The sequence below is a fragment of the Ursus arctos genome, unplaced genomic scaffold (assembly GCF_023065955.2).
Source record: "Ursus arctos isolate Adak ecotype North America unplaced genomic scaffold, UrsArc2.0 scaffold_17, whole genome shotgun sequence".
Classification (NCBI taxonomy): Eukaryota; Metazoa; Chordata; class Mammalia; order Carnivora; family Ursidae; genus Ursus; species Ursus arctos.
In genome coordinates, this window is record NW_026622841.1 from 39,513,511 (window position 1) to 39,585,599 (window position 72,089).

The window sequence follows — 72,089 nt, forward strand, 5'->3', positions numbered from 1 at the left end:
CCCAGGATCACTCCCTGAGCTGAAGGCAGACGCCTAACGACTGAGCCACCCAGGCGCCCCTGCAAGCCTCATTTTAGAGTAGAGGGTTTTGTGTGATAGATTTTCCTTGGAGCAAACTGAAAAATGGCACCTTAGTACAATTACTATGTAATTACTAAATCAACAATTTACATACGAGAACAAATTCTTTCTAAGAAGCTTCATATAAGGTCACAAAATTGGCAGTAAAGAAAGCTCTGAATGTAATCACTCATATTTGAGGTACTTAAATTGGCCAGATATCAGCATTTCTTCTACTTGGTTTTAACTTCTGGTTATTTATGGCACTTGGGATAATTCTCCCTCCGTCCGTTATCTTACCAGATTAGTCAGATTTGGAAAGAATATATAAATGTATTAACCAAGAGACACCGCCCAGCATTCGATCAGGAGCTGAAGGGAGGCTCCGCTGATCCACTCACAAAGGTGTTCCTGGCACCCCGGAGCGCCCGTGTTGAGACAGGGTTCCCTGCAGGCGGACTTGGGTCCTGCAGCGGGAATGCGCACGCAGCGCGGGTAAGGGGTACGCCCCGGGACAATCTGGGAGGCCCGGGCCGGCGGACCGAGGGCGGGGCGGGAGCGCCGCGGGGCAGACGAGGGGCGTGGGAAAGCCGGCAGAGGGTGGGGCTGGGACCGCTTTCGCGAGAGCCAGCGCTCGGCGCGGCCCCGGGGGAGCGGAGAGGCAGGCTAGGGCAGCTCCTCGGCTCCCCGCGTGATAAAACTTGAGAAATAACCAGGAGGGGCGGCTCGGCGTCTCCTGGGTCCAATCCCGTCTCAGGAGCAAACGCGCTCCCGGGCAGGCGAGCCCGACCGAGGCCAAGGAGACTTAAAGAGGAGTGGCAGCGAGGCACGCCCGCACCGCGCGCTCCGCTGCACCTCCGTGGGCTCTCGCCTCCGGCCTCCCGCCCGGCGCGCGCGTCCCCCCGCCCGCCCTGCGCCCCGATGGCCACCGCCGAGCTTCGGGTGCCCCTGCGCGGAGCCCTCTGCAGGCTGCTGCTGACCGTCGCGGTGAGTGGAAGCCCGGGCGGGAGCCGGGATGGGGAAGAGCTGGACCCGCCCTGGTCCCGCGGGGAAATCGGGGCGAAGCGGACAGAGAGCTGACGGCCCCGCTCAGTCCTCCCGGGCAGGACAAGTCAAATTTGGGCCCGGACGGGTGAGAGCAGAAAGCACACCTTGGAGGGAAGACTCGGGACTGACTTTTGTTTGGGACATCGCGTCCGACTGTTTGAATTACGAGTGGCGCGCGTGGCTGCGCGGTCCCGGGCCTTCGCGGGCGCCTGGGGCTGGCCGTCTTCCCCTGGCTCCCGGGGCTAGCGGTGATGATTGGGGCACGTCTGGGTGGAAAGGGACGAACCGTACTTGGTCAGGTATTTCAGGATCCCTGAGTGAGTAAAGCAGACGTGAGAGGAGGTTCGAGAGGCTGCCCCACCCCACGGTCGCCTGTAATGAGGACGTTAATGAGTGGAGGGGCTTGGAGTGGTACCCCAGGGTCTCCGCGTGGAATTAACTCTGAATACCGGCTTCCCGAGTTTGCTTCTGTTAAAGGTCATTCGGAGCTCACCCAGGAGTCCCTCGGCCCCGGGGCGAAGTGTGCCTGAGGCGCAAGCGCATGGGAAGGCTGGATCCCGACTGGAGTTGGGGTCGGTGGTGTGAAGCGGGAGAGGGGGGCTGTTGGGGTGGAGCAGAGAGGATAAAGTCCGGGTGGGTGGAGGGGTGGGATAGGCGTGGATTTGGGTGGTACTTTGTCCCGCTCCGGGAAGGACGGCGCAAGCCCGGAGCCCAGCTTCGGGTCTTCTGTGCCCTGGAAGCCCGCCACTCAGGATGAGATTCTCCTGGAGAGGAAATTAGGGACAATTCTCCGAGAATTTGGGAGACACACAAAGAAAAATCTGGAACTCTGACGGCGCGATTACGCTTGGAGCTTCAGTCTAGACCCGGGCTGCGCTCGGGAAGTGCTGTGGAGAGGAGCCGCAGACCCGCATCCCGGCATCAAAGGATGGGCTTGGGGGTCCGGTGCGGGAAGGACCTGCCTAACTCGGCATAGGTCGGCTCTGGCTACACGTATTTCTCTGCCTCCAAGCAAGGCTAGTGGATGGATCAAAGCTTTGTCTTCTCTTTGAATCAGCGAGTTATAAATATTGGGTTGGTATGTATGATCTAAGATATGTTTATGGACAATGAATTGTACAAATGAGGGCGTTGATCTGTTAGGCAGCTGTTCCAACAAAATGAGCTGATGAAGTGACTCTTTACAAATGGGAACTGGCCTCCCAAGTGTGCTCTTTTGTGATAAATTTGGAAGAGTTTCCAGTTTTTATGTTTAAAAGCATGGATTTAAGTGTTCTGAGTTTTCTCTGCGAAAGGGATTGGAGAATGGGGAGAAGAAACTGCCGAGGTGCCTTGCTCCCAAGATCTCCCGTGTATTCGCTGGAGGGAAGGGTGTGGAATTCAAGCAATTGTCACGGTGACAGGAATGGTGCTGCAGGTGTTGGGGTGTGGCAACGCAAGAAAGTGCGTGTTAGTCCAAATGGAGATCGTGTCAGCTCTAGTATTTGACGTACTTGTTTAGGATTATTTCAAAAAAGAATTTTCTAAAGTTTAGACTGGGTTATCTGGAGACTTGAGTACTGGAGAGTGTACATAGAATAATTTCTTTCATCCAGAATCCCCAGTGCACACATCCCTTCAGTTTCTGCCCTGATGGGTAAATGAAGATCTCTATTGACCATCTACTGTTTGTATTTCCCTTTGACTCATAGGACTCTCAGCTTTCTCAGTATAGTATTAATGGCATAACGCTTTAGAGACACAGTTTTCATTTTATAGATACTTTAATGGATCTCTCAAGAACAATTCCTTGTTTGAAGTGAGAGCTCTTCAAAGCCAGTCTTTAACACAAAACTGAGACTTTTAACAGGTTAGCCTTCCCACTCAGCTGTCCCATAAGCTGAGGCACCTTCCCATTTGCACCCTTCTCCTGCATCTGCTTCCCATTCAGAGCTCTCTGTCCCATAAGCTGAGGCACCTTCCCATTTGCACCGTTCTCCTGCATCTGCATCCCATTCAGAGCTCTCTGTCCTCCTCTAAACTACTGCCACAAAATAAATTCCTAATGATCCCCCCAACACACAAAGAAAAGAGAAGAAAAAGAAAAAAAGAAAAGAGCAGAGGGGTGGGGTGGGGACTAGAAAGTAAACATATCAGACTATCCCCTGCTGTTGAAAGTGCTGAATGTCTCTTAAAATGTTTTTTCTCTCAGTGTAACAAAAATTGAAAACAAATTTGCATTAGCTCAGTTGCTCAGCTGTCCTGCCACATTACAAATAACAGCGCCTTTCCACTATGTGTTTACTATTGTTCACCATACCAAAACCACTTTGGGAGTTGTTATCTATTATATATTTTAAATAGTATGTTCTTGGGCACAGTGAATCTTTCATTTTGCTAAAAGAACTCTAAAGAAGGAATTACAATACTGTTTTCCTTTCTAGCATAACATACTGCTTGCCCTTGGAGGATGTGAATCCTGCCTGCCCCCATGCTGACAAATGGGCATTCTATCTTTTTAGATTTTATAGCATTAATTAACAAGAATAATGTGATTCCTTTAGCAGACTTTTTGTTGTTGTTACCTTTGACATATTCGTCTTTTCAAAATAAGAGTACAATAATTTCTATTAATTTTTGCATTAGTGACAAAAAGGCTAAGGCAAACAAATGAGAACTGGTTCATTTTATAACCAGGATCCTAAGAAAGTCAGAGTTTTGGTGTACATTTGATGGGTGCATTATCAGCTAGCCTTTTAAAAGGAGATTGCTGATGTTTGTATTGAGGTTCAGCCAGATCCTGAAACACCTTCTGAAGCACTAAATATATGTAAACCTATGCACATTTTTTGGTCCTGCTGTAATCCCCTTAGCAGTTAGCATTCCATATATGGAATCCGTGGCCTTCTGCGGTTAATCATGCTTTCCATTTAACTAGGATTCCTGTCTTACAAAGAGTTTGGCTAGAAAGAAACTAATTAGCACGATTTAAGTACTGAGAGTACAGAGAGGTACGTCTTTTTATTTACCTTTGAGCTGGTAAGAGTTTGAAAGGTAATATTTCCATTTTGCAGAAGGCAAGTGTCTGTAGGAGAAATGTCAGATTTAAAATTTCATAACTGTTGTGCTCAGGTAAGAAGAACCTATTTATTTTTCAAACTTTCCATAAATTTCCATTGTTTAGCTTTTTTCCCCTCTGTTGAAAAAGGATGTCATTTTAGAAAGCCTATGTGTGTATTCACAGTAAAACTGTACACAAGAGAAAAGTAAAACAATTTCAGATAACCCCTCTCATTTTCACTCTCCTTTAGGCATTAGATTTTCTTAACAGAATTTAATTATTTGTAATAAGCTTTCTATCACACAATTAATAAAATTTGAATAATACTGTAAAACGAAATAAAGTAATTAGTTTTTCCCAGACCACATGGACAGTACTTTATGTTATTTTCTAAAACTCAATTTGCTACATTTTAATTTAAAGTTCTACAGGTCTAGGCTTTATAAATCAGATATTTAAAGTTGACCTGGAGGATTTTCCATTCAAAGAGAGTCTTTTATAACTAAAATAGTCAATCCATAATTCATTAACCTTAATATTATTTTTGGATTTTTTTTTATTGGGCATTCTTCTATACATAAATTATTTTTAAAATAACCTTTAAAGGTCATTAATTCACCATTGTTAATCTAATGGTGCCTTTACATTTTTATTTTATTTTCAATAATATAGCCAGTCTCTACGAATAGAATAATAAATTACAGTTTCAAGAAGCATGACATAACTGAAATCTATATATGAATATGTTCAAAAATTATATTAATGAATTAATTGTGCATTATTTCTAATGTACTATATAACAATGAAAATGAACTACTGCTGTATGCTCAGCATGGATAAATTTCACAAACATAATTTGAGCAAAGACTGCGTATATGTAAAAGCCAAAAATTGGCAAAATAAACCTGTATCTTTAAGGACACGTATACATGAGGTAAAATTAAGCAGAGGCAGGGAAGTAAATGATTAGCACAAAAATTATCCATTAGTTTTAGGGGTTGTGGGAAGGAAGAAAATGCACCTGAGGAGAGGTATATAGAAACTTTGAAAATAGCAGTAATATTTTATTTCTTAACTTTGAAGGTGAGCACCCTAGTGTTCATTTTATTATTTTTTAAAATACACGTATATATGCTATATGTATATATAGAGCCTTTTGTATTTATATCTTGCAAAGGACATTAAAAGAAACGAGCAATGCAGAGGATCAACAAAACTAAAAGCAATTCTTTGAAAGTGTACATAAACCCTGCTATGGTTGAGCAAGTAAGAAATAAAGAAGGCACAGATAAAGCAATATTAGAAATAAAAAGAGGCATATTCATAGAGAGAACAGATGTTTTAGATAAACAGATAATAATATTAATGTATTACTTTAGTTAATTTGAAAACAGACAGAATGAGCAGTTCCCTACAAAATACAAATTATCAACTGGCTCAAGGAGGTATACAAAACCTAAATAGACTTAAAACCATTAAAGATACTGAATTAAAAGTCAAAATGTCTTGACACAAAGACACCTTCATATCCATCAAGCCCAGGACTGTGGTAGGTAAATTCTTGCATAGTTATATGGAATAGATAATTTCTCTCCTATATAAATTGTCTCAAAGAACAGAAAAAAGTGGAATTGTTTTTAACTCATTTTATAAGGATTGTATGATACTGAAGAGTAGAGGACAGATCTCACTTACAGGCATATATTTGAAACACTAAAATAAAGGGACAGAGAGAGAGGGACAGAGAATCTTAAGCAAGCTTCACGCCCAGCACGGAGCCCAATGCATAACATACTGAAGCCTACCTAACAAAAATAAATGAATGAAAAAAGACAGAAAGAAAGAATGGAAAAGAGAAGAAAGGGAAGGAAGAGAAGGAAGGGAGGAAGGAAGGAAGGAAGGGAGGAGGAAGGAAGGAAGGAAGGAAGGAAGGAAGGAAGGAAGGAAAGGAAGGAAGGAAGGAAGAAACTAACCCTTAATGAATGATGAAATGTAAAAGCATTATCTTTAAAGTTAGAAACAAATCCACAGTGGTCACTATAGCTGTTCCAATGCAGCATTCTACTGGACGTCTTAACAAGCACATGCCTCAGATAAAATATGTAATAGCAATAATGAAAGAGATTAAGGATTTAAAGAAAGAAATCTGATTGCCATTTGCCAGCTAGAGAATTAGCTACCAGGGAGATCCTACACTATCTTCACAAACTACTAGAACTATTAAAAGTAAGCAAGTTTCCTGGATAAAAAACATAGAAAGATTTTTCATGGAATTGGTCAGCTGACCATAAGAATTTTCTGAAAGAGTAGGAGACGAACAAAGCAAACACTATTTATTTATTTATTTATTTATTTATTTATTTATTTATAAAGATTTTATTTATTTATTTAACAGAGACAGCAAGAGAGGGAACCCAAGCAAGGGGACTGGGAGAGGGAGAAGCAGACATTCCACTGATCTGGGAGCCCAAGGGGGGCTTGATCCCAGGACGCTGGGATCATGACCTGAGCCGAAGGCACACACTTAACTGAGTGAACCACCCAGGCACCCAAGCAAACATAATTTAAAGGAAGATGATAGGGATTGGGGCCACCATAACAAGTACTACAATTTATAATAAAGCTATATTAATTAAAACTATATAGTGTTGGTGTAGAAATAAACACATATACTGATGAAATAATGCAGAGGGCTCAGAAATAGATTCTGTATTTGGGGTCCATGCATATGATGTATGCAGCATTATCACTGTGAGTTAAGAAGGGAAGAGTAGCTCAGTGATGGTTCTATATGGTTGTCTATCCATATGGCAAAGGATAAGATTAGATATCTACAGTGAATCACACACAAAATACATTCCATATGAGTAAAAGATTAAAACATTGGAAGTAACTTTGAAAGTTTTATAAGAAAATACCAGATAATATGTTTATGACAGGGTAGAGGGGGAGATATTAATACACGAAGTATAAGCTAGAAGAAATGTTTAATGAAATTGACTACTTAAAAAAATTAAAGGAGGGGCCCCTGGGTGGCTCAGTCGGTTGAACGTCCTATTCTCGGTTTCAGCTCAGATCGTGATCTCATCGATTGTGAGATCAAGCCCCCAGTTGGGCTCCACACTCAGTGGGGCGGGAGGGGGGTGTCCGTTTGAAGATTCTCTCCTTTTACCCCTCTCATGAGCTCCCTCTCAAATAAACAAAATCTTTTAAAAAGAAAACTAAAGGAAATGCTTAATAAATTTGACTACTTTAAAACTGAAGCACCGTTTATCAGAAAGATACCACTAAAAGAGTACAAAAGCAACCTACATAAGCCTACAAGTAAAATATAATTTAAAAAAAGATAATACATGAAATGATTACATGAGAGGAATGGATACTTTACAGAAGGTAAATGGCAAATTAACACAAGAAACGATACTTAATCTCACTAGAAATTAAGGAAATGCACATTAAAGTGACAGTTATAGAATTGGCAAAAATTGGAAAAGCCAATTAATTGTAGTAGAGGATACGAGAAACAGAGGGATCTAATATTCTGGCAACATTAATATAAATTGATGTTAGTATTTTGGACAGCAACTTGGCAATAGTTAATCAAATTGGAGTAATGTATTTCTGTCCTAATATTCTGCACCTGCAAAGCTGTTTATTACAGTGTCATTTGTAATAGAGAAAATGGAAAACAAGAATACAGTCTAAATGACTATTATAGGGGAATGAGCAAAAATAAACTGGTGTAGTTATAGAAAAATCTTAAATATATTTTAAGTGAAAAGTGCAAGTTGCAAAAGGATGCATAAAGACACAATGTCCGTTTATATTTTATAGGCACATACATACATAATAAAAGTACAAAAACCTGCAGAGGAAGTTTAAATGCCAACTTAGAAAAAACCCTTCCTTGAAGAAGAGAAATGGAAATGGAGTAGAGCAAAGCCAATATGTGTAAATTTTAATTTAAAAAAATAAAGCAATGGGGAACCTGGCTGGCTCTGTTGGAAGAGCATGAAACTCTTGATCTCGGAGTCATGAGTTCAAGCCCCCTGTTGGATGTAGAGGTTACTAAAAAAAATAAACTTCAAAAAAAAAAAGAAGCAAAAATTAAAAAATTAATTTAAAAATCTGGATAGGTACATACACATTTATTATAGTATGTTCTGTTTGATTTAAATACTTCATATTTAACTTCAAATATTTTTTAAAGAGTTGTGATTAAAATATATTGAACATGGCTTTCTTTTGATGGTCAGAAATACCAACTATAGAGTTCAAACATAGTTGGACCAATAGGTGCATTATTAAATAAAACCATTTTTCACCCATGGTGACAACTGTATTCTTAGGGACAATATTCACTTGAGCATACATAATATGGTTGAATTATTTTTAAGAGTAAACAACTTATTGCTTTATTGTCACAGCAATCTGATTATGACTGTGACAATGACTTTTTTTGCTTATTATATTTAAATTAAACAACACTATTAGATATTGACCCTATTTTTGAGTTGTTTTACTGAACTAATTCAAGCAACGGTAAGATCTTACATTGCAGTTATACTGCAGTAACATATTGATGTAAATTGTGCATATTGTACGTGCATATATATTTATAGTTTGAAAAGTTACCACCATGACTTAAAGTCTTTTAATTTTGTGAAGGAATTTGTTTTACATTTGATTATATCAGAACTGAAATGCTTCTTTGTTGTTATCCAATTTTGTCTTGCTGAAATTACTTATGTGAATTTGTAAATTGGGAAGAGCTTCTCACCGCCAGTGTGTGGAGGTTGATGGCCAATTTCCACTCTTTCGTTATTGAAAGTAATGCTGCTGTGAATATTCATGTACAAATTTTTGTGTGGATGTAGATTTTCACTTCTTAGGGGTAGGAGTGAAATTGCTAGATTATATGTTAAGCATATGATTAACTTTTTAAGAAACTGCCAAACTATGTTCCAAATTTGCTGCGCCATTTTATGTTTCCACCAGCAATGCATGAGGGTTCCAGTTTTTCTACGTCTTTGGCAACTCTTGTTATTTTTCTTTCTTGTTTCTTTCAGCCATCCTAGTGGGTATCTGACTGTGGTTTAAGTTTGCATGACTGTAGTGCCCAGTGATGTTGGGCATCTTTTCATCCACTAATTGACTGCTTGTATATCTTCTCTGGATAACAGTTACTCAAATCCTTTGCCCATTTTTTTGTGGTGTTTGTCTTTTTATTGAGTTGTAAAAGTTTTTAATATTTTTTGATATGTCCTTCATTGCTATCTGATTAGAAAACATTTTCTCCCATTCTGTAGGTTGTAATTTCGCTTTCTGTGGCATCTTTTAAACAGCAAAAGTTTTAAATTTGATGAAGTCCTATTAATTTTTCTTTTATCATTTGTGCTTCTGGTGTTATAAGACATCATTGCCTAATCCAAGATCATAAAGATTTATTTTCGGTTTTCCTCTAAATGTAGTTCTTTAGGTCTGTGATCCACTTTGAGGTAGTATGAGGTAAGGGTACAAATTCATTTTTTAATGGGATATTTAATTGTCTCAGCACCCTTTGGTGAAAAGACTATTTCTTTCCCTTGAACTTTCTGAAACCTTTGCCCAAAATTGGCTAACCACAAATGTAAAGGCTAATTTATAGGATTTCAGTTCTATTCCATTTGTCTATATGTTTATCCTTATGCCAGCACCACTCTGTGGATTATTGTATCTCTGTAGTAAATTTTGAAATTGGGAAATGTAAGTCCTACAACTTTGGTGTTTTTCAAGTTTATTTGAGTCTTTGGGTCCCTTGCATTTCTACAAAGATTAATTTTTAAGTTCTGAAAAAAAAGCTTTTTGGGATTTCAATAGAGATTGCATTGACTCTGGTGAACTTTGGAAATTGATCTTCTGATCCATGAAGATTGAACATCTATTGTGAATGGAAGTAGTTGCTTGCTTTTATTTTCAGATTCTTTATTGCTAGTAGATAGGAATACAGTCGGCTTTTGTATGTTGATCTTGTATCTTGCAACCTTGCTGAACTCACTTATTATTTTTATTCCTTTGGATTTTCTATGTACAAGATCACATCATCTGCAAATAGAGACTTTTTACTCCTTCCTTTTCAATCTAGAGGCCTTTAATTTGTGTGTGTGTGTGTGTGTGTGTGTGTGTGTGTGTGCATGTGCAATTGCCCTGTCTGGAAGGTCCTGTATAACTGTTGAATAGAAGTGGAGAGAGAGGGCATCATTGTCTTGTTGCTGATGTCAAAGGAAAGCATTCAGTCTTTCTTCATTAAGTATGATGGGGGTTTTAAGTTTTCCAGAGACGTCCTTTATCATGTTGAGCAAGTTCCTTTCTATTCCTAGTTTGTTGACGGCTTTTAATTGTAAATAGAGGTTGGATTTTGTCAATTACTTGCACCTATTGAGATAATCATGTAGTTTTGCTTTTTATTCTTTTTTTTTAAACCACTTTATTTAAGTAAGATTGACATACAAGAAGCTGTACATATTTAACATATATGACTTGATGAGTTTGGAGATAAATATACATCTGTGAAATCACCACCACAATCTATGACATAAATATATCCATTATCTCTAAAAATTTCCTCTCACCCTCTTTATTTAATTTGTATTTTTTTCTTATGATAAGAGCACTGAACATAAGATCTATGTATGCTTTTAACAAAAAATTTAAGTATATAATATGGTATTGTTTCCTATAGGCATTATGCTATACAGTAGATTAAAGGACTTATTTTTGTTGTTTATCTGAAACTTTGTTCTTTATTCTGTACTGTATTAATGTAACCCTTCTTTTTCTTTTTTTTTTTTAATTCTAGGTCTTCAGTTTTGCTTGTGAAGCTTGCGAAAAGGTGACATTTAATATACCTTCCAAACTAGAGGCAGACAAAATAGTTGGCAGAGGTGAGAAATTTCAAAACAAGTGTTTTTAAAACAGCAATTTAGTTTACTTATGCTGAAAAGAGCATATTATTCCATCTTTGCCTTTTGGAATTAGCCTTAATCTATTTATACTTAGATACAATTCAAGATAGTTTTAAATATAGATTGTTCTTTGTAACTTCGTTGAATTCTGTGGTTGATGTTTTAACAGTTTAAAGATTACATAAAGAATTATGTGTAGGGGGCACAGTTGGTTAAGAGTTATGTGTAGGGGCTCAGTTGGTTAAGCATCTAACTCTTGATTTCAGCTCAGGTCATAATCTCAGGGTCCTGAGATCCAGCCCCACATGGGTCTCTGCATTGGGAGTGGAGCCTGCTTGAGATTCCCTCTTTCCCTCTCTCTCTCTGTCCCTCCCTCCACTCACAGGTTCGCGCTTTCTCTCTCTCTCTCTCTCTCTCTCTCTAAATAAATAAATAAATAAATAAATACAATCTTAAAAAAAAATTTACATGTAGAATGTAACCCTTTTATTACCCTAGTATTCTAAGCATTAGAGAAGTATAGATAAGTGGCTGAGAAAATCAGAGCAGTTTTTTAAATCAGTGCTAGAGCTGCACTGAGGAACAGCACAAGATGAGCCATTCCATCCAAACTGGACTTAATCAGCCATTTTCACATGGAGAAATTGGGGAACTTTATAAACTTCCCTAGGAGCTGGGAAGCTCTGGCCAGATGGACTTTTCATGTGATCTAGGGAATATAAGACGAATGAATCATGTTTTGTTTTGTTTAAAGAGATATAGCTTGTCCCAGACATACCAAATTTACTTTTTCGGCAAAGTGTCCCATTTCTGGTTAAGCACCTCATTTAATTTTTATTAAACAAATGCCACTTTAATTCCGTCGGGAAGGAAGAAAAAAGAGGATGTAAAAGAGAGGGGTGTTCCTTTGGGGGATAGACGAGAAGTTATCATTATGCTAAAAATGTCAAGATGAGAGAAATATGTCCTCGTTCCTAAAGATGTTCACTTCTTTTTAATTCAGCGTTTCCATCTGTGACAGATTTGGATTAAAGTGACGAGATTTTACACGGGTAACAGTAATCCTCTGAGAGGATTACTTAAGTGTGCATTAATATATTGCTTAAGTGCACATTCCTATACCTGTTTGGTTGTTGTTAAAACAGATAGTTGAAGAATGAGATGAATTCGATACTTTTGATGTAAGTTTCAAACCACTTCTGTTGATATGTATAGTTCATTACTTTTTACTCCCAGGAGGAAAACTCCCAGGGAGAGAAGAGCCACATGCAGAGTTTCAGTGAGGAGCCTTGGAAAGCTGGGACTAGGAACACAGAACTGTGGGCATGAGGGGAGCTGGTGGGACGCGGGTAACAGGAGTGCCAGTGGGAAGATTTCAAAGATAGACTTTTCTTAGTTGACTATTTGCCAAATTCGTACCTTCTGTTGCTGTTTGGGCTCATGTGTATAACTTCTGGCTGAATCTTAAAAGACTCAGACCGAAGTGCTAAGGAAAACTTTTCTGTTTGTTTATTCAGCTGTGTGTGGGGGCGTGTAGCTCAGCTTCCTCATGATTGCAGCACACACTCCTCTTTGATAGGAAGATCATTTCCAGAAGCCTCTGGAAGCATATGAAAGTTTAAAAACACCTTACTTAACACATGTATACAATCAACAATTATTTTTTAACTGAAAAACAGTTATTTTTTTAGAAAGAAACTAAAGATATTTGGTACATGCAAAGTGATTGGTTTATTTCATTTCATGATTTTGAAGAAGATGTATACATTGTTTCAACATTTGTTTTTTTCTTTTTGCATGTGTTTCTACTTTGCAACTTGGAAACTTTTGCTTGTAGTTAATTTGAAAGACTGCCTCAGCTCTGCAGACCTCATCCAGTCCGGTGACCCTGATTTCAGAGTTCTAGATGACGGCTCAGTCTACACAGCCAGCACTGTGGTGTTGTCCGAGGAGAAAAGATCATTCACCATATGGCTTTCTGACACCAAGACACAGACACAGAAAGAGATTAAGGTGCTCCTGGAACATCAGAAGAAGGTATTCAAAATACATTGATATTGTCAGGCATGCTTTTCTTTTCATTTAAATACTTTCATTAAAAATTGCAAAGTGGGGGTGCCTGGGTGGCTCAGTCGGTTAAGCGTCTGCCTTTGGCTCAGGTCATGATTACAGGACCCTGGGATCAAGCCCCATGTATGGCTCTCTGCTCAGCGGGGAGCCTCTTCTCCCTCTTCCACTCCCCCTGCTTGTGTTCTCTATCAAATAAACAAATAAAATCTTTTAAAAACTTTTTAAAAATTTAAAAAATTGCAAAGAGGACAAAAGGATAAATCGGTTTTTGTGTTTTTTTTTTTTTTTAAAGATTTTATTTATTTATTCGACAGAGATAGAGACAGCCAGCGAGAGAGGGAACATAAGCAGGGGGAGTGGGAGAGGAAGAAGCAGGCTCATAGTGGAAGAGCCTGATGTGGGGCTCGATCCCATAACGCCGGGATCACGCCCTGAGCCGAAGGCAGACGCTTAACTGCTGTGCCACCCAGGCGCCCCGATAAATCGGTTTTTATCCTCTTCTTTACTTCCTCCTTCAGTTTGCTTTCCCTCCCTTTCTCTCTTCCCCTTCTCCCCCACCGACACTGGCTAAACATTGGCTTTGGGTTTTTCTTTGTTAAATCTAAATGGCACCTCTTCTGGGAAGCCTTCCTCTACCTCTAAATTCCAACTAATTGCTTTTGTGTGTCTATGTGAGTTTGTTACCCCTCTTTTATGAGCATTTGGAATTTTTTTTTTATTTGTGCAAACAATTTATCTGTAATTGCTTGAGGGTGCAAATTGATTCCTTTTGTGCTTATAACCTCAGTAATCCCTATCTTGTAGTCAGTAGGTGTATGTTAAATTAATGTTAAGAACAGTGGTTTCCAGTGAATAAGAGGTTGATTTCAAGTGTCACAGTGACTCTGATGTTAAAATAGGATGGGACCCTGAATTGTGTGCAGGAATGGATAAAAGGATACATAACATGGTATTGGCTATCATTCGCTGCACTTCTGGTTCCACATCATGAGGAATGCCAGTTGTGAAGGTCGTCACAAAAATGATCAAAGGTTTAGACTGGGTTACAATGAATTAATGTTAAGTGAATTAATGATAAAATTAATTTAAAAAACTATTTTTCACGTTAATACATGTTCAATAAAATTATTAATTAATTGTCCGGAAATAAAATAGCTTCCCTGCAACACCATGAAATGGGATGGAAACCACTCAAAAGCCCAGTGGAACTTTTTGTGATGATGGAAATGTTCAATCATCCGCACTGCCTCATATGGTAGCCGAATATTAATGGTTAATGAGCACTTGGCTCATGGCTAGTGCAACCAAAGGATGGCACTTTATATTTTATTTAATTACAATCAATTTAAATTTAAATAGTCACATATAGTTGGAGCTGCCATATTGGAGAGGGCAGGTGAGAGTGTTAAGGCAATGAAGAAAGAGCCTTTTCTTGCTCCGGTTCTCCTGAGAGTGTGAGGTTTTAGCAGAAAGAACAGGGTGTCTTTAGAGTTGTTATAAAGAGGACATGTTGGCTATCTCTATGTGGGAGAGAAGAAGAAGAACTAAGAGTGCACTGATGATTTTCCTAACTGAAAGTATGGTCAGCGATAGAAAGGTATACAAAATGAAATTTTTCCATTTATGAAACCTTAAACTCTGGATGCATTCTTTCTTCCCCATCTAACGCAAAAAGATCTTGTCATCTGGCCTTTCGCTCATGAGGTTGATGGACTGTGCACTCCTTTGCAACAAAGTTGGCTGCGATACTTTTATTTATTTAATTTTCTTTCTGTAAATTCAGGTACTGAGGAAAAGAGGTACTAAAGAACCCGTCCTCAGGCGTTCTAAGAGGAGATGGGCCCCTATTCCCTGCTCAATGCAAGAGAATTCACTGGGCCCGTTCCCTTTGTTTCTTCAACAGGTAAGTTTTACATTCTTTCCGATTGGGAGTGTTTTAATTCTCAGTCTCTGTTTCGTTCAGGTTTCATAACTCTTTAGACATTTAAAAAGAAGCAGAGTTGATTAAAGATAGTCATGAAGTATAAGCAAAATGAGTAAAATGAGAAAATCACTAACAAACTAATAATAAGGGGCGCCTGGGTGGCACAGCGGTTAAGCGTCTGCCTTCGGCTCAGGGCGTGATCCCGGCGTTATGGGATCGAGCCCCACATCAGGCTCCTCTGCTATGAGCCTGCTTCTTCCTCTCCCACTCCCCCTGCTTGTGTTCCCTCTCTCGCTGGCTGTCTCTATCCTGTCGAATAAATAAATAAAATCTTAAAAAAAAAAACTAATAATAATATGAAAAAGACTACAGCCATTAAATGATCTTTATGAGCTTACTCGTTCATTTAGCAGCTGGCTATTGAGCACCTACTATGTCCCACGGAAGGTGCTGCTCTAAGTACGACCCTAGAAATAAATTTAGCCAAACCTTGGCTCTCATGTAGATTCTGAGCCTAGGAACGAAGACGGAGGTAGACACAGTCTAGGGCTCATGTTACTTTTGCTCATCTCCCATTGTCCCGATCTTTTCATGTGGCCATACCTAATTGTAAGGGAGCCTGAGAAATGTGTTTCTCTTGGGCAATCTTGCACTCAGCTATAAATTCCAACACAAAGGAACATGGGCAGAATAGATAGTAGGGATATTAGCACTCTCTGACAATAGTGTCCTCTTCACACCACACATCCAGCCGATCAGCAAATCCCGTTGGCCATACCTGCAAATTATATCCAGAATGTAAGCATTTCTCACCACCCATACTGCCATCATGAGTTCTTGCAGTAACTAAATGGTCTCCCTGCTTCTTTGCTTACCTACCCACCCACGTTTAGTCTTCACAAAACACCAAGTATTATCTTTTTAAAATATAAATTATATATATTACTCTTGTCTAAATTGTCTAATAGGTTCCCACCTGACTACAAGGAAAAGTCAACACCCTTGGAATCACTTTCGTGATGTGGCCTCATCTCCTACTTCTTACCTGCTAGCTTTCTCTGTTCCAACCACAGTGGCCTCTTTACTGCTCCTTGAACACTCCGGGCACAACCCTAACCCCGGTCCCTTTGTACTTTGTGTTTCCTCTGCCAGGAAAAGTCTTCCCTGTTTATTCTCATATGTCACTCCTCTAATTTTTGCTGGTTCCCCTCCCTGAGAAATACATTAGCGTTCCCTTCACCAGTGTGTGAGAGTCCCTGATGGCCTGGCTCCTGCTAACAGTGGGTACTGTTGTTCTTTTCTATCCTTGCCAAATCTCTAGATGGAAAATTATGGTTTATTGTTTTTACATTTTTTTGGTTACTCTTTATGTTGAACATTATTTTCATTAAATCTGAGAAGTTTGAAAAAATCTTTTGCCAGATGCTCCTTATTGTTTTGTGTGCCAATGAAGTGATAAATGTGATTATTATTTTATTAAAGTCACTTTAATATTAAAAAATAGAAATGCATAAGGTACATTTTAAAAAAGAGCATTTTAACCGATTTTAATTTAAAATTTTTACAAATATGGTTTTTCCCTCTTAGGTTCAGTCCGATGCAGCCCAGAACTATACCATCTTCTACTCAATAAGTGGGCGTGGAGTTGACCAAGAACCTTTAAATTTGTTTTTCATAGAAAAAGACACTGGAAATCTGTATTGTACCCGGGCTGTGGATCGTGAAGAATATGATATTTTTGATGTAGGAGTTTTATTGATATACATGATTTTAAATGATTAAACTGTTTCTTCTGATACTCCATGTACTCTTTCCTGTCTTCTTGCATTCTATCTCAGAGTTAAAGGAAATAGGTAGTGCGATATTTTGGAATATTTGATCTGCTCTTTATCTTAACTTCTGTTAGGTAAGCCTAAAATGAAGCAAAGAGTTTTAGTTGTATTAGGATGTAAATTCCAGTACATTTCCAGGGGTTGGTTTTGTTTATGAGATACTTTCTCTCTCTGGTCCTGCTATATTTTCCTCTCTCCAGGACGTGGCCACCATTGATTGGAAGGGTCTTTTCCCCTCTTCTGCTCTGTGTTGTTTATTTATTAAAAACAATTTTTTTTTGCTCTTCCTTCCACTTATGTGATTCTCTGACCATGTCTGAGAATTAGGTAAGGAAGCAAAAGTGGGAGACCAAACCCAAACAAAGTCAATAAGTCAGTCTTCTGATACGAATGAGCTTATAGTCAATGAAGAATAACTCAGACAATTTTCAGTGTAATATGGTAAATTCTGAGGGGTCATGTGGTCATTCCTGTGGTGCAGCCGGGGGAGGGGGGGTTATTTCTCCATAAGAAAGAGGGATTCTCTTCCTAAAAGAAGGAAGAGATGCTGGTAAGCAAACGTTAACTGATGTTCACCACATGACATTTCTTTGCTTTTGGTTAGAAAATTTTCAACTTGGTGTTGTAATCACATGCTGAATAGAAATACTATACATTGGCTGATTTAATTTAAATATAAAAAAGGAAATACATTCTATTTGACATTACATTGCCCTTTGATTAATTGGCAACGCAGAAACTAGTAAATGTGTTTTGTTAGAAAATCTCTTACGCATATGTGATCTATGAGGTAAAACAATAAAAAGCTTGTTAGTTGCAAGATTGAGAATCATGGCTTTCTTTAGATGATGCACTAGGGATCTTTCCCATTGCAGTGAGTTTAATTGTTCTCCCCAATATAACTCTCTGATTACGGAGAGAGTAAGGACTATAATCTGAGTCTAATCAACAGAGTTGTCTCTGACTTGACCGTACTACTCTGGAGTTTTATTTGAAGTGCAGCCATTTCTCCGAAACACTGGATCCCTCTTAAGCTGCACTGAAAGTGTTTTTCCATTTGATGCTTTGATGATTAAAAAAAAGAATTGAAGAGAATTTTTTAAGTGTTTAATTACCAAAAAGATTTACAAAGAAGGTAGCAGGTAAATCATAGTGTTCTCTCTTGCTGGAACCTTCTATTAATAGACTATCGGTCCTGCTTTTTCTTGTTTTCCAGTTGATCGCCTATGCCTCGACTGCGGACGGGTATTCAGCAGACTTACCTCTTCCACTGCCCATCAGAGTGGAGGATGAAAATGACAACCACCCCATTTTCACAGAAGCTGTTTATAATTTTGAAGTTCCAGAAAGTAGCCGAGTTGGTAAGATAATTTTTTTTTAATTGAACTGTTTTGTATGTGGTTTCTCTTGCCATTTGTATTTTTTCTTCTAGGAGATGTATGTTCATTGCCTTTGCTCTTACTTTCCTTGGTGTTATCTTGCTTTTGACTGTTTTTTAAATCTAGCTAAAAATGCTTTTTACATGTTAAGGATATTAACCTATTGTGACATTGCAAATATTCTCCCAGTTGCTTTTTAGTTTTATCAAAGCTACTTTTTTGAGGTAAAGAAGTTCAGGGCTTCCATTTAGTTAAATCTATCCTTATTAGACTCACAAAAGCCCTTTCCTTCCATATTTTATGGTAAGGGAACTTTTATTTATTTATTTATTTATTTATTTATTTATTTATTTTAAATTCAGTTAATTAACATGTAATATATTACTAGTTTTGGAGGTGGGGGTCAGTGATTCATCAATCTTATATAATACCCAGTGCTCATTATATCACGTATCCTCTTTAATGTGCATCACTCAGTTCCCGCATTCCCTCACTCCCCTCTCCTCCAGCAACCCTCAGTTTGTTTCCTATGATTAAGAGTCTCTTATGGTTTGTCTCCCTCTCTGATTTCATCTTGTTTTCTTTTTTCTGTTCTTTCCCTATGATCTTCTGTTTTGTTCCTTAAATTCCACATATGAGTGAGATCATATGATAATTGTCTTTCTCGAACTGACTTATTTTGCTTAGCATAATACCCTTTAGTTCCATTCACGTCATTACAAATGGCAAGATTTCATTTTTTCTCATGGCTGAGTAATATTCCATTATATACATATACCACATCTTCTTTATCCATTTGTCTGTTGGTGGACATCCGGGTTCTTTCCATAGTTTGGCTATTGTGGACACTGCTGCTATAAACATTGGGGTGCAGGTACCCCTTCAGATCACTACATTAATGTCTTTGGGGTAAATAACTAGTAGTTCAGTTGCTGGGTCATAGGGTAGCTCTATTTTCAAGTTTTTGAGGAACTTACATACTGTTTTCCTGAGTGACTGCACCAGCTTGCATTCCCACCAATAGTGTAGGAGGGCTCCCCTTTCTCCACATCCTCGTCAACGTCTGTCATTTCCTGACTTGTTAATGTTAGGATTGTTAATGTCTGTCATTTCCTGACTTGCTAATGCCGACTGGTGTGTGAGGCTACGTATCTCCTTGAGGTTTTGATTTGTATTTCCCTGATGCTGGGTGCTATTGAGCACTTTTTCATGTGTCTGTGTTGGCCATTTGTATGTCTTCTTTGGAGAAATGTCTGATCGTGTCTTCTGCCCATTTCTTGATTGGATTATTTGTTTTTTGGGTGTTGAGTTTGATAACTTCTTTATACATCTTGGATACTAGCCCTTTATCTGATAAGTTATTTGCAAATGTCATCTCCCATTCTGTCGGTTGTCTTTCGGTTTTGTTGACTGTTTCCTTTGCTGTGCAAAAACTTATCTTGATGAAGTCCCAATAGTTCAGTTTTGCCTTTTTTCTCTTGTGTAACTTTTAAAAGTAAAATGTATTATGTTATATATGTTTGTCTACATTTTTTGAGACATTGGGTTTTTTATACCCAAGACCAGATTATTCTGGGAAGATATTGAACCAGTATCTATTTACCAGAGTACATTTAATCCTATCACATCCAAACAGAGCGTAACCTACAGGATATTACAGGAGTCTGGTGTTGTCAACACAATACCAATTAATTATAAAAGCAAATAATCATTATTCAGGCTTTGAATCATATTTAGTTTATATACTTTATTTCAGTTTACCATTTTGTGGGTTTATCATTATTCTCACCTCCAAGAGAGGACATACAGAATAGAATTACAATAAAATTAAAACTAATACTTACATTTTTATTAGGTTTTATTTAGGGAGGTGTTAAATGACATCTACTGAAAACACAATTTTTTTAAAGCTCTTCTTTATATTATCTCCTTTCTTAAAACTACTACTTTACTACTTCTAATTTAAAATGAATACAGGGATAACTTTAGAGACACATCACATATGCTAAACACTCATTCAGATCATGGAAAACCAAAGTGTTCAGGTTAGTTGGCCCTTCAAATGTGGCATTATGATGTCTTCTGAAACTTACAATATGGAAAATAACCATTCACAATAAAGTTGAAAGAATGTGGACTCATTCATAAAGGATGACTTTGCTAACTTGCCCATTAAAGTTTCAAGTACTTACTTAGATCTTCACTGGATTTTTATATTTGTTATTCCCCTTTATGTTTTACTTTGATAATTTGATGTCATAGATGTTAACCTCTTTATTACTCATATGGTACAATTAAAAAAATAAAAATTGTTGGAGTTTAAGGAACCTAGCTTTTGATTTGGGGTCTGCTATTAATTCACTCTGGGAAATGGTAGAAGTCCCTTTGAGTTCCCTGACCTGTAAAAGGAGTTAATTGCATTAGATGACCTATAATATTTCTAGCTTCACAGTGACTATGACTCTGGTACAATTTTCTTTTTCTCAAAGAGAGATCGTTGGTTTCAAAGTCTTTCTTGAGGATTCTGTTCTCTATGATAATGACAGACAAGAATCAAGGGCAAATATTTTGATGCCCAAATTAACCTAAGGCACTTGAAACATCTCACACAAGAAGGTTCGGACCAGTTTGGGCTGTGATACTCTGAACTTTTAGGCGTTCCTTGAGTTTGCCTTAACTCACGCACAGGTTTGGATGAAGGGTGCTCAACTAATATTTAAGTATAGTGCTCATGAAAAGGACTTTTGAAGTCAATATTTTAGGAAGAATTTTTGTGATAAGTAAAGTAGTTCTTATCCAGAGAATTAAAATAGTGTTTGTGTCCTGTCAGTAAAATTGCAGGAAGAAAATATTCTGCCTTACAAAGATTAGAAACTCTTTTTCTGTGCAAACACAGATGAATAGCATTTGTTTTCTTATCATAAGATGATTACTTCATGTCTTCATATGGATCCACTGCAAAAACCTTGTTATTACTTATAAATAAGTAATTGGACATTCTCTACAACTTTATATATATGTGTATATATGTATTTATTTATTTACACACGTATATACAAATTTTAAAGACATAGTGAAAAAATATTTAAAACTAACATTTTCTTGAATTAATTTGTTTTTATTTCCTTCAAATATAGTATTTTGACAAATCTGTATGTGTGTGTGAGTATGTATATATGTGTGACTGTATATGTCCACGTGTTGTTCCTCAGATCAGCCTTTTATACAGGCCTTAGGCAAAGTAGGTGTATGCATTATGTTTTCATGGGCACTGGAATGCTGTCCTTAACATTATACAATACCACCTATTTGTACGCTTTGAGAGCTGTAATCCTTTACCAGAGCAATATTCTTACATTCCATACAGATGACAAGGATTAATAGCTCCAGCTGTAGAAACAGTTGACTTAAATTCCTCCTGAAGGGTGAATAGTATGAAATCCCTTCCTGAGGATTAGGTGGGGCTGAGGATAGTGGGGCGTTGATGCTAAGTGAGTAAAAGAGAATGAGACACGTCAGAGACTAGTAAAAAACATCAGAGAATGGAGATTAGACCATGAAAGGTCAGCCTGACCATTTATACAGTTATACCCCAAGTCAGTCCTGATATATCCACTAATCAGAAATTAAATTAAAAACTTTGATTTAATTAGGAAACATGATTTCTCTCTCCAGCTAGGTTTGTTATTGAAGTGTGTGGAAATACATGTTGAAATTATTCTTTTTTTAAAAAAAATTTTATTTACTTATTTGAGGGAGAGAGGGCACAAGTGGGGAGGGGGAGCAGGGGCAGGGGGCAGAGGGAGAGGGAGAAGCAGGCTCCCCACTGAGCAGGGAGCCCACGTGGGGCTCAATCTCAGGACCCTGAGGTCATGACCTGAGCCCAAGGCAGACACTTAACCGACTGAGCCACCCAGGCGCCCCGTGTTGAAAATGTTCTTGATTGCCATTTAAATAAGTTTTTAGTAACTTACTATCAAACATTTTCACGGTGGACAAAGTAAAAGCGTACCTTGATTCCCAGCACCATAGTGTTTTACGTTATAAATTTGAAGTCATCTTCATTGGTGCTACCTAAAGATAGAATAGCTCTGATAAGAAACACACCTAAAATTAGATTGCCACTGTCATTGTTAAAATTTGACAAGTGTAAATACTCCGAAACATATTTTGCTGTTCTGGAAATTAAAGACTTTTTTTTTTTCCAACATGTAGGTACCACAGTGGGAGTGGTTTGTGCCACAGACAGAGATGAACCGGACACGATGCATACACGCCTGAAGTATAGCATTTTGGAGCAGAGCCCAAGGTCCCCGGGGATCTTCGCTGTGCATCCCAGCACGGGTGTCATCACCGTGGCTGCTCATTATTTGGACAGAGAGGTAGCTTTCTGCTCTGAGGAGCCTCATGTTACTGGGGGCTGAGATCCCTACCCCACTTACTGCAGTTTGCTCTCCCGTCATCTTAGGTCTTTCTATTTTAGTTTATTTAAGTGTGAGACAATAAGAATTTCTGGTCTTGCTACCTGTTTTATGTTTTTTAATATTACTTGTATTTCCTTGGGTAAGAGAAGCCATAGGATTAATGCAGATCCGTTGGTGCTTAGAAGGAGTTAGGAACACAATAGATTTCTAATGAAAGTTGCTATTGTTAACTATTATTCTAGTCTTGTGTGTGGCTAGTAAAGGTTCCAGCTCAGTAAAGGCTTCAGTTCTCATGTAGGACAATTAATTTTGCTTGTTTCCTGAGTTTAGATCACAGACTGATCCCTATCCAGTTATCGTTGATAACGTGCTTTTTAGGAGGAACAGATTAGTTGATATAAGGTTGATGGATTATTATGAAACTTGTCACACTGTTTGGATAAGAGAGCTAGCATATTGTCGGGTGTGTAGCACTTTATGTTCAAATTCTTGATACATAATTATATTTGGTCCTTAGAATTTCCTTGTTTGACTAGATAAGTGTTCTGTCCAATCTATGGAGGACCAACGTGACAAAAGAGTGATTCACCTGAATCAAATTACTGCACTGAATCTTCTGATTTTTGTTATTGTTGCTCTGTCTATTTTGTCAGCCAGTGTTTAACTGAGAGCCCTGAATTATTGACTGAGGCAGATTAATCGATGTCATGTGCACTAAAGAGCTCGAGTACAACACTTCAGTGGTTTCCATTTGATTAACACAAATAGAGGGATCAGTATGACGTGGAGAGATAATGTACAGAAGAAATCAGTGGAATTTGATGCCAAAGAGAAAGGGAAGGGATGGTGAGAACCCATGAAAAGGAATAAAAAATAGTATAAAGGTTCTATTTGTCATTATTTTTATTTTTTTGGGTGGTCAGGACATACTATGTGAGAAGGCACAGAACGGTAGTAACAAACGGGTAGGTTCGAAGGGGCAGTATGAATGTGTTTTTGTATAGGTAGGATAGGTAAAATCTATGTAGTAATCAAGCAAAAATGAGCATTTTCCCTCGTTTTTTACACATAGAGAAATGAGGCTTCAGAAAAATTCAGTAATTCGGGGGTACACAGCTTGTTAAGGTACTGATTTGTGGTCAAAACCCAGATCTGTTTTCCTGATCAAAGAAAGTCAACAGGATTTTTTGGGGAACAACCACAAAGTGTGTTATGGGAACAACACAGAAAACAAAGAAATGAATGAGGGAGATAAAAACAAACAAATAAAAAAATCCAGTGCATTTAGAGGAAGGAAAAGCAGGGTATCAGACAATGGGGCCTAAAGGAGGAACATTTCAGGGTGGGAATGTTGGTTTCCAATGCGGAAGGGGGATAAGAAAATGGAGGAAGAGATAGCAGGAAATTGAAAATGGGGAAAAGTAGAAAAGTGAAAAGAAAACAAAACAGAAAGAGTACTAATGGGTAGTAAGAGAGAAGAGAAAGGCAGAAGAGGTAATTGTGTCATAAAGAAATGAGTTCATTTCATCACCACCACACCATTTGCAAGAACTCTCTTCACTGAAGTCAGTGGTGACCTCCTAATGGCCACATCCACTTGTTGCCCGAAGCCCCTGTCTATTGTTGGCACTTAATAAAACTCTTGTCTTTCCTGGTTCTTTTTCTGTTTCTCTGAGGTTTCCTTTTTAGTGTGCATAGCTTAAGTCTTCTAACTTCCCTCATGCTTGAAATGCTGCTGCTGTTCCTTATATCCTCAGCTCTTCTCACCCTTTAACCTCTCCTAGATAATCTGTTTCCTGCTATAATTTCAACCACCGTCTACATATTATGACCCCCAGATTGGTATTACTGGCTGTGAACTCTCCCGTAAGTATGGGGCCACGCATGCAAGTGCCTTCCGAACCTTTCTCCTTAGATTTCCCATAGACGCATAAAATCCAGTATACGCCAACCACGGCTCCTTCCTTTTCGCCCTCCTTGCTAACCTTGCTGGTGTTCACTTCTGCGGAGAACAGGCCCTCCTTGCTAACCTTGCTGGTGTTCACTTCTGCGGAGAACAGGCTCTCTTGCATTTGCTACAACGGTTGATGATACACTGAGTAGGACGGCTGGGCATCTTTCTCAACTCTCTCTTTCCTCTTAATTTTTGTATAGAATCTACCATCACATCCTACTAAATGCTAACTCCCAAGGAACTTGCCTGTCACCCTTTCTCTCTGTCCTCATGGCGACTGCCTCAGGTTTGGATCACCTGTCTTAGACAATATCTTTGACGTTCAGCTCAATTTACTGCAGATGATGCTAAATCTTTAAGAAACCTCTTTCTAAAACTCAGATGTTCTTATTTTGTGCTCCCCCTATGACTCCCATAAAACTTTTCCCAATCAACCTGCTTATTACTTATACCTACCTATAAGTCTAAATTTTTAGTATAGCTTTTTGTAATTTAACCTCTGTTAAAGCTTCTGGTACACAGCTTCTCCCTGTGTACCAGATTCTTAAAGTGTATACAAATATGGAATCCAATAAAAGCATGGATATGCACAAGTAGAAGAGTGTACAGTTGAGGTTTCATTTGTAAGTCAAAGCGTATGTTTTCAAAACTAATCAAATGTTTGCTTCATTTTCAGACTGTAGATAAGTACTCACTGATAATGAAAGTACAAGACATGGATGGTCAGTTTTTTGGATTGATGAGTACATCAACTTGTATGATAACAGTAAAAGATTCGAATGACAACGCACCTACTTTCAAACAAAATAAGGTAAGTGTAGAGTTTTGAATCTATCTCTAATTGTCAACTGTTATTTGTTATTTATGAATTAACAAAATACCTGTCATACTTTGATGTATGTTTATTTTTTATGAAAAAAATTAAAATTTAAACAGCTGACCTATAAATCTCTTTTATTTATTCATAGTACTATTTATTTTATCTCCTCCTAACAAAAGCAAGTAAAATTCATCTTCATTTGTAGTGCAGTTCTTTCATTTCAAAGATAATCCTTGATGAAACAACAGTCCTTGTAATTCGTGGCTTTAAAATAAACCAGATAAAAACTATAAGAACCAGTATTCTTGGAGTGGAAGAAATATTTTACTTTCTTTGTAGAAGTTCTCTTTATAAAGGAAGTTTTTAATGAGTTTTTTCTGTTTCAGTATGAAGCATCAGTAGAGGAAAATGCATACAATGTGGAGATCTTACGAATACCAATAGAAGATAAGGATTTAATTAACACTGCCAATTGGAGAGCCAATTTTACCATTTTGAAGGGCAATGAAAACGGACATTTCAAAATCAGCACAGACAAAGAAACTAATGAAGGTGTTTTGTGTGTTGTAAAGGTACAGTAATAATGAATACTTGATAACTTGGGGAGCTAACAAGTTCTATTCAACTAATGGTTTAATCAGCTAAATAGCTTCAGATCAAAGACTCCACAAGTTGGAATAGAGCTTAGTCTGTGTAGTCCAGTTGTTTCCATCTAATGCTGTCTTCTATAATTTTGCTGCCATCATTATTACCTAGCTTATGCTTGAACATTTTCAGTTCAAAGGATAGTCATATCTCCATTGACATCTGATTCCATATCTGGAGAGCTCTGACTCTCGGAAGTCCTTACTTCTCCTGTGTCCAAATTATTCTCCTTATATCCCATGTCTGGGTTCTGTCTCTAATGGTCTGGGTTCCATCTCTAATGGAAGAAATAGAATTCTTTTGAAAAGATTGCTATGTTCATTTGAAACTTACCTTCTCTATGGTTAATGTTCCTGATTCCTTTATTCCTTGCATGATAGAATTTAGAAGCCCGTAGTCTTCTCATTCTCTCTTTCTCTGGAATATGCCTAGTTGTATCTGATCCTTTATAGGTGGTGTTGAGGGTGAAATAGAGCGTTGTATCAGACAGCACTGAAGGAACTTACTCTTTATCCTATATATTGTATTTTTGGTTGCATTGTTTTATTCTAAGGTCCAGGTTATGAGGGCAGAAAAGGCCCTATTTGGGAAGGACCTTTGGTTTTATATTTATAACCCAGAACAGGAAAAAAAATTATCCTATGGGCAGGTAAAGGAGTCATCCGTTGATTAAAGGAAGCTTTCCTGCCAGCAACAAAATGGTGGAGACTTTAATACATAAATAGCTATTTATAATTATTTCCTCTAAAAATTTCCAGAGATTATGTAATAAGCCTCAGCAAATTCTACCCAGATGTGAATAGTCAAATATATTTGTTCCAGATTACTCTCAACATCAAACCTCTATTTCAGTTTTCTCTAATATGATCTGCTCAAGTTAAATACTGAAACCAACTGAAGAAAAATGAAACTTTGTAACTGATAGTAGGAAAGAAAATAAGCAGATGGTACTGATTGTTTTCCTCTTTATTGGCCCACCTCAATCCAGTCTTCACTCGGACTCTCCAGAAAGCAGAACCCAATATAAGGAACTCAATGAAGGGAAATATATAGAAAGTGGATCCCAAGAAGCCAGAGTAAAAATGGGAAAGTAAAACAGGCAAGAATGAAAAGCCAACCGAGTCGGCATTTCTGACCTAGTCACCTCTGGTGTTCAGTCCTGGAGTGAACCATGTAGAGTGTACTTTAGAATTATCTCCTCTAAAAATGCTACCTGGGGCATTTATCCATCAACGCTCATGGTTGATATCCATGCCTCATCGGTCGAAGGTTCCCTCCAGGGTACCTCAGCTCTCCTGCACTTCTGGGCATGGCTGTGCCTCGTAGAGAGAGAACACTCCAGCTTTGGAGCAAACTTTGAATGTCAAGAGCTGAATCTTTCTGTGCCTGAGATGTGAATCTGTCAGCATAAATGGGGGAGTGTCCACCACAGCTGCAGCTGAAGTGGGGTACGCTGAGGGTCTGTGGTGTATAATTCTTGTGAAAAGCACTGTTGTGCGTCAGTTTCCAAAGCTAGACACATCTATGCAGTGCAGGCATTTGCCTCAAAATTGATGTGATTGGTAACAGATGTTCTGTAAAAGATTTCTCCCGGACACCTCTTCTGCTCACCCCTCACCCTCACCTTGACTTCTTTCTAGAAATAAGTCAAAGAAATAGTTTCAGATCTGAGATGGATGGATTATGCTAACTGCAGTGGCTCAAGTCAAAGACCCAAGCTCAGAGCTTCTAGAGTTCTCCGTATCTGCTGCTCGATTAGAAGGCTGCTCCTCAGTTCTCTCCCATTCAAGTCCGGCATTAAAGACCCGTTTTTATTATTTTTTAATCTCAGTGTTTTTATCTTTGCTTCGGAAGACAAAATTTAAGTAACACTAGGAATTAAATTTTTACTGTCAGTTTTTTTAACCAATGCAAAGTGAATTTTAGTAAACTTTCTCAAAAGAAGATAGGCTAAGAGAAATCATAGTATGTCAACACATTCCATTTTCTTTCATATTCAGAGTGGATTTTTCCCCCCATGGAGTGTTGATCACAGAGACATTAAGAAAAATGTTTACAAATATTTTCAGAACTTCTAGCCTAGATCCTAGATTACTTCTCAGTCTGTGTGACTAATAAACATCTGCTTTATTTCTGGTGAACAGCTTCTGGTACCATCTCAGGATTCCCCAGGAGGGAGAGCAATTAGATGGTGCTACTTTACTTGTTTGTCTCTGCTTCAGTTTAAGTTAATTTCACATATGAAGACTAAAGAAAATCCCTCCCAGTAAAATGTATATGCATTCATTCCCATTACCTTTAACCATAAGGTAGTCACACTTATATTTTATAATTACATCCTAGTTCTTATATCTAGGAAATGCTTTTAGAATTTTAGAAACAGTTATCAAGTACTGATCACCTTTCACGTCTGTCACTGGGAATGACGCTAAGCACCTTATGTAGGTTGCGTCTAGCTGTCATGGTCCCCTTGTCTCTCCTCTTTTCCGTAGTTGGGTTGCTTGACTTGATCAAACCATGACTTAGTTGCACAAGGGAGTCTTTTTTTTGGAACTTGAATTAATTTCTACTTCTCTGGGTTTACTTTTTAAATTATCTCCTTCCTCTGTCATGATTAGCTCCTTCGGTAATTTTACCTTCTCTCTTTCTTGGAGCTATTCATAATAGTCTGTAACATTTTGGTCAATAAAATTTCATTTCCTCAAACCCTTAGAATACGTGAATTCATCTCACAGTTCCTTTGGTAGCCACACTGGTCTTTAAAAGTATCTTATCCTTTTTCTTGCTAAAGATTCGTGTTCATGTAGTTAAGTTATATCTTTAAGTACTTTCTAACCTTGATGAGGCATCTTCTGTTTTAAAAACAAACACTGGAGGCGCCTGGGTGCCTCAGTTAGGTTACTGCCTTCGGCTCAGGTCATGATTCGAGTCCTGGGAGCAGGGATCCAGCCGCCTCGGGATCCCTGCTGGGTGGGGGGTTTGCTTCTCCTTCTCCCTCTGTTCTTCCCCGCCCCCCCCCCCCCCCCCCGCTCGTGCTCACTCTCTGTCTCTCTCCCTAATAAATAAAGTCTTTAAAAAAAGTTTAAAATCAAACACCGTGTAATTCAGACATTTTAAAATCCATCATTCTTTCACTACTTACATAATGATGGCTAGGAATGAACTTGATTCATCCCTTTATACCAAAAAGAATTAAATAATCAGTAAGTTAAGGCAAAGATTGCTCAAATATACTTCTTTTAGCTTCCAAACATTACCTTGTTAGTTGATGTCTCCTATTATTGCATTATATTGGCTGGTAACAAAAAATAACATTTTTCTTTCAAGAGCCTGTGTGACAGGCTGAGAGAGTCTTATAACCTATAGTGGAAAGTACTCACTGTGGGCTTACAATGTTAAATGTTATTCTTATCACAATTGTGCAGAGGACAAAACTTTGCATAGCTGCGTGATCTTGGAAAGTTAGCCTCTGTGTTATCTATAAAACGTAAAAAAAATACCTCTCTCTGCCTTCCTAATAGCTATTCCATTATAACAATGAAAATGAAAACACTTGGCAAACTCTATTATTATTATATTTTTATAAGGCTTACATGTTCATGGGGCTAGTGTTATAATTTTCCATATTGGATAACTTTTCCGGAACCGTAGAGCATGAGCCGATGCAGTCTTTAGCTCAGGCCTGGGGAATCTTTCCATCCCAGCATTTCCTTTCTATTTGAGCAGGCCCAGTGGTGCACACGGGCTTAAGTGAAGAAGCTACTGTTCTCGGCCGTGCTCAACGTAGAGGGTCCACTACAAAACAGCACGTCATTTTCCAGGGAGTCATTAATATCTCAGTGCAGATATAGGATATTTTTGAGCTTTGTTTTTTTTTTAATTGATTAAAACATGAAGCTACCTTGTGGTGGAAGAGAATTCCTGTCTCTTCATTAATCACTGATTTCATCCCACCAGATTTCCAATCTTGCAGAGTTTTAAGCCTGTAATGCAATACCCAGCGTAAGCCTCGAAAAATTACATGAAAAAATGCTTCATGTTTGCAACGCAATGTAAAATAATGTTTTTATGGGTTTTGCTTGATTTGCTGTCTAAAAATCAATTTTAATCAGAGGATTCACTTAAATATTTTTAGAGACAGTTGAACCCGTTAAGCAGCGTCGTATAGCAGAGGGATCACAGTGCGGTGGTTAAGGAAATGGACATCATCAGTAGGAAGTAATAAGTCAAACAAACTTGCATTCTCCTGGAGTGAGATGCCCCTTACGCTGGTCCTTGAGTGCTCCGAAGCAGGGCCCTAAAAATTCTGTTGTTTTGTTGCATTATCTCCAGGTTCAGAATAATTTTCGCTTGTAAGAATGAACTATAAAAGTAATTCAGGAATTATTTTTCCACAACTCCATAAAACCACCTGCAGAAACTTTCAGACCACTCTTGCTAAAGGCTTCGTGAAGAATCACCTCTCTCTTTAGCCAAGGATTAAAGTCAGTATTGATTGAATGGGGACATAGAATTCGTGTGGCACCGTTCATATTTACAGTTGTTCGCTTGTTATTCGGAATATCGTATGTATTTTACATTGATGCTGATATCCATGTGCTTTTTAAAAAAGCCGCTGAATTATGAAGAAAACCACCAAGTGACCCTGGAAATTGGAGTAAACAATGAAGCTCCGTTTACTAGAGATGTCGCCCTCAGAACGGCAGCCATGAACCGAGCCTTGGTCACAGTTCACGTGAGGGATCAGGATGAAGGGCCTGAATGCAGCCCTGCGACCCAATATGTACGGATTAAAGAAAACTCAGCAGTGGGGTCAAAGGTCAATGGCTATAAGGCGTATGACCCTGAAACTAGAAGTAGCAACGGCCTAAGGTACAAAGAAGTCTGTAAGCACATACGCGTAATGTATTTGCAGTAATTGAGATGGTAACTTATTTTAATACATTTTATATCGCTAAAGACTTTTTATTTTACATTAATAGGTACAAAAAATTGCATGATCCTAAAGGATGGATCACCATTGATGAGATTTTGGGATCAATCACAACCTCCAAAGTCCTGGACCGGGAGGCGATGACTCCCAGAAATGACTTATATAATATTACAGTCCTGGCAATAGACCAAGGTAAAAAAAAAAAAAAATTTTTTTTTTGAGTTTTTTAGAAAGTTTTAATATGGTATTTTAGAAAGGAATTGGAGAATAAACAATTATTATTGTGCAGAATTTTTGTGATAAGTATTTGGAATTGTTAGAAATTACTTTGAAGGCTGTTCCTATTTCTCTTAATCATCTAACAAGGTGAACCTTGTAAGGTAAGCCATGTCTTCTTTATCTTTATATCCCCAGCATGGCGGGACCTCAGATGCTTATAGATCTATGTGTTGGAGGGCAAAGAGGAAACTCAAGTCTCGGATCAGATGAAATGGTCTCGCTAGACGCTTGTGTATCTCTTTATGCCACTTTAAATAGAATCTTTGAGAAACTTAATTGGTTATTAGGTCAAAGCGATCCTTTCCTTGAATTCTGTTCCTTAAAACAACCCAGAGGTTCTTAACCCCGGCTTCATATTAGATTATTAGAATAATTCATAATTAGAATAACATTCTAATTCAGTGAGAATAATGATAATTAACTTGGGGAACTTAAAAAAATCATTTTATAACATGACTTAGACACACGGAATCAGAATCCTGGGTTGGGGCGTCTGAGCATCACATATTTTAAAAATCTCCCTAAGTGGCTTAAATGTGTATCAGGATTCGAATAACTTTTTGTAGGCTTTTTACTCCACATTAACATCTCTGCCAGAAAGAACCCCCCACAAAACACAGAGTCTGCCGTTCACACGTTGATTATTATTGTTTGGTAATAATCCTGGCATAAGGTTTATTGGCAGTTGTAGCTGATGTTATCGGTGGCAGTATTCATTTTAGATGCTCTGTAGGTTTCTTTTATCTTTCTACGTTCTTATTTCCCATATTCTGTAATAATTAGCTTATTTAAGAAAACATATATGTAGAATGTAGTTAATTTATTTTATTAGGAAACTGTAAAAAAGGCAAAAAACTACGCTAAGCCTTTTCTCTTTCTTCCTAGACGGCAGATCGTGTACTGGAACACTTGCCGTGAACGTTGAAGATGTGAATGATAATCCACCAGAAATACTTCAAAGTTACGTAACAGTCTGCAAACCAAAGATGAAGCATGCCGACATTTCCGCTGTCGATCCCGATGACCCTGTCCATGGCGCTCCATTTTATTTCAGCTTGGCAAACCCTTCTCCAGAAACAAGCAGAATGTGGACCCTCACCAAAGTTAATGGTATTTATTTATTCATTTTTAAAGACTTATTTATTTATTTGAGGGGGAGAGAGAGAGAGAACACGTGCCAGTGTGTGAGCAAGTAGGGGGAGGGGCAGAGGGAGAGAATCTTTAAGCAGACTCCCCACTGAGCACAGAGCCCCACTCAGGGCTGGATCTCAGGACCCATGAGATCATGACCTGAGCCTCAGACACTTAACAGACTGAGTCACCCAGGCTCCCAAAAGTTTTAATAAAAAATAATGATTTATATGCCCTAAAATAACTGAGAGTGGATTTCCTTGTTTACTCTAATTTTCTCATTAATATATTTTAGAAGACTAACTCAATTTTTTACAAATATTATATGGGGTCTGTGTTATATATTGCATATAAAAGAAAGAAATCGTAATTTCTGTGAAGGCAAAATTTACAATAAAGACAAAAAAGCTTTGGTAAAATATTGGGCGGCATATCATTAATGTAAATTGTTTTTGGTGTTTTTTGGGTTTTTTTGAGAGAGGGAGGGTGGGGGGAGGATAGAGGGAGAGAGAGAATCTTAAAGTCTCAATCTCATGACCCTGAGATCATGACCTGAGCCGAAATCAAGAGTCAGACACAGCCAACTGAGCCACCCAGGCCGCCCCTGGTGTAGTTTTAAAGTGACTCCAATGAGGTGAGGAGAGAACAGAGATGGGCAGTTTAAATTTTAGTGTAAGCAGACTCTGGAAATGAGGGATCTGGGTGTATGAGACAAGCACTCCGTGGTATTCGGGAAGGAAACATGGTGGGACATGGACAGAGGCGTGGTGTTGGAGCTGTCAGGACAGCCTCCTGTGATAGTGGTTTCTGGGGGAGTGTGGGATTCTGTATTTCAGCCACCATTCACTGCTGTTCTGTTACCGTATCCTGCTCTTTCCTGCAAGTGGACTTTTGTGCATGCTGTCCCTTCTGCCTAGAATACTCCCTTCCCATTTCATAGTTTGATATTAACTCATGATGCCTGTGGAGCGCAAACCATTTACCGTGCACTGTTCCGACCCTGCAGAGGTATGTGGAGATAATAGGACAGACAGGACTCCAGCTCAGATGCTCACATCCATGAAGTCTTTCTCGAAGTAGAGGGAGTCACATCACGACCTCTTCTCCCTTTATTAGACCTCTTCTCCCTTTATTATAGCTCCTTTCATGTTGTGTTGTCATCTGTTTACCTTTCTCCTCCAATACATGAGTTTCTCAGGATATTCGTGATTCATCTGTATATTTCCAGCACGTAACCCAGTGCTTCGTGATACTAACTGCTTAATAAGTGCTTATTTAATCAATAATTGGTTAATAAATATGCATAAAGAAGGAAAATGCTAGGGAAAACCAGTGTTGTTAGAGTTTAGGTTTTAGCAGGCATGCTGAGAGATTGGGTGGGAGGACGGACGGGATCTGGTGGTGAAGGGCTTATGTACCAGGCTGAGGAGACTGACTTTTGTACAGTAGGGACAGCGAGGTGCACTAGGACTGTGCCGGGAAGGAATGCTATGCCCAGATTTATGTCTTAACAAGGTGACATTGGTGGCAGGACAGTTTGAAGAGGGCAGAGTTGAGTGGCAAGGACATCACAGGCTGCTGCATTACTGTGAATAAACGAGATGCGACTACAGCTGAGCTTGTGGTCTTGAGGGAGGAGAGGAATTTGAGGTATTTTATCTTAGCCACAGTATGATCTGGGAGGGTTCCACCTGAACCTTAGTAGTAATTCACGTTCCTCTGGGGAGCTTTACATTTGAGGTGAAGCCAAAAATCTTTGAAATTCTTATCAGCTATAACAGTGCTTTAAGAAGGGCTTAGAAGTTACAGATGATTTCCACCATGTGCATTGTGCCGCAGTGTCATTTCACTTACCGCAAAATTCGGAAGGTTGTAATTGGCATGGAAAGTGTAGTAGAGCTTTTGGTCAGTTGATAATGAAGTCAGTAAAATAGGTATCAAGGCTATTGGGGAAATATCATAGTTGATAAAAACGTATTATTATGATACTGATACATCTGTTTTTATGTAAGCCTTGTACCTAGCCTGGGTGACATTAGTTAGCTTTCTGGTATTGAGATCACTTCTAGAGGGAAGGCATAATAACAAAGGGTCTAGTGTACTTCGAAAAATTACCTTATATGTAAAGATAATGGATGGGTAAATGGTAAGGAAATGGACAAGAGAATGTCAACTAAGACATACTTTGTGTATAATGATTGTTAATATTTTATGAGTACCATAAACTGGTACTATTAAAAAATGCTTGAAGTGCATGTCAGGGGCCAATCTACCATCATTGGTTTGTAGATAAGGGAAAGATAGGGAATATTAAATATTACTGAAATGCTGCTGGATCACTCCAATGTCAAATTACGTCTTACAGCCTCTCTTGTAAAAAGTTACAATGAACATACGTAGTAATATTAGTGCGGAGAAAGGTCGAAGGTAGTTCTCCATCTTAACTCATTTTCATGTGGCAGATGGTTCCTTGAAAATAATATGTCTAGAAACAAGTGTGGCAAAACAAATGCTAAGGGAGAAATACATGTCCAATAAAGATAAAATTCTTTCGTTTTCTTTCAGATACAGCTGCCCGTCTTTCATATCAGAAAAATGCTGAATTTCAGGAATATAGTGTTCCTATTACTGTAAAAGATAGAGAAGGTCAATCTACCACAAAAACCCTGAGAGTTAATCTGTGTGATTGTACGCATCCAAGTCAATGTCCGGCAGCTCGAAGGAGTGCAGGAGTGGTACTCGGAAAGTGGGCGATCCTGGCGATCCTGCTGGGGATAGCACTACTATTTTGTAAGTCCTTTTACGTACTTAGAGTTAAAATATCTTTATCTAAGTGCAGGAAAGGGTCTTTAAAGAGTAATCTTGTCCAACTATCCATCAGGGGTGGGCAATTTACAAATTGCTTTTGTGTTATTATCTGCGTTCGGATGGAATATTTTCAAGGAGAGGAAGCAAGATCCTATTTGAGATACGATTTCATACTTGAATAGAGCTGTTTAAAATGCCTTAGACGGTACCAAATCTGTCAACATAATGTTTTCATTTTTTGGTCCTGGTACTACCCTGTTTAGGGCTAAATAAAACAGTCTGAAACTTCTGCCAAATCCAAGTCCACGACAAGCCACGGTGATCTCTTCTCATCATTTAGCCACGGCCTTATGGGAATGACTTGGATCACAGCAATATCTCTTCTTGGGTGTTATCTTGCTAGTTTTGATTTTTTTTAACCTTCTCCTTGCCAGTTGCATAGTTCCCAATGGCATCATATTTTTCCCTCTATTTCCATCCACGCCTCCAGTCTGGATTAGCTGTTGTTCTTTGTTCTGTGATACGACGAGAGGTTAAGAGCAAGACTCTGGAACTAAACTATCTGGGTTTGTAATCGGGCTCAGTCACTTGCAAGCCATGTGGCCTGGGGCGAGCTACGTAACTGTGCTTCAGTGTCCTCATCTGTAAAAGGGGATAATTGGAGTAGCTGCTTTATGGGGCAGCACTGAGCATTAACTGAGTTAATGCATGTGAAGAGCTTAAAATAGTGCAGTTTGCAATATTTTTCAGCAACTCCACAAAATAAATATCTGTTGAAGACCTGCGATATGCCAGAAACTGTCTAGGTGCTTGGGAGACATCAGTGAACAAAACAGATAAAACCAAACAGAAACACTGTGCCTTGTGACATTAAACTAATAAATAAAGGAAATGCTGTGGAGGAAAAAATAGAGCAAAATAATTAGGAGCTGTAGTCCTGTGGAGCGTGTGTGGGTGATCGTGGGGGATTAGGAAGAGTGACTGCAGCTTTCAAGTGGATGGTTTGGTCGGGGCTAACTGACAAGGTTATCCTTGATGATTTCGGGGAAAGGTAAAAGAGTCAGCCAAGTACAGTACCTGGGGGAAAGGTTTTCAGTCAGAGGGGAAAGTCAGCTCAAAGGCCCTTAGGGTGACATGGTACCTGGAGAAGTCAAGGTATGGCAGGGACACCAGCGTGGCTGGAGTGGAGTGCATCCAGAGAGCAGGGTTGGACGTGGAACCAGAAAGTAACAAGGGGCTGCGCAGAGTATGGGCGTTGGTAGGCTTTTTCTATAAAGGGCTAGATAGTATATATTTTACATTTTGCAGGCCATGTGGTTTCACTTAGAATCAACGAAATCTACCCTTCTAGGAGGAAAGCTGCCATAGAAAATATTTTAGTGATGGGCATGGCTGGGTTCCGGAAGAACTTTATTTATGTACACTAAGATTTGAATTTCATATAATTTTCACATGTAATGAACTTCCGTTCTTTTAATTTTTAAAAACCATTTAAAAACCACAGCCCATGGGCCATACAAAAACATATGGTGGGCCGGATTAGGGGCTGTGGCCACCCTAGATAGAGGGGCTTGTAGAACACCGTAAGAATGTTGTTATGATTACTGTTAATTTTATTATCACATATTTCAACCTCCCACAGGTATGACGTAGAATGAAAATTCTGAACAGACAAAATACAGAGTAGTTTTAATTAAGATATTTGGAGATAAATCTGTTCTGGGGAGAAAAGTCTATCGTGTTTTTATATAGGCAAACCATTCTTTTGGGAATCAGTAAATCTCTTTAAAGTCTGTCTTACATAAGTGTCATTGAATTTTTTGAAAATTTATTATTTAACTCACAATTGTAAATACTTTAACATTATGGATAGAATTCAAACTCTTGAAAAGAGCTATAATCAAAATATACATACAATTAATTCAGATTTTCAAGTCTAAGCTAAATCATGGCCTGTTAATTTAGAAAAGCCAAGGTAATTCACGGGGCCATGCTCAGTGGCTTTGTTTTCCTCCTGCGTACCAGAAGTAATAAGAAAAATAAAAGATGAATATTTTATTCTATGTATGTTAAACTTTTTCTTTTTTTAATGCAGCTATATTGCTAACTTTGGTATGTGGCGTTGTTGGTGCCAAAAAAAGAGGTTTTCCTGAAGATTTAGCACAGCAAAATTTGATTATATCAAACACAGAAGCACCTGGAGATGATAAGGTGGTAAGTAATTTTTTAAAATGAGTATTTTTCTTTGAGTATCTTTCATAATTTCTTTTACTGATTGTCATGAAATTATTTTGTAATGTAAGAGTTAATATTTATATTTTTAGTTTGGTCAGCTTTTGCAGGCGTAAGTATTTTATCTGTCAATATTCAAATATTTATGTAGGTGGCATTTATTAAACTTCTTAAATCAGATGTGTTTTAATTATCATTCTTCCACTCTCTAATGTTATGATTTGAAATTTGCTCTTTGATGGTGTGAAATTATTATAATAACAGTCTTTCAGCTGCTCTCTACCATGTACATTTCCAGATACTATTTGTTTATCTGACTCTTTGGCCATTTATAATAGGAAAAAAAAACTTACTAAAAGTTTTTAAGATAAACTAAGAAAATATCAAAGAGATACATATTTTTTAAAAAAGTGTGTGGAGGAGGGTAGATTACTTGGAAGATTATTGCCACACTCTCTCTTGAGATCGGCGAGGACAAGGCTTCTTGTTTGGGGGGATGTCTATTTATTTTTAATTATTCTTTTAAAAGATTTTTAAAAATTTATTTGACAGAGACAGTGAGAGAGGGAACACAGGCAGGGGGGAGTGGGAGAGGGAGAAGCAGACTTCCTGCTGAGCAGGGAGCCTGATGCGGGGCTCGATCCCAGGACCCTGGGATCATGACCTGAGCTGAAGGCAGCCACTTAACCGACTGAGCCACCCAGGCACCCCGGGGGGGATGTGTATTTAAAAAGTTCTTACAAGGCATGTTCTTCCCTCAAAAAGATTTCGAAGTATTTATGAGAAACTGAATCTACTTTTATGGGAAAAATAAGTAGGAACATGCCAGTAAACCATAGCACCAATATGATAGAGCACTGTTGTTGTTCAGAGATACTTGAGATACGTAAGTGCATTCTGTTGTCTGGATCAACCGAAAGGCTTAGTGAAAGAGGTACAGATTCCTTTGTAACTTAAGGAATAGGAAGGGTTTGAAAGTGGAGAGAGTGAATAGTGAAAGAGCTGGAAAACAGCCTTAAGAATAAAAAAGGAGATGAACAAGTTTAGGGATTACTCAACAAATAGTGAAGAAATTGATTTGAAATGGAAGAAGTGATGGTTTGCAATGGAAGCTTGACGCAAGTTAGGCTTTTGGGGGGAGAGGTTCTAAGAGGAGTAGGACACGGGGCTGTCGTATGCCACACTAAGGATTTGGGGTTTATTCTCTTGGTAAGGAAGAGCCGGTGAAGGCTTTTCTGCACAGAAGGTCATAATGGGTACAGCGTGATGCTGAGTGAGCAGGGTGATCCGTGAGACAAGGAAGACGTTAGGGACGGGGAAGGTAGAGGATTAGAATCTTTGAGTAGTTGAAGCAGTGGATAGCTCTGCTAGGATGGGTAATGGTCATTGGAAACAGGGACAATAAATATTTTAAAAGTGTAAATGATAAGATTGTTAGTTTTTGAGTAACAATATAAAAAGTGGAGTCAAAGTGACAGAGGCCATAACCAAGGACAATGACTTTATAACAAGCCTTTTCTATATCTTGGTGTGAAGGCATCTATCTTACTGACTTTCTCTCTTAAGCCACCTCCCACCATCATGGAAAATCACAGCCCACCTGTGCTTGACATGCCTACATGTGGAACCCCGTAATTATTTCTCCATTCAGAAAATACATGTAGTCCCTTAATCATCCTTGACTCAGTAAGCTCTTATTTTATGTTCGAGAAGGGAATGATTGAGATGTTCATAATATTTGTTCTTTGCCGTTTGATGCTAGAGCTGGTAGCATTAAGTGGCCGCTTTGCCACATGTACTCACACCCGTCTTTATCTGTTCTCTGTTAGGAATACTTCTCAAAAGGCCTCAATTACCAACTTATACCAAAACATAATTTTAGGTGTATTTTTACAAAGTGTAACAAAATTTCTTAGTGAACGTGTAAGCTTATTTTAGTACAGTGAGTACAGGTGATGACTTTAGTTCTGGAGCTAAGTTTAAGCAAAGACATCCAGGTGGGGTTAGGAGCTGGTTGAAAAGTCAGGACTGGAGAAGTTAAATCTGGAAATCACGGACATGGAAAAGGAGTCGTTGACACCCTGTGAGAATAAACTCTAGGCAATGCACATGGAGATGGTCAGGAAGGAACAGAGAATAGAAAAAATGTGAAACAGGGCACTGTGGGCTCGACCTTGGTTTTAGTTTAGTTTCAATTCTCCTGGGATGAGCTTGCATGATCTCTGAACATGTATTTATAATGACAAAAATTGAATCATTAAGGAGATTTGATAATGAGGATTTTTTTTTTTTGAAATAGAATTTCACTGTAGCAGCAGCCTAAGCAAAAAATATAGGGTAGCAGTGCCACCAAATGGCTACTTCTCAGTTCTCTTTTCTCGTATACTTTTCTAAGGCAATGAGATAGCATGTATCACACTTATAGATACATTCCAGATTCTGAAATATCTGAAACTCGAAATCATCCCAACTTGAAAATCTTCCAGTTTAGTTAGAGACTCTGCATATTAAATAGAAGAAAAGCAAATTGGTAAGAAGATGGCACAGTGGAGCCTGATTTTAATGGAGGTCTTGTCCGAAAGTAAGAGTTCATAATTAGAACTGACACGCTTGAGGTTACCGCTGTAACTAAACTTCTCACCGGCGGCCCAGAGTTCCACGCGAGGTTCCCGCATGAAGTCAGTGTCCAGTCAAGTTGTTTTTATCTTCAAACATTCCCTTCACGCTGTTCTCCTCTAGTTCCCTCCTTATCTCTTTTTCTTTGAAACGGAGCTTTTTGGAAGATTTATACTCTATTTCTCCATGATATTACTTCCTGTTCATTCAGCACCTCTTGGAAATGCTTTTGACAAAGATCACCAATGGCCACTTTTTTTGATTGAATCTAATAGGTGGATTACTTTATTCGAACCAGTTCTTTTTTATTATTAGTAACATATAATGTATTATTTGTTTCAGGGGTACAGGTGTGTGATTCATTATTCTTACACAATACACAGCACTCACCACAACCCTAGTAGTCTCCCTAATGTCCATCACCCAGCCACCCCATCCCTCCGACCCCCCTCTGCTCCAGCAACCCTCAGTTTGTTTCCTGAGATTAAGAGTCTCTTATGCTTTGTCTCCCTCTCTGGTTTCGTCTTGTTTCATTTTTCCTCTCTTCCCCTATGATCCTCTGCCTTATTTCTCAAATTCTACATTTCAGTGTGATCATATGATAATTGTCTTTCTCTCATTGACTTATTTCGCTTAGCATAATACCCTCTAGTTCCATCCACGTCGGTGCAAATGGCAAGATTTCATTTTTTTTGATGGCGGCATAATTTTCCATTGTATATATGTACCACGTCTTCTTTATCCATTCCTCTGTCTATGCACATCTGGGTTCTTTCCATAGTTTGGCTATTGTGGACATTGTTGCTACAAACATTGGAAAAGTTGAAAATAGAGCTACCCTACGGCCCAGCAATTGCACTACTGGGTATTTACCCCAAAGATACAAATGTAGTGGTCCGAAGGGGCACTTAAAGTTCTTAAACTCTTTGATGTTTTCTCCTTACCATAGTTCTCTACGTGGCTTCAGAGTTGTGCTCCTTGGATTCCTCTATTCTCCAATAGCTGTTTCAGATCAGTTCTGTCCTCTAATTCCCTTATCCACCCCTTAAAACATGTTTTTTCTTGTGGTTCTATTCTTAGCCTTGTTTTCATTCAGTCTGCCATTTTCTCTCGATGTTATACTTTATTCCCGTGGCTTCCACTGTCTCCTATATGGTGATGACTTCTGGAATTATAGCTCCAGCTCGGCTCCCCCACTGGAACTCCAGACCCACCTATGCATATACTCATTTTGGACAGCCATAGGTTTTTCAGATTTACCATGTTCACAATTGAACTGTTCGCCCTCCTCTCACTCACAAGTGTGTCCTTGATCCCTACTTCAGTGAAATATACCATCTACCTAGTTGCACAAGCAGAGCACATAGGAATAATTCCTGCCTCTTCCCTTTGCGGTTTCATCCATCTGACCACCAGTAAACTTCGTATGGAGTCCAATCACTTTAACTCATCGTCGTTGCTTCTCCTTTGGCTTAGGTCCTTATCGTGTTTCACCTAGAATGATTCAGTGACCTCTCCGATATCCATGACACACGTCTTCTTCTTACATGTCTTTTACATTATTGGCTAGAATGATTTTTAAAAATATGTCCCTTCTCATGTTAAAACCCTTCTTTGAATCCCCATCGTCTTCTTGATAGTCTTACTTTTTTAGCATGGCAGATGGATCTTAATGTTCTCTGGCCTTCTGTAACCTCTCCGCTTCCTCTCTGGGACCCTATATGGTAGGCATTCTCAGCAGGCTGAAAGTGGAGGGCCCTCAAAGTACCCTGTTGCCTTTGCGTGTAGGGCTTCCTGCAGGTAGTGCTTTCTTCTTCCCATTTCTCAAGTACGAGTCCCTCAGTGCAGTGTTGCAGTGTTTTCTAGTCTACTCCACTTACTACCTCCGGGCTTGGATTTTAATGCTCTTCCTCTGTGTTTCTATAGAATTCTGTCTTCACCTATGTATACATCCTTAGGGTAATTATCTCTTTTTCTGCCTCACTGGAATAAGAGCTTCTTGGAGCCCCTGAGGGATCATGTCCCTCTTTGCATCCCTACACTGGGCACAGAATTAGAAAATACAAAGGTCTGCTAATGAATGGATGAATCAATAAAAGGTTAAATAAACATTCTGTCTCCTCGTCTTCTTATGACTTTACTTGGAATCCATTTCCTCTCAATACAAATGGACCTATTTTATTTTATTTCAGTGTTCTGGCAATGGGTTTATGACCCAGACAGTCAACACCTCTGGCCAAGGCTTTTGTGGTACCATGGGATCAGGAGCGAAAAATGGAGGGCAGGAGACCATTGAAATGGTGAAAGGTGGACACCAGACCCTGGAATCGTGCCGGGGGACCGGGCACCATCACACCCTGGATTCCTGCAGGGGAGGACACGTGGATGTGGACAACTGCAGATACACTTACTCCGAGTGGCATAGTTTCACTCAGCCCCGTCTTGGTGAAGTGAGTTTCCCCAAGTGTTTTGCCTCTGCAATTTAATGTCCAAGTGTAGAACAATAGGAAGTTGAAATTAACATAGAGTTGCAGAAGCTACTTTTTCCATATTTTTCAATGTACTCTTTCTCTTTCACTCTCTGGTCATTCCCTGCACTTCCCCCACCCTTGGCCTTTGATGTTGTTACATTATTTAACATAAAAGAGATTTTATTCCATCTGTCATATTTCTTTCAATTTCTAAAATCTCATGAGAGTTGGAAGATTTTAATATCCCTATTAAAGTTACATGCCATTTTTAGATGTTGTTTATCTCATGAACTATTTTTATATAGAAGAATGTGAAAAAAAATCTCATTCCCTACAATCACAAAACTCCCCCAATCAAATCTGCATTTCTCTCTGAAAAGAAAGCATCTGTACACAATTCTAGGGTGAACATTAAATAATATGAGCTTTTGGAACTCTACTTAATGTAAAAAGCACTGTTCAAATATAAGGTGTTTCTATTCGGGAAAGCAAGGATATCAAAGTAAAGAGGGATTAAATCATGGATTTTCAGTCCTGGCAACACATCAGAATCCCCTGGGGAGCTTTTAAATGATACTAATGCCTGTGTTCCACCTTGAAGGATTTGGATAAAATTGGTTTGGCTTATTGTTATTATTTTTTTAAAGCTCCTCAAGTGATTCACATGTGCCATCTGGGTAGAGAAGCGCGGGATTAAATATTCTATCTGGCACTAAGTTTTGTGTTCCTCGGAGGGTACCCGTACTATGGTCACCCCCACAGTGGACCAGAAGCCCTTAATCCTTTAATGGACTGCAAATAGGCATCGCTCTGCAACATGGCTGTAGCTGATCACATGTCCCTAGCGGTTTTTTTCCCATCAAGGTCAAGTGTTCATCTTTGTTCTGTTTCTAGATAGTCAGTATGCATGTAAGATCAGGTTGGGGAGGAGTGGAGCTTAAGAGGTGATCTTAGGGGTGTTCTTTAATGCGCGCATCAGGTGATGGGATATGAGGCTGAAATGGTCGTGAAGAAAGGCGTTTGGTACCGTAAGGCAAAGAAATAAGCTGTGGGTTAGAGAGGGAGCGGGCACCCTGGTGAGGAGGGGGGAGGCCCGGGAGTTTGACAGGTTGGCAGCCTGGCTGGTAACAGACAGTGAGGCTGGATGTGGCTGAAGCCTTGGCTGCTCCATTCCAAAGGCCCGGTTTTTGCAATGTGGGTGATGTTGAATATTTTTAATTTCACTAAAATGTTTTGTGCATCTCTTTATTTTGTCACATTTTGGCTATCTTGGAGACTTAATTCCGAAGCCAATGTGGTACTTCTTGCCTTCTTTACAACTGCACATAATAGTGGTTTTAGTTCACGTTTATTGAATATTTACTATGTGCTGGGCAAAATAAGAGCATTTTTGGTTCATTATTATTTCATCATTATCATGAGATAGTCACTGTGTATATTCCCATTTTAGACATAAGGAGAGTTAGAAGTGAGACTGGAAGATGTTTAGTAACCTGCCCAAAGTCATATACGTAGTTGGTAAAGCCAGAGCTATGACTCAAAACCAGGACTGTTGGAATATCCAGTGTCAAACTCTTAACCGCCATGCATACTGTCACCATTTTGTGGACTAGCCTGACCTCTAGATATAAAATTTAGGGCTAAGCATTTAATGATAATTTAAATGTACTTAAGTATAACATTTGTATATATGTAATTTTTTATTCGTATGGATTACTAGAAATGTAAAATATACTGACTTTGCGGTACGGTTATGATATCGACCAATCATGTGCATTTTTTGTGTGTAGGACTCCATTAGAGGACACACTGGTTAAAAATTAAACATAAAAGGTAAATAAAAAAATAAATTTTATGTTCATATGTTTAAGAGTGTTTAAAACAATAATACGATCCTTTTTTTTTTGTTTTACAGAAATTGCATCTGTGTAACCAGAATGAAGACCACATGCCATCTCAAGATTACGTCCTTACATACAACTATGAAGGAAGAGGCTCTCCAGCTGGTTCTGTAGGTTGCTGCAGTGAAAAACAGGAAGAAGATGGTCTTGACTTTTTAAATAATTTGGGAGCCAAATTTACTGCATTAGCAGAGACATGCACGAAGAGATAATGTTAAAGTGCTACAATTAGACATGTGTTTGCCAGACATTCTGGAGGTTTCCAAAAGGGATATTGTAAAGTTCAAATTCAATTTCTAATACATATATGGATATATTAGAATTTCAATTTCTAATATATATAAAGATATATAGATATATAGATATTTCAAATATATCTATACATTAGAAAAAATACATAATTTTTCTAAATTTTGAATTGTACTATTTACCAATTTGTATTTTTATAGCAATTTGTTGCTTATGTTTTCTAAAGAATTTGAAATTTTAAAATGTATTTTGTTCTTTACTGCCAAGTAAACAGACAGCTAGAAAATCTCATGCTGTATCATTGGAATTAAGGTCTATAAAGGACCCGCTATTCTTTATAGATGTTTTACTAGTAAATGTGTTGAGTTAATATTAGTCCAATGATAGCTAAGCTGTGCTCGATTGAATATAGAATAGCTCTCTGGGCTAGAAATTCTGTTCTTGTTCCAGATTTAGATTTAAGTGGAATAGGATTATACCAAACATTGTGTTAAATTATGTTGCATTTTTTTTTAGCTCTTTAAAAATCAGTACCACTGAGTTGGTTGCTCCAAAGACTACTAGAATTTCATTTTCCTTCTGATTAGCATTTAGATCATGAAGGGCATTTCCATCTACTCGATTGCCCTAATAAGGTCTTAAAAAATACATAGCTATGGTGTTAAACTACACCAGGAAAGTGTAGACCAAAAAATTGTGTTGTTTTTATGCTTTCGAATGTGTGCTTTATGGTTTGCAAAAGGATTATTATGAGGAATATATCTAAGTTTCCTTATTCTCAAGAAACAGAACTATATTCACTACACAGAGAATTATTGTTGGTATTTTAATGAAAAATACCAAAGATCTATTGAGATTGTAATCACAAGTCTTGACATCTTTTTCCCTGAGATTCAGGACTACTATTGATAACGCAGTAATGAAAATTAAGCTGAGAAAAAGTTGCTTTTCTTTTTTTTAATATTATTCTTGCATATTTTTACTTGCAGGTTTCACACATATGGCTTTTTGTTTTCTCTCAATAGTAGTTATTTGCAATTAGAATATGTTATCCTTAGATGGATTGTGTCGTGCCATATATTCTGAAGAAACAGACACCGTCATAGTTATGAGTAGCAATGAGGGATGAGTGTGCATTTCCACTCACTACCATTTTCATGTAAATTACTCCTTATTAAGGCAGATAAATATTTTAAAATGCTGTAAAGAATCAAAAGAACCCCTTGGTGCAATTTAATATCTTGCAAAGTGTTGCTTAAAATTGAGTGCTTCTCAAATTTGTTCTGTGATAGGCACCTGGAAGAACTTGCAAAATCCCCCAAAGCAGTGGTGTTTAAACTTAAAATAACACCTAATCTGATAAATCTAGTATCGCATTATTGTATACTCACTTCAAGTGTTAGTTTAAAAAATAGACAAGAAATATTAGGTATCACCAATTGAAGGGAATTTTGGAAGAGAAACAAGACTAAATTAACTTAAAAATTTTGCAGCTTTTGGGACTTACCCAAAGAATTGGGACTCTCACCCCCTGCCCCCCAAATTCTTTATTTGACTTTGAGGCAGAATTTGTGAGCTAGCCCACGTAGTGGCAATGTTCAGTATAAACATAGGCTTAACTGACTTTCTTTTTTCTTTTTCTGTATATGTATATATAGAGAGAGAGAAAGAAAGAGATACAGTAGTGTCCCCCGCTTTTCAAAAGTTTGTGTTAGTATCTGTTTTTGCTAACCTAAAGATACCTGAAGAAGACTTTTGCTTATGTGAAAAAAGGCAAAAAGCAAAAACAGCATTTAGCTCTGTCTTGCAGTGAGCCTTACAGAGGCAGGATGCTCCCGGAGCAGAAAGCACGGCCCCACCAGCCTCCTTTCCCGGGAACTGTCCTCTGGTTCTCCGCATCCAGCTGCCAGGGCTTTAAATGGTGTCTGTGAGCATCTGTGCTTTATCTCCATTTATTTTGTGCATCCTTTAGTAAGATATGTCCTAAAGCTACCAGGAAAACCAAAGAGAGGTTAATTTTTGGATCTGGAGACACTCAAAAATTTTCCATATAAATGAATGGTAATTGCTTCTTTGCTTTATGCCATTTCTGTTTATGACAGTTTTCATAGGAATGCTATGAGGCTAAACACACACACACACACATTATATAAATATATACTTACATAAAACTATTAGTCAATGCCACGTTTAAAATAAAATGAAAACCAAAGGGGAAGATGATAATAAAAGGCTGGGTGTGTCCTATCATAGAAATCCAAGGTTTTAAAAAGAGAGAGCCTCTTATATGTAGGTCTTCTGTGCTGCAGAGCTGAGCATATCAGGAAATAGTTGATGTACATTTGTGTAATTTCTTTAAAATTGTATACAGCTAACGAAACGTCTCTGGTTTCAGTGGAAAGGAGAGAGGAAACGAAGTGGAACAGTAGCTTTGCTTTGCAGTTTCATTCTGCACACACAAATTAGAAGCAAACTGGCAAAGGCTGTTAGAGCTAGGGCTGCCCGAATCCCAGTGGCAAGGATCCAGAGATGAAATGCTTTTCTTGGAGCTAATACTGAAAGCCTTTTTAAACCCAATTCTGGTAAAAGGATTCTATCACCATTTTCTTTTTCTCTCCTGTCTACCGACATTTTAAAAATTTAGAGCCAAATAACCATATTCTGTTGGCCAGATTTCAGGGGATAAAGAGAGCCGAGGTGGGAGCACAATCTTACTGAAGGGACTGAGTGGGGCATGACCATCTTAAGGCTCATCACCATTTGCTAGGTTCTGATTTGAGCCTGGGAATGATAAAATACCACTTCCCTACTCACTGCCCTGGTTTAAACTGACGTTGGTATGATTCAAAGAAATCGAGCTCTCTCATCAGTCCTCTTTCTTTAATCTCCCTCCCAATATTTTCGATAACACTTAGGTGGCAAATGCTCCAGGCTGTCAATCACCCTTCAGTATGAACCAATTTTTATGCAATTGCTTTCTTACAAGGCTTTTTCAAGTAACAGAAGAAGCAGATTTTGAATACAGGAAAGAAAAAGATCCAGTAGTCATTTGGGAACACAGGGGACTTTGGGTGAGTACAGGCCCAAGTAGGGTATTTGGACAGTCAGCAACATGAAAACCCAGGCCTTCAAGGGCAAGGAGAGAAGCCAACAAAGGGACAGGAGTGGTAATAAAGACAATATTGTTTACTACGTAAATTTTCCTAGGCCAGGCCCTCCCTTTGCCTTTTCTCAGGCCAGTGGCAGCTCCCATTTGATTTTGGCGAAATATCACCAACCCTTTCTTCATGCCTCACCTTATTTGGAGTCTGGAATCAAGGGGAGTGCTGACTGCATGATGCCTTTGCAGGCGTTTGCACGACAGGCCCGAACCGTCTGTGCAGAACAAACAAGGAAATCATGGGGACTACTTTCTTCCTTATGTAGTCCTCTGGGCGCTGAGATAGAAGGCCTTCAGTTAAGTGTGTGTCTCCATTGCTTGCTTGATGCCACATTTCCCGTTTTCTGATTTTCCCCTGAAATCTAGATTTTTCAGACTTAGGCTTTTCAAAGGGTACTTTTCCTTTTTAAAGTCTTCTTACGTTTAATGTAAACATTTATAACGTGGTATTCTTCTTTCCTTATATGTGTAAGGGGAAAATTATGCTATTTCAGTGTGAAAATAGCTTTCATTTTTTTTCCGGTGAATATTCTTGAATTTTTAATGTAAATGTACAGATTGTTTTTTTCATATTTTTATAAGGAACCAGCGAACTGTCTAAAATGCAGTGAGGTTTTGTTTGCAGCATTTTTAATAGAACTTTAAGTCTCCCATTAAAAGAAGTTACTTTGCTTTTAAAGAAACATGGCTGGTTAAAATAAGCAAAAATTGGATGTGTAAAGTAATAGTTGAGATATAGGATGTAATAAAACTTGTTAACTCGGTATCTTGTCTTTGCTATATTTAGAGATTAAATGATTCCAAGATGATCATGTTGTAAAATTGTGCTTAAGACTGGTGTGAAAATAGACGCTCAATAATGTCTTCATTTTATTCCTGGGGACTATTTTAGAGAATGGGTCATTACCAGGTTGTCAACATCATTTATATATTAAACCATTTGGGGGGAGATCACTGTTTGGGGCACAGCCTTACAGATGATATCAACCTATATATCTCTATCTGATTGTTAGTGGGTAAAGAAGTATTGGAAGGTAGTTATAATTGTAGAGTGTTCGAGAAATAAAATGCCGGTATAGCATTCTTACCTGGAGCAGTGTAGTCAAGGGGAGACGTTACGGGTTAAAAAAAAAAAAACAACACAAAAAACAAGAGATATTCCAATCTTTGTTCTATCACTTACAGAATATATGACCTTCAAACTTTGTTCACAACCAAATTATGGTGCTGTGTATTTCACAGTGAATCTTTTCCCTGGGTGTGCGTGTGCTTTCCCACAAAGGTAGGGCTGACCATTTCAAAAATGTATGAGTTGTATCAAAAGTTTTAAATTGTGGTGTAACTTGAACAATATTTTCAATTTCAGGAACTTTTATTGTCACTATTATTTTTATGTCTAAATATTTGTCTTTAAAAATGTTCATTGAATTTTTTTTCTGATATCAAAACATTCGGTAAATTCCAAGCATCCAGCAGAATTGACTTGGTTAAATATTGGCTCATAGCGGTTGAGAAGGGACACGTCCAGAGTCAGACTCTTTGCGTGTGTATCCTGGCTCTGCCACTCCTATCCGTGTGACTTTAGAAAGGCTACTTACTCCCTTTCTTAGTCTGAGTTTTCTGATCTTTAAAAGCAAGATAGCAATACCAACCGCAGGACTAAATGAGTTACTATATTTATAGCACGTAGAACACTGCCTGTAAAAGTGAAAGATACATAGGGGTCAGGTATATAGGCAATAACATGTAGCCGAATATACTACAATACCTGATCTCTTTTTAGGGAAGAGTTTATGCTTATATATATAAAAAAGATCTGCACAGATTCTTTCTAGACAATGGAATTATGGTGGATTTGTATTTTGTGTTCATTTTTTACAATGAACATTGGTAACATTTAAAAAAATTTTTTAAAGGGTTAATCCCAGCTCTAGACAGCTTATTTTTGGCTCTTGTATTAGTCAGGATTAGGGTTGGCTGTGTGGACAGAAAACAAAATGGCAGTGACTTAAATAGGATCCAGATTGAGTTTGTAGGTCTGGCTATTCTGATGGCTTGTTTTGATTCCATCGGTTTAAAAACTTTTGTTTTCCCTTTACTATTTTTTTTCCTTTAATTATTGTAAAATTCACATAACATTAAATTCACCTACTTACGCCATTTTTTAAAAAGATTTTTATTTATTTATTTGACAGAGAGACAGCCAGCGAGAGACCGAGCACAAGCAGGGGTAGTGGGAGAGGAAGAAGCAGGGTTCCCAGAAGAGCAGGGAGCCCGATGTGGGGCTCTATCCCAGGACCCTGGGATCACACCCTGAGCCAGAGGCAGACGCTTAACGACTGAGCCACCCGGGCACCCCTACTTAAGCCATTTTAATGATTTGATTTTTAAGTGATCTCTACACCCAACATGGGTCTTGAATATACAACCCTGAGATCAAGAGTCATGTACTGCACCGACCCAGCCAGCCAGGTGCTCTCTTTGAGCCATTTTAAAGAGTACAATTCAGTGACATTCATTCAGAATATTGTGCAACCAGAACATTTTCATACTTCAGTTTCCAAAAAGAAAACGCTTTAAGCCGCCACTCCCATTTCCCGATTCCCTCAGCTCCTGGCAACCACTAATCAGCCAGCAGAAGAATGGTGGTTGCCGGGGGTGAGTAGGGTGGGGAGGAACCAGGGGGTTGCTGTTCCCCACAGATAGAGTTTGTCTTGCAAGATGAAAATGCAACGTTGTGCTTAGAGTTACCAATACTAAATTGTGCACGTAAACCTTTGTTGAGCGTAGGTCTCGGGTTAAGTGTGTTTCACCACATTGGAAAACAACAATGATAAAAGAAATGTACTTCCCTTCAAGATAAACGGGTTTTGCAGTGCTCTTTGGGCGAGGTAAGTTCCATGAGCCCTCCAGGTAGGAGAGGCTTGGTGTTCTGCCTGTGCCTCCCAGCTCCCAGTGTCCACGGTTCCTTTTCAACCATCTAGAAGAGAGTGGAGGACACGCTGTTCAGTCACACCCGCCTCCCCTGTGCTTGAGCGAAAGCAGGAAGACACTGGGGGCAGCACGAACACGTGGGCTGTGCCCGAGAAGCCCTGTTGTTCCGTTGACTTCAAGAGCAGAAGGCTCTTTGGAAGCCAATTTGAAAAAAGCCAAACATTGGCAGAAACACCTGCAACCTATCTCTTCGATGTTCCCTCTCTCCCGTGTACGATGCACACTGGGCAGTAAATCTGCACCATGGGTATCATGAGCCGGTGCTTTGCATCTGGGGAAGCTAATAGATGTAATATGATGCCGGAGGAAACCTGAATATTTGTTACTAAGTGCCCACAAAATTTGTATTGATTTCCTCATTTTCTTTTCAAAGTACGTTCAAGGAAATATATGCTATGTGACATTAGTGTATTTACATTTCGTTTCTTAAAACATAGATTTACATTCTAACTTTAATAGACTCACTTCGTGTGTAGAAGTAAATATGAGTCTGGAGTTAAGTTACGTTGCTGGTTATAGAGCTCTGCTGAGACCGGCATCTGGCCCGTAGACTGTGCAAGCTGCTCGGATGGGATGTGGCAGGTTCCAAGCGAAAGGGCAATTTCACAGAAATGCCTAGTTTCAATTTCTAATTGAAAAAAATTTTTTTCTTAATATAGATCATTACAGACAAGTTAAAGCAAATATTTAATTATCTAAGGTTACTTGGGGAGAGGCAAGAAAACGGCTCAAGTATCTGAGGCATACGAAAAGGGGAAAAAAAAAGTGATGTGATTTTATTGGAATCAAACCAGGTTAGTCACATTTCTGTTCTGTGATTCTAACTTGGTGACACTGGACGCATCTGACCCACAAGGGCGATGTGTCCCTGAGTGAAACGAATACCCTTTCCAGTCCGATTCTTAAAATGCTGTATTCTTTACTGGGGGGCCCTCACTCCCCACACCCTCTTGATTCAGAAAAATCAAATAACATTTCAAAGGAATCCTGTTTTATATGTGTTTACTTAATATCCAGGATCACAAATTCAGATGGAGAAAATGTCAGTATTTTTTCATAATTTGTCTTTGTCTCGACACCTTCATCCACCTCCCATTCAGCGGGGTGGCAGAAATGAAATAAAAATGTAAATTTTATCAGATTAAAATTAGGGTTCTCCCTCACTCTTCTATTATGTCTGAGCTTCAGAGAGTTTGTGCTACTTACAGAAATGGGGGATCAGAGTGCAGGATCTCTGGGCCTGAGACCTTGAGAACCAGGGTCCCCCCACTTTTTTCACTGTATTTACTGACTCTTGAAAAACTTGTATGCTCCTCTAGCCCATCTTTCTGACAGGAATTGCTAAGTAATCTAAGAATGTGAATCAATTCAAATTATCGAATCAAATTACTATCTCAGATAGCCAATTAGTCTAATTTCCTATCTCCAATCGAACATCAACACACATACCAAATAGCTAACAATAGAGTAAGACTCTTGATAGACGAGGCTCAGAAAACATAAGAACAACGCTCTAAAGGGGAGAACAACAAAACAAACCAAAACAAAAAAACCCCTAGAGGTATACACAAAACAGAACTTGCAAATTTGAATGAAATTTCTGTTGTTCTAAATAGGTACGAAAATTGCTGGGCCTGGCATGGGAAAGATATTTAATCTGCCGAGTAACCTGGATAAGCTGCTTTATCTCTCTGTGCTTCAGTTTATTGTCCAAAGCAAGGCTCTTCAGTGAGTGAGTGAGTCAGTCGTTGACAATTATTTCTTGGTCGTCTACCGCAGGCCAAGTGTAATTCTAGGTGCTAAAGACACAGCAGTGGGGGGCCCCTGGGTGGCCTAGTCCGTTAAGCATCCGACTCTTGATTTTGGCTCAGGTCATGATTTCAGGGTTGTAAGATCAAGCTCGCTTTGGGCTCTGCACTGGGCATGGAGACTGCCTAAGATTCTCCCTCCCTCTGCTCCTCCCACCCCCTCTCTTAAAAAATAGATAATAGATAGATAGATAGAAAGATAGATAACGAATCAAGACACAACAGTGAATAAAACAGCCAAAGTCTGTGTTCTCACAATTTGCATTCCAAGAAGGGAGGGAAGACATAACAAATGCACAAATACGTGTATAATGTCATACTGCAATACACGAGACAAAGAAAAAACAGACCAAGGGACAGAGAATTATGGGAGATTTTTATTCTATTAAGAGTGGTTACAGGAAGTCCTATGGGAGGGTGGCATTTGAGCAAAAAACCTGAAAAGAGAGTAAGCAAGTCAGTTGTTACGAGGGCAGGAAAGGGAGAGAACATTCTGGGGAAAGGACACAGCTAACACAAAGGCCCTGAGGTAGGATTTCGCTTGGTATAGTCCATAAAGCTCGTGTAGCTGAACTGGAGAGGAAGAGAGGAAGAGGGAGAGCCGGTGGGGTGGGACGGCCGCGGAGGGGAGGGGGTTCTGTGGCTATGAGAGTGGTTTCGGATCTTAGTTTGAATAAGGGAAGAGCCTGCTGGAGGGCATGAGTTAGTTATAACAGAGCCTAAGCCACACGTGCAATGAGTTAGCGTGTGTAAAAGATTTTCTTCTTCCTCCTCTTCTTTCTCTTCCTCTTTTTCTTCACCACCTTATCCCCTTTTTAAAATTTTATTTTCCTCCTCAGTTTCTTTCTTTTTTTCATTTCTTCTTCTTCTCTTCCTGCTCCATCTCCTCCTCCTCCTTGTCCTTTTTTTCTTCTTTTTGTCTTGTATTTCCTGCCTCCCAGAATTAGAACGGAGTTTGCATCCTCGCCCCGCTCCTTGCCAGATCCCCTCATTTGCGATCACAGGGGCGGCGCCCGTGGGAGTGACTTTGGAATATCGCAGAGAAGACAGAAGTAGGCATGAACTAGCAAGTCTTTCTGAGAACTGAAACTGCTAATATCAGCATTTGGCCTCTTGTTCTTCTTCTCACAATGGGAATCTGACTTGTCTTCTGACGTGTCTTTACAGCTCGGAGCCTGGTCTGATTTCAGATCTGGTGTTTGCCTCCTAGCTAATTTACATTACCCTTGAGGTTTTGTCTCCATCCCAAGTCAGCCGATTCTGGCTATAGTGCTTGAAAAATACCCCTTTTAAACAGAGCCTGCTTGTCCTTCCTAATCTTACATCATGACTTGGGCCTTCTGTATTCCGCTGTCTAGTTTCTATTCCTCTCTGCACCAGCAGCTCTGTAATGCTATGTGCTGGTAAGAAAAGTAAAAGATGGAACTAGTCACACTCCAAGGAGCCTATCAAATAAATATCCAGAACGATCTTGATGATTAAGCAGATTTTAATCTGCAAAGATCTCAAGGAGATAAAATTTGGCAATATATCTAAATTTATTATAAATTAAAAATCATCTCCATTGTGTGTACTGGTGTTCACTTTATATAAAAAGAGATGACACTTGTCAAATTGTTTTACTAGAGAGCTAATTTTCCCTTTGGGATTATTTTTGTGTCCAAATAACATGTTTTAGATAATTTAGGAAGGCATCAATGTGACTAGTGTATGATACAATGATTATTAATGCATTTTATCTATTATTAATTATGTCAGCTCTACCCAAACTCACAGTTAATTCGGTTTTCTTTTTTTTTTCTTTTTCCTTCTCTATTTAAAACCAAATGCTTTATTTCACACACCATAAAAGCTCAGTGCAATTCATGTGTGGTGGATAGACATTTATAAGTGCTTTCTTCCTGCTGCTGCTGCTTTTTCCAAACATGAATCAAATAAATGTACTTGAGATGGTTTCTATGAGAAAATTAATTTATTTTTCATACCTTGTCAACATTAGGTGAAAATCCCAGTTTTGGGCTAGGGGCTATTTTCTAAAATTGTATTTTAAAATTAATGAGGTTAAGAATTCAGGATAAAGACCAATATAAGTGGCATTTTTTTCCTGCTTTTTTATTTTCCACCTGAAATAATACTAAACATGCAGATATTGTCCACACTCATACCTCTGTTGGTGAGATGACATTTTTTGTTTTTCCCCCAGATCTGGGCAGGTTCAGAATCCCTGTATTTTGAGGAGTCCATAGGAATTTTTTTTTTCCCCAAGGAGAGCTGTGTATTTTACTAATTTCACTATGACCCTTGAGACAGAGATAATGGGCAATGGTACCAAATATAGTACTTTATTCTTTATTTGAGGCAGTTTTAACTGGCAGGCTTCCTTCTATCCTTTAATAACATTACACAGCAAGTTGGCATAATTTCTGGACTTTGAAATTTCTCAGAAGAATTTTGTAAAGTAGTTTTTTGGAAGTGACATACAATTCATACATTTCTTGTCAGAACTTTCACTCTGAATAAAGTAGGAGTCCACCGGTGGCTTTCAATCAGAGAGAAGTGAGTTCCGATAGCAGTACCCACCTCACTGGATCGCTCGGAGATTAACCCGGCCAGTACACACACTATGCTTAGCACGGTGCCTGGCCTGGAGCGAGCATTCAGGAAATGTGAGCATTTGTTTGGTCATCCGCTTTACCAGACCTAGAGTCAGAATTGGGTTTGGATCCCCAGCTTCACCCAGTTACCAGACTCCCTCACCTATGACACTGTGGAGGCCCTCACAGTCAGTTGAATGACCTCAATATCCGGACTTCACGAAAAATACACTGAAGGTCATAAACTAGCAGGTGACATTTAGAAGGTTGACCTTTACTGCTATTTGGCATCTTATCCCTAGGGGTCCAGAAACCTAAACAAACAAAAAACCTATTTGATGATTAATCACCTGAATGGCTTGGCCCGAGGGTTAAATGCTATGTGTCAAATAATAATGTTATTCTCTACATCATATGGTTTACGCCCTACGGTGTGATCCTTGATCAAATTCCTTCTATTAATCTAAACTATCCCTGCCCCTTTCAGGGCAATTCGTGATGTTTTTCCTCTCTGGGAAGAGTAAATTGCATCAGCATTAAATAAAAACGGAACTTGTTGAATCAGTGAGTCAGTCGAGGAGGTTCCTGGGAAGGAGAGGGAACAGTTGTGCCCTCGGCTGGACATCGTGTCCCTCTCTTAGCTTCAGTTCCGGCTCATCCATGCCATGCCTTCTGTAATCCCGCGTTCTTTGCGTCTACCTATAAACTAACCTCGGTCCTCGATGGCAACTACTTACCCGGATCCCATACAATATTTGAGAACAAGTTCTAAAGCTTTTGTAGGTTAGCATGAGCTCTCACTTTTTTCCCTTTTTTCTTCTGTTTTTAGCTCTCACTTTCAAAGAATGTGTTTTTATTGGCACTTTCTGAGGTTTCCCCCCCGCTCACTTTCCAACTCCCTGCTTCTTTATCTCTCAGAAAGTTTCTACTTGATTTCACTGGTTCTGATTCACTGATTCACTGATTTTACTAGTCCTTGTATGTATTTTGTTGTCTGGGAATTATTTTTGTATATTCATTTTCTATCGTCATGTAAGAACTCACAAATTTAGTGGCTTACAACAGCATACATGTGTTACCTCGAGCCCATGGGGGCAGGAGCGTGAGCCCAGCTTAGCCTCGTCCTGGGCTCAGGGTCTCATGAGGTTGTTATCAAGATGTTAGCTGGGCTATGGGCTCACCTGGAGGCTGGCTATGGAAGAATGGCTTCCAAGCTCTTCCAGGTTGTTGGCAGAATTCATTTCCTTGCAGCTGTAGAATGGAGGGCCTCCAGTTTTGGCTGGCCATTGTCTTTATAGGTTGCCCTCAGGTCCTTCAGGCCATGCCAGTGATCACAGCCACTCCATGTCCTTGCCCTGTGGGCTTCCTCAACACAGCTGCTTGCTGTCTCCCTCCAGTCTAAGCCAGAGACTTAGAAAAAGTAACCTAATCATGGCAGTGACATCCCATGATCTTTGCCATAGTCTATTGGCCAGATGCAAATCACAAGTCTAATCTGCATGCAGAGAGGGGGGCATGACACAAAGCCATGGACACCAGCAAGTCATAGGAGGTCACTTAGTTCTGTCACCACACCTTGTCTCCTGGTCTCACTGAAAATGGAGCTTCAGGATTTTATATCTATGCTTTGTTTTTAATGATTCTTATTGCTGTCAAATGAATTCAGAAAGGAAAGGTAGAAAAACACTGACAGATCTCTATATTTAGGGAAGTGGGTGGGGGATGGGCTAGATGGGTGAGGGGCACTAGGGAGGGCACTTGTTATGATGAGCACTGGGTGTTCTATGTAAGTGACGAATAACTAAATTCTACTCCTGAAACAAATATTCCACTCTATGTTAACTCCCTAGAATTTAGGGGCGCCTGGATGGCGCAGTCGTTAAGCATCTGCCTTCAGCTCAGGGCGTGATCCCAGCATTCTGGGATGGAGCCCCACATCAGCCTCCTCTGCTGGGAGCCTGCTTCTTCCTCTCCCACTCCCCCTGCTTGTGTTCCCTCTCTCGCTGGCTGTCGCTGTCAAATAAATAAATAAAATCTTTAAAACAAAAAAATAAAAAAATTTAAAAAATTAAAAAAAATAAAACTTTCTAGAATTTCAATCAAAATGTGAAGAAAGAAAATAAAAATAAAGTCAAAATAAAGATCCATTGATACAATTAAAAAAAAGATCTCTATGTTTATCCTGAAAGCCCATTGATAGAAATTTTAATGATTTATTGAGGGATACAATTTCTTTAGGCCATATTAGAGTTTCGGACATGTAGCATCTTATATCTGTGTCGTAAACACGTGGCGTTTTCTGTGGTAGCTGTTCTATCTAGATGCAACGGATTATAATTTGCATCTGTAATGTTTAGGATGATTGGGAAGAGGAAGGGAAGGAAGAAAACTAACGTGGAGTCTGTGTTGGATAGTTTAGAATTTAATTCTGACATGTTGCTGTATTTATTTTATAGATCACGAAACCGAGGTCAGACATTAAGGAAGTGGTCCAGAGCCATAGAAATAGTTGTGGAAGGGCATGGGGCCCAAGTAGCTCAAATTCATACCTCAGTCTGTCTCCATATGGAGCTTCTTCAGTTTCTATGTTTTTTGTTCCTAAGTGGTTAGGGTGCGGAAAGTCCTACAGAAAACTTCTCAAATCAGTGCAGTCAACATTTCATTATTTGAAATTGTTCAAAAATGGGATATCCTATGCTTCTCAGAATTGAAAAGAATGTACATTCTGAAGTGTTTTGTGTATGTCATTTAGGTCCCCACGGCTAATCAAGTTGTTCGAATATCGTATATTCGTATTTTGTCCACCCATTCTACCACACGTCTGTACTGAGAGAGGGAGGTCTGTTAAAACCTCCTACTGTTGTTACGGATTTGTCTTTTCATGTCTTTGACCGTTTCAAACAAATTTGGAATTTTTATATCTTCCTCTTGAATTGATCATTTGGCCATTTTGAAATGTTTCTTTTTTATCTCTTGTAATATTTTTTGCCTTAAATTTTAATTTGTTTAGTAGTAATGTAGCTACACCAACTTTCTTTTGCTAAGTGTATGGCATTTCTCTTTCTCTTTTCTTTACTTTTATCGCATCTGTATCTCTATTTTTTTAAAGGTTTTTTTTTTTTTTTAATTTATTCATTTGAGAGAAAGAGAGAGAGCAAGCAAGAGCACGAGCATGGGGAGGGTCAGAGGGAGAGGGAAAGCAGAAGCAGACTCCCCACTGAGCAGGGAGCCCTATGCAGGACTTGATTCCAGGACTGTGGAATCATGACCTGAGCTGAAGGCAGATGCTTAACCAACTGAGCCACCCAGGCACCCTAAGATTTGATTTGATTTGATTTGATTTGATTTTTATTTTTATTTTTTTTAAAAGATTTTATTTATTTGACAGAGATAGAGACAGCCAGCGAGAGAGGGAACACAAGCAGGGGGAGTGGGAGAGGAAGAAGCAGGCTTCCAGTGGAGGAGCCTGACGTGGGGCTCGATCCCAGAACGCCGGAATCACTCCCTGAGCTGAAGGCAGACGCTTAACGACTGAGCCACCCAGGCGCCCCTGATTTGATTTTTAGAGAGAGAGAGAGTGGGCAGGGGGAGAGAGAGAGGGAGAGAGAATTCCAAGCAGGCTTCATGCTGAGGATCCAACACAGGCTGGATCTCACAACCCTGAGGTCATGACCCGAGCTAAAATCAAAAGTCAGACGCTCAACTGACTGAGCCAAACAGGCACCCCCAATTCAGTTTAAAAAAAATTATTTCATTGTATCTCTACTACTAGAGTTCTGTGTGTGTATACATATATATATATACACACACACATATATCTGTATCTGTATGTATTTATTTATACACTTTTTGAGATAAATTCACTATCATACAATTCATGCATTTGTAATGTGCAATTAATTGAATGGTTTTCACTATAGTCAAAGTTGTGCAACCACAATCACAATCAATTTAAATACATTTTCCTCACCCCCAAAAGAAACCCCATATCCATTAGTTATAATTCTCCAGTGTCTCTGGCCTTATGTACTAGCCAACTAGCCTACAGATTTGTCTATTCTGCACATTTTATTTTAATGGAACCATATAATATGTGGTCTTTTGTGACCCTTTTCTTCAGCTTAGTATAATATTTTTAAGGTTTATCAAGATTGTAGTGGGTATCATTATTTTAGTCTTTTTATGGCTGAAAACACTCCACTGTCTGAATATACACATTTAGTTCTTTTATTCATCAGCTGATGGACATTATTATTGTTTCATTTTTTTAGCTATTATGGATAATGCTTCCATGAATATGCATGTACAAATTTCTGTGTGGATATGTTTTCATTTCTCTTGGGTATACAGCTAGGAGTGAAATTACTGAATCACATGGTAATTCTATGTTTGAGTTTTCAAGAAACAGTTAAAATGCTTTCCAAAACAGCTGTACCATTTTACATTCCCACAAACGGTGGATGAGAGTTGTGATTTCTCCACATCCCTAGCAATGTTTATAATCTGTCTTGTTGTAGCCATCTTAGAGGATATGAGGTCATATCTCATTGTGATTTTTATTTGTCTAATAATGTTAAGCTTCTATTCATGTGTTCATTGGCCATTTGTATGTCTTCTTTGGAGACATATCTATTCACATCCTTGGTCCATTTTTAAAGTAGGTTATTTTTCTTTGTATCATTGAGTTCAAAGTATTCTTTACATATTCTGGATATATATTTCTTATCAGAAATGTGGGGCACATGGGTGGCTCAGTCAGTTAAGCATCTGCCTTCGGCTTAGGTCATGATCCCAGGGTCCTGGAATCAAGTCTCATATTGAGCTCCCTGCTAAGCAGGGAGCCTGCTTCTCCCTCTTCCTGCCACTCCCCCTGCCGTGCTCGCCCTTTCTCTTTATCTCTTTCTCTATGTCAAATAAATAAATAAAATCTTAAAAAATGTAATTTGAAAGTATTTTCTTTCATTTTGCAGATTGCCTTTTAACTTTCTTGATATAATTCTTTTTTTTTTTTTTAACATTTTGGTTTTTTTTTAAAAGTAATTTCTACACCCAAGGTAGGGTTTGAACTCACAGCCCCAAGATCAAGAGTCAAATGATCTACTGACCAAGCCAGCCAGGTGTACCTGATAGTGTTCTTTGAAGTACAGATATTTTTGGTTTTGAGAAGTCCAATTTATCTATTTTTTTGTGTTATAGCTTATAGTTTTGGTGTTATGTCTAAGCAATCATTGCCAAATCTGAAGTCACGAAGATTTTTTCTGTATTTTTTCCTAACATTTTATAATTTTAACTCCACATTTAGGATCTTGATCCCTAAGAGTTGATTTTTATGTATGCTGTAAGGTACAGATGCAGCTTCTTTCTTTTAGATGCGGCTATCCAGTTGTCTCAGCACCATTGCTGGAAAGACCGTTCTTTCCCCTATTGGATGGTCTTGGCAACTTTATCTTAAATCGGTTGACTCTAGATAGATACACGGGTTTGTATTTGGGCTCTTCATCCTATTTCACTGATCTCTGTGTCTGTCCTTACACCACTGGCACACTTCTTGGTTGCTGCTGCTTCCTGGCAAGTTTTGAAATCAGAAGGTGTGTTCCTTCAACTTTGGTCTTTTTTTCAAGATTGGTTTAGCTAATCTGGGTCTCTTCAGCTTCCATGTAAATTTTAGTATCAGCTTATGAAGTTCCACAAAAAAACAGCTTGTATTGAATCTGCAGATCTAGGATTTATTACCCTTTTAACAGTATTATGTCTTCTGATCCACAAAGGCGAATTTTTATTTATTTATTATGATCTTCAATTGATTTCAACAATAGTTTTCAGTTTTCAGAGTACAAGTTTTGCACTTATTTTGTTAAATTTATTCCTAGTATTTTTTTTTAATGTTACTGTGAATGGAATTATCTTAACGTCATTTTTGGATAGCTTTTTTTTTAATTTAAGATTTTATGTATTTGTCAGAAAGAGAGAGAGTAGCAGCAGCAGCAGGCAGAGAGAGAAGCAGGCTCCCCACTTGAGCAAGGAGCCTGATTGGGACTTGATCTCAGGACCCCGGGATCATGATCTGTGCCCCAAGCAGACGCTTACTGACTGAGCCATTGAGGCGCCTCTCATTTTTGGATTTTGCAAAAATAGAACTGTTTTGTGTATATTGATCTTGTATCTTCTGTTTGTGTCCCTTTGTGTTAGGTTCATCTCTTGTACACTTGCATATTCTCAAAGTGGAGAGTTTTGTTTTATCTCTTTTTCCAATCTAGAGCTATATTTCTTTTGATAAGTATATTAAGGCTTGTTACATTTGTGGATATTAAAGGAATATTCAGTGATAACAAAATTGACCTATTACCTTATTACCTCTTCTCTCTTCCCTTACATTTCTTGTACCACAAAATTTTTGTCAATAGTGTTATCTTCCATAGCGCTTACTTTTGTACTTTTAAATATGCTGAGACTTCTGTTATTTGAGTTGTCCTCTTTATACAATATATTTTCAGTATCAGCTAATGCAGGTAAAGGAATTAGAATACATATTCTATTTCCCACCTTCTTCATCACTTCTAATTTTTGGCAGATTTATAATTTTTGCATTATCAGGGCATTTATGTCTCATCTACTGCTTTGTTATTCTAATCCTCACATCTGTTTACTCTTAATATGTTTACATATTTAATACATATACATTTATAAATGTAAAATGCTTGTTGACAGTCCTTTAGTCATAATTTTTAGCAATAATGGATAATGGAAGTTTGAAATCTGTGAGTTTCTAGAAATTTGAGATCCCGTACTTGGTATAGCTTGTTCTTGTGTATTGAAAGACAATGTCTTCATATTTTTACTTTTGGTAACGGTTAACTAGATTGTTGCAGATCAACCATCAGGCCTGGGAAAAATAGAACAACTGAAGACATCATTACTATTTTTTCAGATTTTTTATTTGAAAGGCATCAAGTCAGAGAATATTTGAGGGCTTATTGAGAAGGTAAATGGAAGGTGGTAATCCCAACATTTTGGCATCACTTTTTCCCATGAAGTACTAATCAATTTGTAAATAATGCATACTTAAGATGTCTTTCGTTCTTTGTTTTTGCTAAGTTTGATGCCTGGGTTTCCCCACGGACAGTATCTGTCAATTTATTGTGTTTCTCTGAATGAACAATATTTTCCTGTTTCTTTGCCTCATGGTTTTTTGTTAAAAATTGGGCATTTGATTTTTATAATGTGGCAACTCTGGAAATCAGATATTTCCCTTCTCAGGGGTTTTCTGGATTTTAAAAAAGCTGTGGTAGTATTTGTTTTGAGACTTTTCCAAACTATGCAACAAGTATTCCTTGTCATGTATGCTCACGGAAGTCTCTGTTCCTTTAGCTCATGTTCAGAAAATGCTTTCCTTGAATGCCAGGAGCTGAAACTGATAAACAAAAATACATAATCAACTGAATGAAAGAAAGAAAGAAAGAAAGAAAGAAAGAAAGAAAGAAAGAAAGAGAAAGAAAGAAGAAAAGAAAGTTCTCTCTCCCAGTCTTTGCAGAGTAGTCTGTGTGTGTGGCGGGGGGGGGGGGGGGGGGGCATCTTTCACGGATTAGCTAGGTTTGCTCCAAGCCTAGGGATCACTGAAAGTGAAGGTTTAAGGTTTTCTCAGGACTTTATTGAGCATGCACCTTGCCTAGGCATGCATATGACTTTCTCAAATCCTCTGTCTAAGCACTTGTTTTTCTTTTAAAGATTTCATTTATTTGAGAGAGAGAGAGTACACGTGCGGCAGAGGGGAAGGGAGAAGCAGATTCCTCACTGAGCAAGGAGCCCAACATGGGACTCCTTCCCAGGACCCTGGGATCATGACCTGAGCCGAAGACAGACGCTTAACCAGCTGAGCCACCCGGGAGCCCCTCAGCAATTGGTTTTGGATGTCCTGATTTCCCAGTCTGACCCCTAGATTTGCCTTCAGGCCTTGGATGGTCTGTTAAATGTCTCTATCCATAATCTTTGACTCCAAGTGCTGTGGGTTGTGTAGTCCCCTTATAGCTTTCATGAAGAGTGTTTGCCACTTGTTCATGCCTACATTCCACGTTATGGGAGACAGAGGCTAACAAGTCAGTTGTACAGATATCCTGCAGCTTTATTAGACAGACATACAGAAACATGTCCAAGGATTAGAGCAGCTGGGAACCAGGCAGTTGCTCTCAAGGCCAGGGAAGAGGTGGGGTGAGGGCAAGTAAAAATTCAAAACATCTCTGCCTTTTTGGAGTTGGTTTTCTCTTGATTGGAGGTTTGCTGGGTAGCAGTCCTTTGTTTCCAGAGCTCTTACAGAGTTGGCTTAGATAGCTTCTGGTTGTTGTGTCAACGTCTTATGTGAGAAGCAGAGTTAGGGCCCTCCTCATCTGCCATTTTGCGGATGTTGGATTCCAAAGGGTTTTAGTTATGCAAATAATTCCAATTTTTTTCGTGTTTCTCCCTACTTTCTGACATTTCGTATGTGGAAAGATGATCTAGGGAATAAAAACAAAGTCAAAGGATGCATTACTTACTGTGCAAGAGAATAGCTTTATTCCCCATTGTGCCACAGTAAGATACTAAGTCCTAATGATTGAGGTTCAATGATAACATTTGCCCATAGAAGTTATTTATAAAATGTTTTCTGATTTGGGTAATATTTATGTAAAATATTATGATGCTGTATTTGATTTTCCTGTATAGTTGGTAAATATCTTTATATTTCAAGTCTTTAATATAAACTTCAAATATTGCTTATATTTTATTTCAAGTCATAAAATTATTTGCTTTCTAAAAATTTAAAAGCAGGGGTAACTATTTCTCTCTCTTTTTTTAAAAAAGATTTATTTATTTGAGAGAGAGAGAGAGAGTGAGCATGCTCGCACATGAGGCGGGGAGGGGTAGAAGGCGAGGGAGAGAGAATCTTCAAGCAGATTCCCCACTGAGTGTGGAGCTCAACGTTGGGGCCTGATACCAGGACCCTGAGATCAGGACCTGAGCCGAAATCAAGAGCCAAATGTTTAATGAACTGAGCCACCCAAGTGCCTCTATTTCTCTTTTTTAAAATACAATTTAAAATATCTAGTGGTATTGACTTCATATTTAAAATCCTTTTTTTCCTGTTTTTGGCGATTTTTTATACTTCCCTTTTTAAAGAGCACTTTTTCTTTGAAGGTGAAACTACAATATGTGAACATAGGAATTATTTTTGTGAAGGTAATTTTCAGAACTGTGTTGATTTTATCAACCCAATTAACATTGTAATTATAAGATGTCTTCACAAGTAGGGTTCAAAGTTGGTTTTGTTTTCAATTACCTTTTCAATTAACTAACAAATGCTTCATGGATAAAAATTTGTCCAAATAAGACCTTTAAGAATAAAGGGGTCATTTTGAGAGAACGACCCACCAAACACTTTAAAAGGATTAAATGATGAAACAAGGATAAATATTGGAGAGACTTGAGTTGCTTTATGATTTTGATGGCCTGCAGGAGTGTGCCAAAATGTTAATGCCCCAGTGCGTCCATCACCACTTAATAGCATGATAAACCTTCTTGTGCATATAGTTTGTAAATATCTCTGATGATCTCATTAAACTTTTTTGTTTCTGTTTTTTAAAAAAACAGTGATAATAAAAGTAATATGTGTTCATTATTAAGATATAAACACTGAAAGAAAAGTATCAACAATAAAATACATACTATCCCCAAATTTTATGAGTCTACACTATCTCAGTAGGGATCTTTTCCATTTTCACGGCAGAAAAGTTTCTTCTTCCACTCCGCAGGCCTAGTGCCTGATAGATGAAAAGCTGTGTGTGACCTTCCTGCCCAAGCTAAGGTCTCAAGGTGAACACAAACTTCCTCTCTGGCAGTTTTCTGCTCTCTGTGGTTTTTCCTTTGTGATTTCTTTCTTTCTTCTTTCTTTCTTTCTTTCCTTCTTTCTTTCTTTCTTTCTTTCTTTCTTTCTTTCTTTCTTTCTCTTTCTTTCTTTCTTTCTTTCTTTCTTTCTTTCTTTCTTTCTCTCAAGGTTTTATTTATTTAAGAGCAAGAGAAAGAGAGAGAGAGACAGAGACAGAGACAGAGCAGAAGCAGGAGGAGCAGGGAAGCAGAGGGAGAAGGAGAAGCAACTCCCTGCTGAGCAGGGAGCCTAAGGCGGGGCTCGATCCCAGGACCCTGAGATCATGGCCTGAGCGGAAGGCAGACGCTTAACCAACTGAACCACCCAGGCCCCCTAAAGACCATATTTTAAGCTATCCCATGTAATGTGGGAGTTTTCTTTTCCACGAAGGTACGGATTTTTAATCTCTGTGTGAGAGTACTGAGGAGGGTAAGAATGTTCAAACTGAGAAGAGTAGCCATCCTACCAAGACACAGATGCGACACAGTTGAAGGGTGTTTGATGAAGAAAATAAATATATACAAGGCGAGAAAGACAACATTCGAGTATGTGGCTAAGAGCTTCAGGAGAAACTAATAGGCAGATCGCAAGAGAAATAGTAGACAGACATACTAAATTGCTACTCTGAATACCAAAACCAGAGTCAGAAATTTATTAAACAAGTTAGTACAGACAGAAGAAAAAACAAAATAGCCAAGATTCTTATCTAGAAGAATAGACTCAGTGCCAGAGTTTAGAGAAAGCAGGAAAACTAGAACTCTGGAAGCAAAAGCATTTAAGGGGACAGCATTCACACTGAGGGTTTAGGTTATCTTACATCACAGTAGAATCCTGTAGAATTAAGGAGGGTTTACTAAGGCCCAAGGAAAAGAAATTTTCATTAAGAGAGGCAAAAAGAAAAAATGGGGGAGGGAGATGGAAATATCCAGCTATAATTAAAAAATGGTATCAGGCAGACCAACCGGATAACTTAAAACCGTGAGTTTGGACGCATGTATTGATGTGGTTATGTTACTCAAAATAGCAGTTCATGTAGAACCACAGAAAAAAAAAAGGGAAGAAGGTGCAACTGTCATAAAATCAAAGTATCAAAGTATGGGAAGAAACCTGGAATCCAGTGGCAAGATATTAGGTAGTGCTGGTTGACAAAAGGAAACTGAAATTGATCTAGTCCTCAGAGCAGGCCAGGCTGTGTGCTCTGGAGCCTTACCATGTAACACCGATTGGTTGTGAACGCCTCTTCGATTTGTGTCTCAGCCGCTGAAGCGTAAGATCTGTATCTTCCTGTGTGACCATGACCTCTCCTCCACACCATATGGGTTTTCTCTCGTTTCTTGTAAGTTTGCTAAAAGCAATTATAACAATTGCAACCCCCTTTAACTTAAACAAAATGGGATGGTTTAAAAACTCTTCCCCTAAAGCACACTTCTTCCAGCAGAAATACTGTGTACCTTCAGGGGACACGGATCTCAGTTCATCGCATTTTATACTCCTCTATTTACTGCGTAGACATTGACGAGCTAGCATCTGCTCCTGGAACACAGGCAGGAAAGGGAGGCCAGAAGCTGATACAATGATAGGGAAGGGACGTGTGGCTATCGTCTTTCAGCTGATGGTGCCAGGAATTCCTTTGAGTCAGATTCAAAGGCCTGACAAGCTGTCACTCAGACGGACCCAGAACCACTCAACACAGCCTTTCCCTCTGCCTTCTGTTCCACCGTCCTGGAGTGTCCAAGCTAGAAAAATAAAAGCTACATGTCTTAGACTCTGTTGCATTTCAGGTTTTGGCTGCAGTTTAGGTTCCCGTCCATCAGATGCTTTTGCACAGGTGCCGGGAAGCAGAAGGCAGGCAGAGGCTTGGTTTCTGTTTCTTCCGTGAAAATAAGTCTTTTAAAGGCATCTTTTTTTTTTTTTCCTCTGACAACTCCCTGAAAATTGTTGCTTCTCGACTGTGGCTTTGTCCCGACAGTGGTAACTTCTTGAATGTGGCTGCGCAGGCTTACGCCCAGAGCCGGCCACTGCAGAAGAGCGCCCTCAGTACCTTTGTTCTTCAGTGTGGCTCCGTATTATTTCCTACATATACGACCAGTTCAGTTCAGTTCAATTCAACTCAATCTGTTTCCTCAGCCTTCACAAATCCGTAAGCACTTCACTCCCTTATCTTTTGCTAAAACTAGCTTAAATGTTTTGTTTTCCTTAAATCCTGACCCCTACAGCACCGTTTCCAATGATGACGTCTAATATTATTGCTGACTGGAACAGGATCCTGTTAAAGTTAGATACTGGCCGGACATTAGGTGGCTCTGGAAATATTGAGGCTGGCTGCTTACATGAGCACATTGGCAGATGTCACTAGTATGCCCGGATTGCACGTTATCCAATGTATTATCCAATCGCTGAGACTCTTCCGTACTCTTCCTTTGGAATGAGACTAAAGATATTTTTTCAGGTCTCAGAGACATGGAGGATGTGTCATTCCAGTTAGAAGGGCAGATTCCTGTCTCTTGTATATGAATGTGTGTAGTAAGAAGTTACACAGACCTCATCAAAACGCTTCCTCCCATCTGTAGTAGGAAGACTTCTAGAATGGTTCCCAATAGCATCCATCTCCTAGTCTTCACACCCTTGGGTGTGAGCTGGACAGAGGGACTTGATTCTAACTAATAGAGTACAACAAAATGGATGAGATGTTACTTCTGTAATTTGGTTACAAAATACTGTAGCTTCCATTTTGCTTGAAGATTCTATTGGCTTCTTGCACATTTTGTACTTTTTGATGAAGCAAGCCTCCATGTTGGGGATGCCGAGACCCAGAAAGGCACTAAATCCTCAGTACAACAGCCCATGAGGAACAGGATCCTGCCTACAACCGTGTGAACTTGGGGGCATATCTTTACCCACCCGAGCCTCGTGATGATTGCATTCTAGCCAAGCTGGCACGGCGGCTGCAACATGTGAGGGACTTGAAAGTGTAACAGCCAGCTGGGCTGGGCTCGATTTCTTAAACAAAGAAGCTGTGAGATAATACAGATGTGTCTTTTTAAGCCACTGAGTTCGGGGATAATTTGTTATTCAGCAACAGATGTTTTTTAACTTATTTTTATTTAGTCGTACTGAGTTTTTAGTTTGCACATTGGAAAAGCACCTAATTTTTCTGTTGGTAGGCTGGGATTCTGATAGCTTCCGAACATCTTGGTTTAGAATTACAGAGATCCACAGCAGAGGGGGGAAAATCAATGAGATGAAAAGGCAACCTACAGAATGGGAGAAACTATTTGCAAACTATGTAAGTGGTAAGGGGTTAATCCCCTAAATATCTGAGGAACTCCTGTAACTCAATAACGACAACAACAACAACAACAGCAACAACAACAACAACAGCAAAACAACCCTAATAACCTGATACACAAATTGGCAAAGGACTTGAATAGATACTTCTCTAAAGAAGTCATACAAATACCCAAGGTGTATGTGCAAAAAATGCTCACTCAATGTCATTAATCATCAGGGAAATGTGAACTAAAATCACAGTGAATATTGTTTCACACTTCCCAGGATGACAATTATCACAAAAACAGATAACAATATGCTGGGATGTGGAGAAATTAGAACCCCTCTACACCGTTAGTAAGGATGCAAAAATGGTGCAGCGACCATGGAAAACAGTATGTAGGTTCCTCAGTAAATTAAAAATAGAATGACCCTATGATCTAGCAATCCCACTTATGGGTATTTATTAAAAAATGAAATCAGGATCTCAAAGAGATATTAACAGTCCCATGTTTATTGCAGCACTATTCACAATAGCTAAGATGTGGAAACAACTCAAGATTCCATTGACAGATGGATAAAGAAAATACACTATATACAGTCACTGCAATATTTATTATTTGGCCTTTCAAAAGAAGGAAATTATGCAATATGCAATAATATGGATGAACAATGAGGACATTATGCTAAGTGAAATAAGCCAGTCTTAGAAAGACAAATATTGTGTGGTTCTCCTTATATGGGATGCCTAAAACAGTCAAATTTAGAGAAACAAAGAGTATAATGCTGGTCACCAGGGGCTGGGGAAGGGAGAAATGAGGGGTGGCTATTTAGTGGGTGTATAGTGTTTCAGGCATGCAAGATGAAAACGTTCTAGAGATCTCCTGTACAACTCTGACCCTATAATCAACAATACTGTACTGTACACTTAAAATTTGCTCGTGCTAAGTATTTTTACCACAATAAAATAAAATTTAAAAAAATTCCAAATATTAAAGTATTTGAAACAAACAGGGACACTTCTATCATTTTAGTCAAGTTTTGAAAATTTGAAACTCTGTTGAGTAGGGATTGATTAAAAATAATCACTTTGAAAATAACAGCCTCTCTCTCTGCCTCTCTTGCATTCTCTCTCTCATTGTACCGCTTCATAGGCCAACTGACTTCAGTCAGTGGTCATTTTACCATTGTTTCCTATCAAAATGTTATTACAAATCTAACTTTTTTCCTTTCTTACCTGCTAATTGATACTTCTCTTTCCCCAGGTACTTTGGAACTTCTTTCCAGGAGAACAAGTTATGAAAACTCTCCTCTCTCTCTCTCTGTACTTCTTCCTACACTCTGGATGTAGTGAAGGAAGAGACTTAGTCTATCCTTGAAGGGAGGGGGACTCTCTCGGGTGGGATGAACCCATCCAGAATGGGTCAGCGCCATTTTGAGTGACGCCACCGTCAGCCTTGGAAGCTGACCTCAACCCTTTGTTGTTTATTGGCAGAGACTCCCAGCTGCTAGCTGTGAATAGTGCGAGTGGAGAGGTCACACAATGATATCCAGAGCCCTCAATGGTCAGCTGTCCTGTTCCCATGTAAGTGAAAGTCTCACACTGCTTGTCTCAAGAAAACTTGCACTTCACGTCCAACAGCTGAACAATGGGATGAACAATGTCTTAAGGCTACACCACAATTCTTATCTCATGGGGATTTCTGCTCTGTGATGTCCCCACACCTGAGTCTCTAAGCAGACTTCAGGACACCTGGTGCAGTGGGTATGTGGTTGCAAATGGCCTCTCATTTCTGTGCTTTTGGGGTTGGATTGCATAGTTTAGTGCACTTAGTCTGGGGAAGATGGGGAGTAGATACCATTGGAGTATAACCAAGCCCGAATTTCAGTAACATAAAGAGACATAACATAGTTAACACAATTCACTGAAAGAAACACATATTCTAAAAAAGTTGACTTGAAGAAGTCATAATTGACTGCTGAGGAATGCTGATGTCCATGTATTACTAACTGATGCTCCTTTTTACACTGAGGCCTTTGAATATGTGTTTTGGTCTACTTAGAATTCTCATTCCCTTACAAGTCTGATTCCCTTCATTCAAGCTCATTAGTGCTAATGCTAGCTGTGTAACTGGAGGATATTCACCTGCTCTTCCCTTCCATACCACCATCATCACCATCACTACCTAGCTCCTACCTCTAGGTGTTGCTGGGGTAGGAGAGTGGGTTGAAGAAGAAATTATCTTTACTTCCTTTACCTAAACAAATGACCATAGGATGCCTTGTTCATGAACGTGATCTGGCTTACAAAGTGGGAAAAGCTCCCAATAAATTTAGTTTCAAAATGTCTTCTGTGTCTATATGTAGCTAAGAGATAGTCATCGAAGGGTATATGGTTCCACAATGGACTCAATTTACTACTTGCTTGTCTTACACAATAGGAGGCCCTGGAACATAGCTTAAAAAAAAAAAAAAAAAAAAAAAAAAGAAGAAAGAAAAACCAAAAGGGAACTGCCACTGTTCTTTGGGACACAGAAAATATTGCCTGTACTGAGCGCAACTGAGGGGTTGCTTTAGGAAAATATGTCTTTTTCTTATTGTGAATTCAGGCTGTACTGCCCTGAGAGTTAGTACGTGTGTATGCTTGTGTCCTGGAAGCCCGTGTTGGGTTCATCCCTGGCTGGCTGGATGCCCAGAAGAACGAAGTGCCTCTGCACGCCTCCATGGCGGACTGTCTCTAAAAGGAGCTGGCTTTAGGGACGGACATCCACTCTGAACAGTTTTGGGAGTCTTGCTGGAGATTGAGAGTTTCTGGTTGGGTATCTAAGGGGTCTTAGAGGTCACTGACCCCTGAAGGTGGAGTGTGGGATTTTCCTAAAGACAATACAGGTTTATATAAGGGTTTGCAAAGTCAGGAGTTATCTGAGAAGAACATGAACCTGAGGACAGAATGGCACTCCTAGGAATTTGGGTCCAACCCCAGAGATGTCTGTTCTGAGACATAAACCTCTGGGTGCTTATCATTTTTGACTACGGTGATGATTATAGTTCATGTACAGTTTTTCTTCTATGTTGGAATTCTTTCTATTTATCCCTAAGCATTTCGTTCTGTCTTATGAATGCTTACAGTGTTTTGTCTTGGTATTTTGAGACACCAAGGAGGAAACCAGTGAAGGAAAGTGGCTGTCTCACATTGACTGAGTCCTGTGGTTGACTGCAACACTGTGTTGGGCAGTGGTAGATGATACACGCTGTGACCAGCCGGGCACAGAGGCAGAGAAGTAGCTGTGTGAAGTGTGAAGACCCCTTCTTCCCCAATACACTCAGGAAGGTGGTTATTGAATGGATGGAATTGATTCTTAGGTTAAATTCTAATTAAGTACTTTCTATGCATTGTCATCCCTCAAAGCTTGTTTCCTCCTGGAGAGGCCCATGAGGCAGAGATTGGGTGTATCCTGTTTATTATTTTTTTCTGCTAACTAGCATGTAACAAGGTACGAAGGAGGTATTTAAAAAGTATTTGTTAAATGGATGAAATTGTAACTATTCTTGAGGCTTAAATTAGGCACATTCCACCACTTGGGGAACTGAACCCAAGTTTAATTTTCA

The 72,089-nt window shown here is 38.9% G+C and overlaps 1 protein-coding gene across 2 annotated transcripts; it reads left to right on the top strand.

The window, feature by feature from the left end:
* The first annotated feature begins 705 nt into the window (after positions 1–705).
* Positions 706–49,579, top strand: DSC3 (desmocollin 3). Of its 2 annotated transcripts, XM_044383139.2 has the most exons (17): positions 706–1,047; positions 10,986–11,070; positions 12,929–13,128; positions 14,945–15,064; positions 16,673–16,828; positions 18,134–18,278; positions 22,512–22,678; positions 25,351–25,485; positions 25,881–26,066; positions 30,752–31,011; positions 31,122–31,264; positions 32,237–32,461; positions 35,048–35,272; positions 37,386–37,504; positions 42,331–42,588; positions 44,400–44,442; positions 44,525–44,611. In XM_044383139.2, exons 1-16 carry the CDS (start codon positions 982–984, stop codon positions 44,424–44,426), a joined length of 2,517 nt encoding a protein of 838 aa, XP_044239074.1. In that variant the 5' UTR covers positions 706–981; the 3' UTR covers positions 44,427–44,442; positions 44,525–44,611. The 2 variants fall into 2 exon arrangements, with proteins under 2 accessions (XP_044239074.1, XP_057169146.1); XM_057313163.1 differs by lacking the exon at positions 44,400–44,442 and having other exon boundaries at positions 44,525–49,579.
* Positions 49,580–72,089: the final 22,510 nt, after the last annotated feature.

What these genes read in the sequence shown, in the direction of transcription:
- DSC3 (XM_057313163.1), top strand. Translation starts at nt 982, where the DNA reads ATGGCCACCGCCGAGCTTCGGGTGCCCCTGCGCGGAGCCCTCTGCAGG. An exon ending in GGCTGCTGCTGACCGTCGCG is followed by an intron (nt 1,048 to 10,985) that starts GTGAGTGGAAGC and finishes TTTTAATTCTAG; the next exon opens with GTCTTCAGTTTTGCTTGTGA. An exon ending in TCCAGAAAGTAGCCGAGTTG is followed by an intron (nt 18,279 to 22,511) that starts GTAAGATAATTT and finishes TCCAACATGTAG; the next exon opens with GTACCACAGTGGGAGTGGTT.